Genomic DNA, 72,089 nt, shown 5'->3' with positions numbered 1-72,089 from the left:
TGCTTTTCAGCCCCTGAAAAGCACATTTTGGCCATAAAAACTGAATATGTCCCCTGCAACCAAACGAACTGTCAGAGACACAAATCTACAATGGACATAGTGTAAAATGGTCCAATTCAAGTAAGTTATTCATTTGGCATCATTCGAATGGATAGAAATCAAGTTTTAATTAAAATTATCATACTCGGCCAAAACATTCTTTTCAGCCCCTGAAAAGCACATTTTGGCCTTAAAAACTGAATATGTCCCCTGCAACCAAACAAACTGTCAGAGACACAAATCTACAATGGACATAGTGTAAAATGGTCCAATTCAAGTAAGTTATTCATTTGGCATCATTCGAATGGATAGAAATTAAGTTTTAATGAAAATTATCATACTCGGCCAAAACATTCTTTTCAGACCCTGAAAAGCACATTTTGGCCATAAAAACTGAAAATGTCCCCTGCAACCAAACGAACTGTCGGAGACACAAATCTACAATGGACATAGTGTAAAATGGTCCAATTCAAGTAAGTTATTCATTTGGCATCATTCAAATGGATAGAAATAAAGTTTTAATGAAAATTATCATACTCGGCCAAAACATGCTTTTCAGCCCCTGAAAAGCACATTTTGGCCTTAAAAACTGAATATGTCCCCTGCAACCAAACGAACTGTCAGAGACACAAATCTACAATGGACATAGTGTAAAATGGTCCAATTCAAATAAGTTATTCATTTGGCATCATTCGAAGTGATAGAAATCAAGTTTTAATGAAAATTATCATACTCGGCCAAAACATGCTTTTCAGCCCCTGAAAAGCACATTTTGGCCATAAAAACTGAATATGTCCCCTGCAACCAAACGAACTGTCAGAGACACAAATCTACAATGGACATAGTGTAAAATGGTCCAATTCAAGTAAGTTATTCATTTGGCATCATTCGAAGTGATAGAAATGAAGTTTTAATGAAAATTATCATACTCGGCCAAAACATGCTTTTCAGCCTCTGAAAAGCACATTTTGGCCATAAAAAGTGAATATGTCCCCTGCAACCAAACGATCTGTCAGAGACACAAATCTACAATGGACATAGTGTAAAATGGTCCAATTCAAGTAAGTTATTCATTTGGCATCATTCGAAGTGATAGAAATCAAGTTTTAATGAAAATTATCATACTCGGCCAAAACATGCTTTTCAGCCCCTGAAAAGCACATTTTGGCCATAAAAACTGAATATGTCCCCTGCAACCAAACGAACTGTCAGAGACACAAATCTACAATGGACATAGTGTAAAATGGTCCAATTCAAGTAAGTTATTCATTTGGCATCATTCGAAGTGATAGAAATTAAGTTTTAATGAAAATTATCATACTCGGCCAAAACATGCTTTTCAGCCTCTGAAAAGCACATTTTGGCCATAAAAACTGAAAATGTCCCCTGCAACCAAACGAACTGTCGGAGACACAAATCTACAATGGACATAGTGTAAAATGGTCCAATTCAAGTAAGTTATTCATTTGGCATCATTCGAAGTGATAGAAATTAAGTTTTAATGAAAATTATCATACTCGGCCAAAACATGCTTTTCAGCCTCTGAAAAGCACATTTTGGCCATAAAAACTGAAAAAGTCCCCTGCAACCAAATGAACTGTCGGAGACACAAATCTACAATGGACATAGTGTAAAATGGTCCAATTCAAGTAAGTTATTCATTTGGCATCATTCGAAGTGATAGAAATCAAGTTTTAATGAAAATTATCATACTCGGCCAAAACATTCTTTTCAGCCCCTGAAAAGCACATTTTGGCCATAAAAACTGAATATGTCCCCTGCAACCAAACGAACTGTCAGAGACACAAATCTACAATGGACATAGTGTAAAATGGTCCAATTCAAGTAAGTTATTCATTTGGCATCATTCGAAGTGATAGAAATTAAGTTTTAATGAAAATTATCATACTCGGCCAAAACATGCTTTTCAAACTCTGAAAAGCACATTTTGGCCATAAAAACTGAAAATGTCCCCTGCAACCAAACGAACTGTCGGAGACACAAATCTACAATGGACATAGTGTAAAATGGTCCAATTCAAGTAAGTTATTCATTTGGCATCATTTGAAGTGATAGAAATCAAGTTTTAATGAAAATTATCATACTCGGCCAAAACATGCTTTTCAGCCCCTGAAAAGCACATTTTGGCCATAAAAACTGAATATGTCCCCTGCAACCAAACGAACTGTCAGAGACACAAATCTACAATGGACATAGTGTAAAATGGTCCAATTCAAGTAAGTTATTCATTTGGCATCATTCGAATGGATAGAAATCAAGTTTTAATGAAAATTATCATACTCTGCCAAAACGTGCTTTTCAGCCCCTGAAAAGCACATTTTGGCCATAAAAACTGAATATGTCCACTGCAACCAAACGAACTGTCAGAGACACAAATCTACAATGGACATAGTGTAAAATGGTCCAATTCAAGTAAGTTATTCATTTGGCATCATTCAAATGGATAGAAATAAAGTTTTAATGAAAATTATCATACTCGGCCAAAACATGCTTTTCAGCCCCTGAAAAGCACATTTTGGCCTTAAAAACTGAATATGTCCCCTGCAACCAAACGAACTGTCAGAGACACAAATCTACAATGGACATAGTGTAAAATGGTCCAATTCAAATAAGTTATTCATTTGGCATCATTCGAAGTGATAGAAATCAAGTTTTAATGAAAATTATCATACTCGGCCAAAACATGCTTTTCAGCCCCTGAAAAGCACATTTTGGCCATAAAAACTGAATATGTCCCCTGCAACCAAACGAACTGTCAGAGACACAAATCTACAATGGACATAGTGTAAAATGGTCCAATTCAAGTAAGTTATTCATTTGGCATCATTCGAAGTGATAGAAATGAAGTTTTAATGAAAATTATCATACTCGGCCAAAACATGCTTTTCAGCCTCTGAAAAGCACATTTTGGCCATAAAAAGTGAATATGTCCCCTGCAACCAAACGATCTGTCAGAGACACAAATCTACAATGGACATAGTGTAAAATGGTCCAATTCAAGTAAGTTATTCATTTGGCATCATTCGAATGGATAGAAATCAAGTTTTAATGAAAATTATCATACTCGGCCAAAACATGCTTTTCAGCCCCGAAAAGCACATTTTGGCCTTAAAAACTGAATATGTCCCCTGCAACCAAACGAACTGTCAGAGACACAAATCTACAATGGACATAGTTTTAAAATGGTCCAATTCAAGTTAATTATTCATTTGGCATCATTCGAAGTGATAGAAATCAAGTTTTAATGAAAATTATCATACTCGGCCAAAACATGCTTTTCAGCCCCTGAAAAGCACATTTTGGCCATAAAAACTGAATATGTCCCCTGCAACCAAACGAACTGTCAGAGACACAAATCTACAATGGACATAGTGTAAAATGGTCCAATTCAAGTAAGTTATTCATTTGGCATCATTCGAATGGATAGAAATCAAGTTTTAATTAAAATTATCATACTCGGCCAAAACATTCTTTTCAGCCCCTGAAAAGCACATTTTGGCCTTAAAAACTGAATATGTCCCCTGCAACCAAACAAACTGTCAGAGACACAAATCTACAATGGACATAGTGTAAAATGGTCCAATTCAAGTAAGTTATTCATTTGGCATCATTCGAATGGATAGAAATTAAGTTTTAATGAAAATTATCATACTCGGCCAAAACATTCTTTTCAGACCCTGAAAAGCACATTTTGGCCATAAAAACTGAAAATGTCCCCTGCAACCAAACGAACTGTCGGAGAGACAAATCTACAATGGACATAGTGTAAAATGGTCCAATTCAAGTAAGTTATTCATTTGGCATCATTCAAATGGATAGAAATAAAGTTTTAATGAAAATTATCATACTCGGCCAAAACATGCTTTTCAGCCCCTGAAAAGCACATTTTGGCCATAAAAACTGAATATGTCCCCTGCAACCAAACGAACTGTCAGAGACACAAATCTACAATGGACATAGTGTAAAATGGTCCAATTCAAATAAGTTATTCATTTGGCATCATTCGAAGTGATAGAAATCAAGTTTTAATGAAAATTATCATACTCGGCCAAAACATGCTTTTCAGCCCCTGAAAAGCACATTTTGGCCATAAAAACTGAATATGTCCCCTGCAACCAAACGAACTGTCAGAGACACAAATCTACAATGGACATAGTGTAAAATGGTCCAATTCAAGTAAGTTATTCATTTGGCATCATTCGAAGTGATAGAAATGAAGTTTTAATGAAAATTATCATACTCGGCCAAAACATGCTTTTCAGCCTCTGAAAAGCACATTTTGGCCATAAAAAGTGAATATGTCCCCTGCAACCAAACGATCTGTCAGAGACACAAATCTACAATGGACATAGTGTAAAATGGTCCAATTCAAGTAAGTTATTCATTTGGCATCATTCGAATGGATAGAAATCAAGTTTTAATGAAAATTATCATACTCGGCCAAAACATGCTTTTCAGCCCCGAAAAGCACATTTTGGCCTTAAAAACTGAATATGTCCCCTGCAACCAAACGAACTGTCAGAGACACAAATCTACAATGGACATAGTTTTAAAATGGTCCAATTCAAGTTAATTATTCATTTGGCATCATTCGAAGTGATAGAAATCAAGTTTTAATGAAAATTATCATACTCGGCCAAAACATGCTTTTCAGCCTCTGAAAAGCACATTTTGGCCATAAAAACTGAAAATGTCCCCTGCAACCAAACGAACTGTCAGAGACATAAATCTACAATGGACATAGTGTAAAATGGTCCAATTCAAGTAAGTTATTCATTTGGCATCATTCGAATGGATAGAAATCAAGTTTTAATGAAAATTATCATACTCGGCCAAAACATGCTTTTCAGCCCCGAAAAGCACATTTTGGCCTTAAAAACTGAATATGTCCCCTGCAACCAAACGAACTGTCAGAGACACAAATCTTCAATGGACATAGTGTAAAATGGTCTAATTCAAGTAAGTTATTCATTTGGCATCATTCGAAGTGATAGAAATTAAGTTTTAATGAAAATTATCATACTCGGCCAAAACATGCTTTTCAGCCCCTGAAAAGCACATTTTGGCCATAAAAACTGAATATGTCCCCTGCAAAAAAAACAAACTGTCAGAGACATAAATCTACAATGGACATAGTGTAAAATGGTCCAATTCAAGTAAGTTATTCATTTGGCATCATTCGAATGGATAGAAATCAAGTTTTAATGAAAATTATCATACTCGGCCAAAACATGCTTTTCAGCCCCTGAAAAGCACATTTTGGCCATAAACACTGAATATGTGCCCTGCAACCAAACGAACTGTCAAAGACACAAATCTACAATGGACATAGTGTAAAATGGTCCAATTCAAGTAAGTTATTCATTTGGCATCATTCGAAGTGATAGAAATCAAGTTTTAATGAAAATTATCATACTCGGCCAAAACATGCTTTTCAGCCCCTGAAAAACACATTTTGGCCATAAAAACTGAATATGTCCCCTGCAACCAAACGAACTGTCAGAGACACAAATCTACAATGGACATAGTGTAAAATTGTCCAATTCAAGTAAGTTATTCATTTGGCATCATTCGAATGGATAGAAATCAAGTTTTAATGAAAATTATCATACTCAGCCAAAACATGCTTTTCAGCCCCTAAAAAGCACATTTTGGCCTTAAAAACTGAATATGTCCTCTGCAACCAAACGAACTGTCAGAGACACAAATCTACAATGGACATAGTGTTAAATGGTCCAATTCAAGTAAATTATTCATTTGGCATCATTCGAAGTGATAGAAATTAAGTTTTAATGAAAATTATCATACTCGGCCAAAACATGCTTTTCAGCCCCTGAAAAGCACATTTTGGCCATAAAAACTGAATATGTCCCCTGCAACCAAACGAACTGTCAGAGACACAAATCTACAATGGACATAGTGTAAAATGGTCCAATTCAAGTAAGTTATTCATTTGGCATCATTCGAAGTGATAGAAATTAAGTTTTAATAAAAATTATCATACTCGGCCAAAACATGCTTTTCAGCCCCTGAAAAGCACATTTTGGCCATAAAAACTTAATATGTCCCCTGCAAAAAAAAAAAAACTGTCAGAGACACAAATCTACAATGGACATAGTGTAAAATGGTCCAATTCAAGTAAGTTATTCATTTGGCATCATTCGAAGTGATAGAAATCAAGTTTTAATGAAAATTATCATACTCGGCCAAAACATGCTTTTCAGCCCCTGAAAAGCACATTTTGGCCATAAAAACTGAATATGTCCCCTGCAACCAAACGAACTGTCAGAGACACAAATCTAAAATGGACATAGTGTAAAATGGTCCAATTCAAGTAAGTTATTAATTTGGCATCATTCGAAGTGATAGAAATTAAGTTTTAATGAAAATTATCATTCTCGGCCAAAACATGCTTTTCAGCCTCTAAAAAGCACATTTTGGCCATAAAAACTGAAAATGTCCCCTGCAACCAAACGAACTGTCAGAGACACAAATCTACAATGGACATAGTGTAAAATGGTCCAATTCAAGTAAGTCAGGGTTGTCCAAACTATTCCACAAAGGGCCGCAGTGGGTGCGGGTTTTCATTCCAACCCATCAAGAGGACACCTTTTCACCAATCTGGGGTCCTACAAGTGCAATCAGTGGATTGCAGTCAGGTGCTTCTTGTTTTCTGCAGAAATCTCATTGGTCAAAGTGCCTGGGCTGGATCGGTTGGAACAAAAACCTGCACCCACAGCGGCCCTCGAGGACCGGTTTGGCCACCCCTGAAGTAAGTTATTCATTTGGCATCATTCGAAGTGATAGAAATTAAGTTTTAATGAATATCATCATGCTCGGCCAAAACATGCTTTCAGCCCCTGAAAAGCACATTTTGGCCATAAAAACTGAATATGTCCCCTGCAATCAAACGAACTGTCAGAGACACAAATCTTATATGGACATAGTGTAAAATGGTCCAATTCAAGTAAGTTATTCATTTGGCATCATTCGAAGTGATAGAAATTAAGTTTTAATGAAAATTATCATACTCGGCCAAAACATGCTTTTCAGCCCCTGAAAAGCACATTTTGGCCATAAAAACTGAATATGTCCCCTGCAACCAGACGAACTGTCAGAGACACAAATCTACAATGGACATAGTGTAAAATGGTCCAATTCAAGTAAGTTATTCATTTGGCATCATTCGAAGTGATAGAAATCAAGTTTTAATGAAAATTATCATACTCGGCCAAAACATGCTTTTCAGCCTCTGAAAAGCACATTTTGGCCATAAAAACTGAATATGTCCCCTGCAACCAAACGAACTGTCGGAGACACAAATCTACAATGGACATAGTGTAAAATGGTCCAATTCAAGTAAGTTATTCATTTGGCATCATTCGAAGAGATAGAAATCAAGTTTTAATGAAAATTATCATACTCGGCCAAAACATGCTTTTCAGCCCCTGAAAAGCACATTTTGGCCATAAAAAGTGAATCTGTCCCCTGCAACCAAACGAACTGTCAGAGACACAAATCTACAATGGACATAGTTTTAAAATGGTCCAATTCAAGTTAATTATTCATTTGGCATCATTCGAAGTGATAGAAATCAAGTTTTAATGAAAATTATCATACTCGGCCAAAACATGCTTTTCAGCCTCTGAAAAGCACATTTTGGCCATAAAAACTGAAAATGTCCCCTGCAACCAAACGAACTGTCAGAGACACAAATCTACAATGGACATAGTGTAAAATGGTCCAATTCAAGTAAGTTATTCATTTGGCATCATTCGAAGTGATAGAAATTAAGTTTTAATGAAAATCATCATACTCGGCCAAAACATGCTTTTCAGCCCCTGAAAAGCACATTTTGGCCATAAAAACTGAATATGTCCCCTGCAACCAAACGAACTGTCAGAGACACAAATCTTCAATGGACATAGTGTAAAATGGTCTAATTCAAGTAAGTTATTCATTTGGCATCATTCGAAGTGATAGAAATTAAGTTTTAATGAAAATTATCATACTCGGCCAAAACATGCTTTTCAGCCCCTGAAAAGCACATTTTGGCCATAAAAAGTGAATCTGTCCCCTGCAACCAAGCGAACTGTCAGAGACACAAATCTACAATGGACATCGTTTTAAAATGGTCCAATTCAAGTTAATTATTCATTTGGCATCATTCGAAGTGATAGAAATCAAGTTTTAATGAAAATTATCATACTCGGCCAAAACATGCTTTTCAGCCTCTGAAAATTACATTTTGGCCATAAAAACTGAAAATGTCCCCTGCAACCAAACGAACTGTCAGAGACACAAATCTACAATGGACATAGTGTAAAATGGTCCAATTCAAGTAAGTTATTCATTTGGCATCATTCGAAGTGATAGAAATTAAGTTTTAATGAAAATCATCATACTCGGCCAAAACATGCTTTTCAGCCCCTGAAAAGCACATTTTGGCCATAAAAACTGAATATGTCCCCTGCAAAAAAAACAAACTGTCAGAGACACAAATCTACAATGGACATAGTGTAAAATGGTCCAATTCAAGTAAGTTATTCATTTGGCATCATTCGAATGGATAGAAATCAAGTTTTAATGAAAATTATCATACTCGGCCAAAACATGCTTTTCAGCCCCTGAAAAGAACATTTTGGCCATAAACACTGAATATGTGCCCTGCAACCAAACGAACTGTCAGACACACAAATCTACAATGGACATAGTGTAAAATGGTCCAATTCAAGTAAGTTATTCATTTGGCATCATTCGAAGTGATAGAAATCAAGTTTTAATGAAAATTATCATACTCGGCCAAAACATGCTTTTCAGCCCCTGAAAAACACATTTTGGCCATAAAAACTGAATATGTCCCCTGCAACCAAACGAACTGTCAGAGACACAAATCTACAATGGACATAGTGTAAAATGGTCCAATTCAAGTAAGTTATTCATTTGGCATCATTCGAAGTGATAGAAATCAAGTTTTAATGAAAATTATCATACTCGGCCAAAACATGCTTTTCAGCCTCTGAAAAGCACATTTTGGCCATAAAAACTGAAAATGTCCCCTGCAACCAAACGAACTGTCAGAGACACAAATCTACAATGGACATAGTGTAAAATGGTCCAATTCAAGTAAGTTATTCATTTGGCATCATTCGAAGTGATAGAAATTAAGTTTTAATGAAAATTATCATACTCGGCCAAAACATGCTTTTCAGCCCCTGAAAAGCACATTTTGGCCATAAAAACTGAATATGTCCCCTGCAACCAAACGAACTGTCGGAGACACAAATCTACAATGGACATAGTGTAAAATGGTCCAATTCAAGTAAGTTATTCATTTGGCATCATTCGAAGTGATAGAAATCAAGTTTTAATGAAAATTATCATACTCGGCCAAAACATGCTTTTCAGCCCCTGAAAAGCACATTTTGGCCATAAAAACTGAATATGTCCCCTGCAACCAAACGAACTGTCAGAGACACAAATCTAAAATGGACATAGTGTAAAATGGTCCAATTCAAGTAAGTTATTCATTTGGCATCATTCGATGTGATAGAAATTAAGTTTTAATGAAAATTATCATACTCGGCCAAAACATGCTTTTCAGCCTCTGAAAAGCACATTTTGGCCATAAAAACTGAAAATGTCCCCTGCAACCAAACGAACTGTCAGAGACACAAATCTACAATGGACATAGTGTAAAATGGTCCCATTCAAGTAAGTCAGGGTTGTCCAAACTATTCCACAAAGGGCCGCAGTGGGTGCGGGTTTTCATTCCAACCCATCAAGAGGACACCTTTTCACCAATCTGGGGTCCTACAAGTGCAATCAGTGGATTGCAGTCAGGTGCTTCTTGTTTTCTGCAGAAATCTCATTGGTCAAAGTGCCTGGGCTGGATCGGTTGGAACAAAAACCTGCACCCACAGCGGCCCTCGAGCACCGGTTTGGCCACCCCTGAAGTAAGTTATTCATTTGGCATCATTCGAAGTGATAGAAATTAAGTTTTAATGAATATCATCATACTCGGCCAAAACATGCTTTCAGCCCCTGAAAAGCACATTTTGGCCATAAAAACTGAATATGTCCCCTGCAACCAAACAAACTGTCAGAGACACAAATCTTCAATGGACATAGTGTAAAATGGTTCAATTCAAGTAAGTTATTCATTTGGCATCATTCGAAGTGATAGAAATTAAGTTTTAATGAAAATTATCATACTCGGCCAAAACATGCTTTTCAGCCTCTGAAAAGCACATTTTGGCCATAAAAACTGAAAATGTCCCCTGCAACCAAACGAACTGTCGGAGACACAAATCTACAATGGACATAGTGTAAAATGGTCCAATTCAAGTAAGTTATTCATTTGGCATCATTCGAAGTGATAGAAATCAAGTTTTAATGAAAATTATCATACTCGGCCAAAACATGCTTTTCAGCCCCTGAAAAGCACATTTTGGCCATAAAAACTGAATATGTCCCCTGCAACCAAACGAACTGTCAGAGACACAAATCTACAATGGACATAGTGTAAAATGGTCCAATTCAAGTAAGTTATTCATTTGGCATCATTCGAAGTGATAGAAATCAAGTTTTAATGAAAATTATCATACTCGGCCAAAACATGCTTTTCAGCCCCTGAAAAGCACATTTTGGTCATAAAAACTGAATATGACCCCTGCAACCAAACGAACTGTCAGAGACACAAATCTACAATGGACATAGTGTAAAATGGTCCAATTCAAGTAAGTTATTCATTTGGCATCATTCGAAGTGATAGAAATGAAGTTTTAATGAAAATTATCATACTTGGCCAAAACATGCTTTTCAGCACCGGAAAAGCACATTTTGGCCATAAAAACTGAATATGTCCCCTGAAACCAAACGAACTGTCAGAGACACAAATCTACAATGGACATAGTTTTAAAATGGTCCAATTCAAGCTAATTATTCATTTGGCATCATTCGAAGTGATAGAAATCAAGTTTTAATTAAAATTATCATACTCGGCCAAAACATTCTTTTCAGCCCCTGAAAAGCACATTTTGGCCTTAAAAACTGAATATGTCCCCTGCAACCAAACGAACTGTCAGAGACCCAAATCTACAATGGACATAGTGTAAAATGGTCCAATTCAAGTAAGTTATTCATTTGGCATCATTCGAAGTGATAGAAATCAAGTTTTAATGAAAATTATCATACTCGGCCAAAACATGCTTTTCAGCCTCTGAAAAGCACATTTTGGCCATAAAAACTGAAAAAGTCCCCTGCAACCAAACGAACTGTCGGAGACACAAATCTACAATGGACATAGTGTAAAATGGTCCAATTCAAGTAAGTTATTCATTTGGCATCATTCGAAGTGATAGAAATCAAGTTTTAATGAAAATTATCATACTCGGCCAAAACATGCTTTTCAGCCCCTGAAAAGCACATTTTGGCCATAAAAACTGAATATGTCCCCTGCAACCAAACAAACTGTCAGAGACACAAATCTACAATGGACATAGTGTAAAATGGTCCAATTCAAGTAAGTTATTCATTTGGCATCATTCGAATGGATAGAAATTAAGTTTTAATGAAAATTATCATACTCGGCCAAAACATTCTTTTCAGACCCTGAAAAGCACATTTTGGCCTTAAAAACCGAATATGTCCCCTGCAACCAAACGAACTGTCAGAGACACAAATCTACAATGGACATAGTGTAAAATGGTCCAATTCAAGTAAGTTATTCATTTGGCATCATTCGAAGTGATAGAAATTAAGTTTTAATGAAAATTATCATACTTGGCCAAAACATGCTTTTCATCCTCTGAAAAGCACATTTTGGCCATAAAAACTGAAAATGTCCCCTGCAACCAAACGAACTGTCGGAGACACAAATTTACAATGGACATAGTGTAAAATGGTCCAATTCAAGTAAGTTATTCATTTGGCATCATTCGAAGTGATAGAAATCAAGTTTTAATGAAAATTATCATACTCGGCCAAAACATGCTTTTCAGCCCCTGAAAAGCACATTTTGGCCATAAAAACTGAATATGTCCCCTGCAACCAAACGAACTGTCAGAGACACAAATCTACAATGGACATAGTGTAAAATGGTCCAATTCAAGTAAGTTATTCATTTGGCATCATTCGAATGGACACAAATCAAGTTTTAATGAAAATTATCATACTCTGCCAAAACGTGCTTTTCAGCCCCTGAAAAGCACATTTTGGCCATAAAAACTGAATATGTCCCCTGCAACCAAACGAACTGTCGGAGACACAAATCTACAATGGACATAGTGTTAAATGGTCCAATTCAAGTAAGTTATTCATTTGGCATCATTCAAAGTGATAGAAATCAAATTTCAATGAAAATTATCATACTCGGCCAAAACATGCTTTTCAGCCCCTGAAAAGCACATTTTGGCCATAAAAACTGAATATGTCCCCTGCAACCAAACGAACTGTCAGAGACACAAATCTACAATGGACATAGTGTGAAATTGTCCAATTCAAGTAAGTTATTCATTTGGAATCATTCGAAGTGATAGAAATTAAGTTTTAATGAAAATCATCATACTCGGCCAAAACATGCTTTTCAGCCCCTGAAAAGCACATTTTGGCCATAAAAAGTGAATATGTCCCCTGCAACCAAACGATCTGTCAGAGACACAAATCTACAATGGACATAGTGTAAAATGGTCCAATTCAAGTAAGTTATTCATTTGGCATCATTCGAATGGATAGAAATCAAGTTTTAATGAAAATTATCATACTCGGCCAAAACATGCTTTTCAGCCCTGAAAAGCACATTTTGGCCTTAAAAACTGAATATGTCCCCTGCAACCAAACGAACTGTCAGAGACACAAATCTACAATGGACATAGTTTTAAAATGGTCCAATTCAAGTTAATTATTCATTTGGCATCATTCGAAGTGATAGAAATCAAGTTTTAATGAAAATTATCATACTCGGCCAAAACATGCTTTTCAGCCCCTGAAAAGCACATTTTGGCCATAAAAACTGAATATGTCCCCTGCAACCAAACAAACTGTCAGAGACACAAATCTACAATGGACATAGTGTAAAATGGTCCAATTCAAGTAAGTTATTCATTTGGCATCATTCGAAGTGATAGAAATTAAGTTTTAATGAAAATTATCATACTTGGCCAAAACATGCTTTTCATCCTCTGAAAAGCACATTTTGGCCATAAAAACTGAAAATGTCCCCTGCAACCAAACGAACTGTCGGAGACACAAATTTACAATGGACATAGTGTAAAATGGTCCAATTCAAGTAAGTTATTCATTTGGCATCATTCGAAGTGATAGAAATCAAGTTTTAATGAAAATTATCATACTCGGCCAAAACATGCTTTTCAGCCCCTGAAAAGCACATTTTGGCCATAAAAACTGAATATGTCCCCTGCAACCAAACGAACTGTCAGAGACACAAATCTACAATGGACATAGTGTAAAATGGTCCAATTCAAGTAAGTTATTCATTTGGCATCATTCGAATGGACACAAATCAAGTTTTAATGAAAATTATCATACTCTGCCAAAACGTGCTTTTCAGCCCCTGAAAAGCACATTTTGGCCATAAAAACTGAATATGTCCCCTGCAACCAAACGAACTGTCGGAGACACAAATCTACAATGGACATAGTGTTAAATGGTCCAATTCAAGTAAGTTATTCATTTGGCATCATTCAAAGTGATAGAAATCAAATTTCAATGAAAATTATCATACTCGGCCAAAACATGCTTTTCAGCCCCTGAAAAGCACATTTTGGCCATAAAAACTGAATATGTCCCCTGCAACCAAACGAACTGTCAGAGACACAAATCTACAATGGACATAGTGTGAAAGTGTCCAATTCAAGTAAGTTATTCATTTGGAATCATTCGAAGTGATAGAAATTAAGTTTTAATGAAAATCATCATACTCGGCCAAAACATGCTTTTCAGCCCCTGAAAAGCACATTTTGGCCATAAAAAGTGAATATGTCCCCTGCAACCAAACGATCTGTCAGAGACACAAATCTACAATGGACATAGTGTAAAATGGTCCAATTCAAGTAAGTTATTCATTTGGCATCATTCGAATGGATAGAAATCAAGTTTTAATGAAAATTATCATACTCGGCCAAAACATGCTTTTCAGCCCTGAAAAGCACATTTTGGCCTTAAAAACTGAATATGTCCCCTGCAACCAAACGAACTGTCAGAGACACAAATCTACAATGGACATAGTTTTAAAATGGTCCAATTCAAGTTAATTATTCATTTGGCATCATTCGAAGTGATAGAAATCAAGTTTTAATGAAAATTATCATACTCGGCCGAAACATGCTTTTCAGCCTCTGAAAAGCACATTTTGCCATAAAAACTGAAAATGTCCCCTGCAACCAAACGAACTGTCAGAGACACAAATCTACAATGGACATAGTGTAAAATGGTCCAATTCAAGTAAGTTATTCATTTGGCATCATTCGAAGTGATAGAAATTAAGTTTTAATGAAAATCATCATACTCGGCCAAAACATGCTTTTCAGCCCCTGAAAAGCACATTTTGGCCATAAAAACTGAATATGTCCCCTGCAACCAAACGAACTGTCAGAGACACAAATCTTCAATGGACATAGTGTAAAATGGTCTAATTCAAGTAAGTTATTCATTTGGCATCATTCGAAGTGATAGAAATTAAGTTTTAATGAAAATTATCATACTCGGCCAAAACATGCTTTTCAGCCCCTGAAAAGCACATTTTGGCCATAAAAACTGAATATGTCCCCTGCAAAAAAAACAAACTGTCAGAGACATAAATCTACAATGGACATAGTGTAAAATGGTCCAATTCAAGTAAGTTATTCATTTGGCATCATTCGAATGGATAGAAATCAAGTTTTAATGAAAATTATCATACTCGGCCAAAACATGCTTTTCAGCCCCTGAAAAGCACATTTTGGCCATAAACACTGAATATGTGCCCTGCAACCAAACGAACTGTCAAAGACACAAATCTACAATGGACATAGTGTAAAATGGTCCAATTCAAGTAAGTTATTCATTTGGCATCATTCGAAGTGATAGAAATCAAGTTTTAATGAAAATTATCATACTCGGCCAAAACATGCTTTTCAGCCCCTGAAAAACACATTTTGGCCATAAAAACTGAATATGTCCCCTGCAACCAAACGAACTGTCAGAGACACAAATCTACAATGGACATAGTGTAAAATGGTCCAATTCAAGTAAGTTATTCATTTGGCATCATTCGAAGTGATAGAAATCAAGTTTTAATGAAAATTATCATACTCAGCCAAAACATGCTTTTCAGCCCCTAAAAAGCACATTTTGGCCTTAAAAACTGAATATGTCCCCTGCAACCAAACGAACTGTCAGAGACACAAATCTACAATGGACATAGTGTTAAATGGTCCAATTCAAGTAAATTATTCATTTGGCATCATTCGAAGTGATAGAAATTAAGTTTTAATGAAAATTATCATACTCGGCCAAAACATGCTTTTCAGCCCCTGAAAAGCACATTTTGGCCATAAAAACTGAATATGTCCCCTGCAACCAAACGAACTGTCAGAGACACAAATCTACAATGGACATAGTGTAAAATGGTCCAATTCAAGTAAGTTATTCATTTGGCATCATTCGAAGTGATAGAAATCAAGTTTTAATGAAAATTATCATACTCGGCCAAAACATGCTTTTCAGCCCCTGAAAAGCACATTTTGGCCATAAAAACTGAATATGTCCCCTGCAACCAAACGAACTGTCAGAGACACAAATCTAAAATGGACATAGTGTAAAATGGTCCAATTCAAGTAAGTTATTCATTTGGCATCATTCGAAGTGATAGAAATTAAGTTTTAATGAAAATTATCATACTCGGCCAAAACATGCTTTTCAGCCCCTGAAAAGCACATTTTGGCCATAAACACTGAATATGTGCCCTGCAACCAAACGAACTGTCAAAACACAAATCTACAATGGACATAGTGTAAAATGGTCCAATTCAAGTAAGTTATTCATTTGGCATCATTCGAAGTGATAGAAATCAAGTTTTAATGAAAATTATCATACTCGGCCAAAACATGCTTTTCAGCCCCTGAAAAACACATTTTGTCCATAAAAACTGAATATGTCCACTGCAACCAAACGAACTGTCAGAGACACAAATCTACAATGGACATAGTGTAAAATGGTCCAATTCAAGTAAGTTATTCATTTGGCATCATTCGAATGGATAGAAATCAAGTTTTAATGAAAATTATCATACTCAGCCAAAACATGCTTTTCAGCCCCTAAAAAGCACATTTTGGCCTTAAAAACTGAATATGTCCCCTGCAACCAAACGAACTGTCAGAGACACAAATCTACAATGGACATAGTGTTAAATGGTCCAATTCAAGTAAATTATTCATTTGGCATCATTCGAAGTGATAGAAATTAAGTTTTAATGAAAATTATCATACTCGGCCAAAACATGCTTTTCAGCCCCTGAAAAGCACATTTTGGCCATAAAAAGTGAATATGTCCCCTGCAACCAAACGATCTGTCAGAGACACAAATCTACAATGGACATAGTGTAAAATGGTCCAATTCAAGTAAGTTATTCATTTGGCATCATTCGAATGGATAGAAATGAAGTTTTAATGAAAATTATCATACTTGGCCAAAACATGCTTTTCAGCACCGGAAAAGCACATTTTGGCCATAAAAACTGAATATGTCCCCTGAAACCAAACGAACTGTCAGAGACACAAATCTACAATGGACATAGTTTTAAAATGGTCCAATTCAAGCTAATTATTCATTTGGCATCATTCGAAGTGATAGAAATCAAGTTTTAATTAAAATTATCATACTCGGCCAAAACATTCTTTTCAGCCCCTGAAAAGCACATTTTGGCCTTAAAAACTGAATATGTCCCCTGCAACCAAACGAACTGTCAGAGACCCAAATCTACAATGGACATAGTGTAAAATGGTCCAATTCAAGTAAGTTATTCATTTGGCATCATTCGAAGTGATAGAAATCAAGTTTTAATGAAAATTATCATACTCGGCCAAAACATGCTTTTCAGCCTCTGAAAAGCACATTTTGGCCATAAAAACTGAAAAAGTCCCCTGCAACCAAACGAACTGTCGGAGACACAAATCTACAATGGACATAGTGTAAAATGGTCCAATTCAAGTAAGTTATTCATTTGGCATCATTCGAAGTGATAGAAATCAAGTTTTAATGAAAATTATCATACTCGGCCAAAACATGCTTTTCAGCCCCTGAAAAGCACATTTTGGCCATAAAAACTGAAAATGTCCCCTGCAACCAAACGAACTGTCGGAGACACAAATCTACAATGGACATAGTGTAAAATGGTCCAATTCAAGTAAGTTATTCATTTGGCATCATTCGAAGTGATAGAAATCAAGTTTTAATGAAAATTATCATACTCGGCCAAAACATGCTTTTCAGCCCCTGAAAAGCACATTTTGGTCATAAAAACTGAATATGACCCCTGCAACCAAACGAACTGTCAGAGACACAAATCTACAATGGACATAGTGTAAAATGGTCCAATTCAAGTAAGTTATTCATTTGGCATCATTCGAAGTGATAGAAATGAAGTTTTAATGAAAATTATCATACTTGGCCAAAACATGCTTTTCAGCACCGGAAAAGCACATTTTGGCCATAAAAACTGAATATGTCCCCTGAAACCAAACGAACTGTCAGAGACACAAATCTACAATGGACATAGTTTTAAAATGGTCCAATTCAAGCTAATTATTCATTTGGCATCATTCGAAGTGATAGAAATCAAGTTTTAATTAAAATTATCATACTCGGCCAAAACATTCTTTTCAGCCCCTGAAAAGCACATTTTGGCCTTAAAAACTGAATATGTCCCCTGCAACCAAACGAACTGTCAGAGACCCAAATCTACAATGGACATAGTGTAAAATGGTCCAATTCAAGTAAGTTATTCATTTGGCATCATTCGAAGTGATAGAAATCAAGTTTTAATGAAAATTATCATACTCGGCCAAAACATGCTTTTCAGCCTCTGAAAAGCACATTTTGGCCATAAAAACTGAAAAAGTCCCCTGCAACCAAACGAACTGTCGGAGACACAAATCTACAATGGACATAGTGTAAAATGGTCCAATTCAAGTAAGTTATTCATTTGGCATCATTCGAAGTGATAGAAATCAAGTTTTAATGAAAATTATCATACTCGGCCAAAACATGCTTTTCAGCCCCTGAAAAGCACATTTTGGCCATAAAAACTGAATATGTCCCCTGCAACCAAACAAACTGTCAGAGACACAAATCTACAATGGACATAGTGTAAAATGGTCCAATTCAAGTAAGTTATTCATTTGGCATCATTCGAATGGATAGAAATTAAGTTTTAATGAAAATTATCATACTCGGCCAAAACATTCTTTTCAGACCCTGAAAAGCACATTTTGGCCTTAAAAACCGAATATGTCCCCTGCAACCAAACGAACTGTCAGAGACACAAATCTACAATGGACATAGTGTAAAATGGTCCAATTCAAGTAAGTTATTCATTTGGCATCATTCGAAGTGATAGAAATTAAGTTTTAATGAAAATTATCATACTTGGCCAAAACATGCTTTTCATCCTCTGAAAAGCACATTTTGGCCATAAAAACTGAAAATGTCCCCTGCAACCAAACGAACTGTCGGAGACACAAATTTACAATGGACATAGTGTAAAATGGTCCAATTCAAGTAAGTTATTCATTTGGCATCATTCGAAGTGATAGAAATCAAGTTTTAATGAAAATTATCATACTCGGCCAAAACATGCTTTTCAGCCCCTGAAAAGCACATTTTGGCCATAAAAACTGAATATGTCCCCTGCAACCAAACGAACTGTCAGAGACACAAATCTACAATGGACATAGTGTAAAATGGTCCAATTCAAGTAAGTTATTCATTTGGCATCATTCGAATGGACACAAATCAAGTTTTAATGAAAATTATCATACTCTGCCAAAACGTGCTTTTCAGCCCCTGAAAAGCACATTTTGGCCATAAAAACTGAATATGTCCCCTGCAACCAAACGAACTGTCGGAGACACAAATCTACAATGGACATAGTGTTAAATGGTCCAATTCAAGTAAGTTATTCATTTGGCATCATTCAAAGTGATAGAAATCAAATTTCAATGAAAATTATCATACTCGGCCAAAACATGCTTTTCAGCCCCTGAAAAGCACATTTTGGCCATAAAAACTGAATATGTCCCCTGCAACCAAACGAACTGTCAGAGACACAAATCTACAATGGACATAGTGTGAAATTGTCCAATTCAAGTAAGTTATTCATTTGGAATCATTCGAAGTGATAGAAATTAAGTTTTAATGAAAATCATCATACTCGGCCAAAACATGCTTTTCAGCCCCTGAAAAGCACATTTTGGCCATAAAAAGTGAATATGTCCCCTGCAACCAAACGATCTGTCAGAGACACAAATCTACAATGGACATAGTGTAAAATGGTCCAATTCAAGTAAGTTATTCATTTGGCATCATTCGAATGGATAGAAATCAAGTTTTAATGAAAATTATCATACTCGGCCAAAACATGCTTTTCAGCCCTGAAAAGCACATTTTGGCCTTAAAAACTGAATATGTCCCCTGCAACCAAACGAACTGTCAGAGACACAAATCTACAATGGACATAGTTTTAAAATGGTCCAATTCAAGTTAATTATTCATTTGGCATCATTCGAAGTGATAGAAATCAAGTTTTAATGAAAATTATCATACTCGGCCAAAACATGCTTTTCAGCCCCTGAAAAGCACATTTTGGCCATAAAAACTGAATATGTCCCCTGCAACCAAACAAACTGTCAGAGACACAAATCTACAATGGACATAGTGTAAAATGGTCCAATTCAAGTAAGTTATTCATTTGGCATCATTCGAAGTGATAGAAATTAAGTTTTAATGAAAATTATCATACTTGGCCAAAACATGCTTTTCATCCTCTGAAAAGCACATTTTGGCCATAAAAACTGAAAATGTCCCCTGCAACCAAACGAACTGTCGGAGACACAAATTTACAATGGACATAGTGTAAAATGGTCCAATTCAAGTAAGTTATTCATTTGGCATCATTCGAAGTGATAGAAATCAAGTTTTAATGAAAATTATCATACTCGGCCAAAACATGCTTTTCAGCCCCTGAAAAGCACATTTTGGCCATAAAAACTGAATATGTCCCCTGCAACCAAACGAACTGTCAGAGACACAAATCTACAATGGACATAGTGTAAAATGGTCCAATTCAAGTAAGTTATTCATTTGGCATCATTCGAATGGACACAAATCAAGTTTTAATGAAAATTATCATACTCTGCCAAAACGTGCTTTTCAGCCCCTGAAAAGCACATTTTGGCCATAAAAACTGAATATGTCCCCTGCAACCAAACGAACTGTCGGAGACACAAATCTACAATGGACATAGTGTTAAATGGTCCAATTCAAGTAAGTTATTCATTTGGCATCATTCAAAGTGATAGAAATCAAATTTCAATGAAAATTATCATACTCGGCCAAAACATGCTTTTCAGCCCCTGAAAAGCACATTTTGGCCATAAAAACTGAATATGTCCCCTGCAACCAAACGAACTGTCAGAGACACAAATCTACAATGGACATAGTGTGAAAGTGTCCAATTCAAGTAAGTTATTCATTTGGAATCATTCGAAGTGATAGAAATTAAGTTTTAATGAAAATCATCATACTCGGCCAAAACATGCTTTTCAGCCCCTGAAAAGCACATTTTGGCCATAAAAAGTGAATATGTCCCCTGCAACCAAACGATCTGTCAGAGACACAAATCTACAATGGACATAGTGTAAAATGGTCCAATTCAAGTAAGTTATTCATTTGGCATCATTCGAATGGATAGAAATCAAGTTTTAATGAAAATTATCATACTCGGCCAAAACATGCTTTTCAGCCCTGAAAAGCACATTTTGGCCTTAAAAACTGAATATGTCCCCTGCAACCAAACGAACTGTCAGAGACACAAATCTACAATGGACATAGTTTTAAAATGGTCCAATTCAAGTTAATTATTCATTTGGCATCATTCGAAGTGATAGAAATCAAGTTTTAATGAAAATTATCATACTCGGCCGAAACATGCTTTTCAGCCTCTGAAAAGCACATTTTGCCATAAAAACTGAAAATGTCCCCTGCAACCAAACGAACTGTCAGAGACACAAATCTACAATGGACATAGTGTAAAATGGTCCAATTCAAGTAAGTTATTCATTTGGCATCATTCGAAGTGATAGAAATTAAGTTTTAATGAAAATCATCATACTCGGCCAAAACATGCTTTTCAGCCCCTGAAAAGCACATTTTGGCCATAAAAACTGAATATGTCCCCTGCAACCAAACGAACTGTCAGAGACACAAATCTTCAATGGACATAGTGTAAAATGGTCTAATTCAAGTAAGTTATTCATTTGGCATCATTCGAAGTGATAGAAATTAAGTTTTAATGAAAATTATCATACTCGGCCAAAACATGCTTTTCAGCCCCTGAAAAGCACATTTTGGCCATAAAAACTGAATATGTCCCCTGCAAAAAAAACAAACTGTCAGAGACATAAATCTACAATGGACATAGTGTAAAATGGTCCAATTCAAGTAAGTTATTCATTTGGCATCATTCGAATGGATAGAAATCAAGTTTTAATGAAAATTATCATACTCGGCCAAAACATGCTTTTCAGCCCCTGAAAAGCACATTTTGGCCATAAACACTGAATATGTGCCCTGCAACCAAACGAACTGTCAAAGACACAAATCTACAATGGACATAGTGTAAAATGGTCCAATTCAAGTAAGTTATTCATTTGGCATCATTCGAAGTGATAGAAATCAAGTTTTAATGAAAATTATCATACTCGGCCAAAACATGCTTTTCAGCCCCTGAAAAACACATTTTGGCCATAAAAACTGAATATGTCCCCTGCAACCAAACGAACTGTCAGAGACACAAATCTACAATGGACATAGTGTAAAATGGTCCAATTCAAGTAAGTTATTCATTTGGCATCATTCGAAGTGATAGAAATCAAGTTTTAATGAAAATTATCATACTCAGCCAAAACATGCTTTTCAGCCCCTAAAAAGCACATTTTGGCCTTAAAAACTGAATATGTCCCCTGCAACCAAACGAACTGTCAGAGACACAAATCTACAATGGACATAGTGTTAAATGGTCCAATTCAAGTAAATTATTCATTTGGCATCATTCGAAGTGATAGAAATTAAGTTTTAATGAAAATTATCATACTCGGCCAAAACATGCTTTTCAGCCCCTGAAAAGCACATTTTGGCCATAAAAACTGAATATGTCCCCTGCAACCAAACGAACTGTCAGAGACACAAATCTACAATGGACATAGTGTAAAATGGTCCAATTCAAGTAAGTTATTCATTTGGCATCATTCGAAGTGATAGAAATCAAGTTTTAATGAAAATTATCATACTCGGCCAAAACATGCTTTTCAGCCCCTGAAAAGCACATTTTGGCCATAAAAACTGAATATGTCCCCTGCAACCAAACGAACTGTCAGAGACACAAATCTAAAATGGACATAGTGTAAAATGGTCCAATTCAAGTAAGTTATTCATTTGGCATCATTCGAAGTGATAGAAATTAAGTTTTAATGAAAATTATCATACTCGGCCAAAACATGCTTTTCAGCCCCTGAAAAGCACATTTTGGCCATAAACACTGAATATGTGCCCTGCAACCAAACGAACTGTCAAAACACAAATCTACAATGGACATAGTGTAAAATGGTCCAATTCAAGTAAGTTATTCATTTGGCATCATTCGAAGTGATAGAAATCAAGTTTTAATGAAAATTATCATACTCGGCCAAAACATGCTTTTCAGCCCCTGAAAAACACATTTTGTCCATAAAAACTGAATATGTCCACTGCAACCAAACGAACTGTCAGAGACACAAATCTACAATGGACATAGTGTAAAATGGTCCAATTCAAGTAAGTTATTCATTTGGCATCATTCGAATGGATAGAAATCAAGTTTTAATGAAAATTATCATACTCAGCCAAAACATGCTTTTCAGCCCCTAAAAAGCACATTTTGGCCTTAAAAACTGAATATGTCCCCTGCAACCAAACGAACTGTCAGAGACACAAATCTACAATGGACATAGTGTTAAATGGTCCAATTCAAGTAAATTATTCATTTGGCATCATTCGAAGTGATAGAAATTAAGTTTTAATGAAAATTATCATACTCGGCCAAAACATGCTTTTCAGCCCCTGAAAAGCACATTTTGGCCATAAAAACTGAATATGTCCCCTGCAACCAAACGAACTGTCAGAGACACAAATCTACAATGGACATAGTGTAAAATGGTCCAATTCAAGTAAGTTATTCATTTGGCATCATTCGAAGTGATAGAAATCAAGTTTTAATGAAAATTATCATACTCGGCCAAAACATGCTTTTCAGCCTCTGAAAAGCACATTTTGGCCATAAAAACTGAAAATGTCCCCTGCAACCAAACGAACTGTCAGAGACACAAATCTACAATGGACATAGTGTAAAATGGTCCAATTCAAGTAAGTTATTCATTTGGCATCATTCGAAGTGATAGAAATTAAGTTTTAATGAAAATTATCATACTCGGCCAAAACATGCTTTTCAGCCCCTGAAAAGCACATTTTGGCCATAAAAACTGAATATGTCCCCTGCAAAAAAAACAAACTGTCAGAGACACAAATCTACAATGGACATAGTGTAAAATGGTCCAATTCAAGTAAGTTATTCATTTGGCATCATTCGAATGGATAGAAATCAAGTTTTAATGAAAATTATCATACTCGGCCAAAACATGCTTTTCAGCCCCTGAAAAGAACATTTTGGCCATAAACACTGAATATGTGCCCTGCAACCAAACGAACTGTCAGAGACACAAATCTACAATGGACATAGTGTAAAATGGTCCAATTCAAGTAAGTTATTCATTTGGAATCATTCGAAGTGATAGAAATTAAGTTTTAATGAAAATCATCATACTCGGCCAAAACATGCTTTTCAGCCCCTGAAAAGCACATTTTGGCCATAAAAAGTGAATATGTCCCCTGCAACCAAACGATCTGTCAGAGACACAAATCTACAATGGACATAGTGTAAAATGGTCCAATTCAAGTAAGTTATTCATTTGGCATCATTCGAATGGATAGAAATCAAGTTTTAATGAAAATTATCATACTCGGCCAAAACATGCTTTTCAGCCCTGAAAAGCACATTTTGGCCTTAAAAACTGAATATGTCCCCTGCAACCAAACGAACTGTCAGAGACACAAATCTACAATGGACATAGTTTTAAAATGGTCCAATTCAAGTTAATTATTCATTTGGCATCATTCGAAGTGATAGAAATCAAGTTTTAATGAAAATTATCATACTCGGCCAAAACATGCTTTTCAGCCCCTGAAAAGCACATTTTGGCCATAAAAACTGAATATGTCCCCTGCAACCAAACAAACTGTCAGAGACACAAATCTACAATGGACATAGTGTAAAATGGTCCAATTCAAGTAAGTTATTCATTTGGCATCATTCGAAGTGATAGAAATTAAGTTTTAATGAAAATTATCATACTTGGCCAAAACATGCTTTTCATCCTCTGAAAAGCACATTTTGGCCATAAAAACTGAAAATGTCCCCTGCAACCAAACGAACTGTCGGAGACACAAATTTACAATGGACATAGTGTAAAATGGTCCAATTCAAGTAAGTTATTCATTTGGCATCATTCGAAGTGATAGAAATCAAGTTTTAATGAAAATTATCATACTCGGCCAAAACATGCTTTTCAGCCCCTGAAAAGCACATTTTGGCCATAAAAACTGAATATGTCCCCTGCAACCAAACGAACTGTCAGAGACACAAATCTACAATGGACATAGTGTAAAATGGTCCAATTCAAGTAAGTTATTCATTTGGCATCATTCGAATGGACACAAATCAAGTTTTAATGAAAATTATCATACTCTGCCAAAACGTGCTTTTCAGCCCCTGAAAAGCACATTTTGGCCATAAAAACTGAATATGTCCCCTGCAACCAAACGAACTGTCGGAGACACAAATCTACAATGGACATAGTGTTAAATGGTCCAATTCAAGTAAGTTATTCATTTGGCATCATTCAAAGTGATAGAAATCAAATTTCAATGAAAATTATCATACTCGGCCAAAACATGCTTTTCAGCCCCTGAAAAGCACATTTTGGCCATAAAAACTGAATATGTCCCCTGCAACCAAACGAACTGTCAGAGACACAAATCTACAATGGACATAGTGTGAAAGTGTCCAATTCAAGTAAGTTATTCATTTGGAATCATTCGAAGTGATAGAAATTAAGTTTTAATGAAAATCATCATACTCGGCCAAAACATGCTTTTCAGCCCCTGAAAAGCACATTTTGGCCATAAAAAGTGAATATGTCCCCTGCAACCAAACGATCTGTCAGAGACACAAATCTACAATGGACATAGTGTAAAATGGTCCAATTCAAGTAAGTTATTCATTTGGCATCATTCGAATGGATAGAAATCAAGTTTTAATGAAATTTATCATACTCGGCCAAAACATGCTTTTCAGCCCTGAAAAGCACATTTTGGCCTTAAAAACTGAATATGTCCCCTGCAACCAAACGAACTGTCAGAGACACAAATCTACAATGGACATAGTTTTAAAATGGTCCAATTCAAGTTAATTATTCATTTGGCATCATTCGAAGTGATAGAAATCAAGTTTTAATGAAAATTATCATACTCGGCCGAAACATGCTTTTCAGCCTCTGAAAAGCACATTTTGCCATAAAAACTGAAAATGTCCCCTGCAACCAAACGAACTGTCAGAGACACAAATCTACAATGGACATAGTGTAAAATGGTCCAATTCAAGTAAGTTATTCATTTGGCATCATTCGAAGTGATAGAAATTAAGTTTTAATGAAAATCATCATACTCGGCCAAAACATGCTTTTCAGCCCCTGAAAAGCACATTTTGGCCATAAAAACTGAATATGTCCCCTGCAACCAAACGAACTGTCAGAGACACAAATCTTCAATGGACATAGTGTAAAATGGTCTAATTCAAGTAAGTTATTCATTTGGCATCATTCGAAGTGATAGAAATTAAGTTTTAATGAAAATTATCATACTCGGCCAAAACATGCTTTTCAGCCCCTGAAAAGCACATTTTGGCCATAAAAACTGAATATGTCCCCTGCAAAAAAAACAAACTGTCAGAGACATAAATCTACAATGGACATAGTGTAAAATGGTCCAATTCAAGTAAGTTATTCATTTGGCATCATTCGAATGGATAGAAATCAAGTTTTAATGAAAATTATCATACTCGGCCAAAACATGCTTTTCAGCCCCTGAAAAGCACATTTTGGCCATAAACACTGAATATGTGCCCTGCAACCAAACGAACTGTCAAAGACACAAATCTACAATGGACATAGTGTAAAATGGTCCAATTCAAGTAAGTTATTCATTTGGCATCATTCGAAGTGATAGAAATCAAGTTTTAATGAAAATTATCATACTCGGCCAAAACATGCTTTTCAGCCCCTGAAAAACACATTTTGGCCATAAAAACTGAATATGTCCCCTGCAACCAAACGAACTGTCAGAGACACAAATCTACAATGGACATAGTGTAAAATGGTCCAATTCAAGTAAGTTATTCATTTGGCATCATTCGAAGTGATAGAAATCAAGTTTTAATGAAAATTATCATACTCAGCCAAAACATGCTTTTCAGCCCCTAAAAAGCACATTTTGGCCTTAAAAACTGAATATGTCCCCTGCAACCAAACGAACTGTCAGAGACACAAATCTACAATGGACATAGTGTTAAATGGTCCAATTCAAGTAAATTATTCATTTGGCATCATTCGAAGTGATAGAAATTAAGTTTTAATGAAAATTATCATACTCGGCCAAAACATGCTTTTCAGCCCCTGAAAAGCACATTTTGGCCATAAAAACTGAATATGTCCCCTGCAACCAAACGAACTGTCAGAGACACAAATCTACAATGGACATAGTGTAAAATGGTCCAATTCAAGTAAGTTATTCATTTGGCATCATTCAAAGTGATAGAAATCAAGTTTTAATGAAAATTATCATACTCGGCCAAAACATGCTTTTCAGCCCCTGAAAAGCACATTTTGGCCATAAAAACTGAATATGTCCCCTGCAACCAAACGAACTGTCAGAGACACAAATCTAAAATGGACATAGTGTAAAATGGTCCAATTCAAGTAAGTTATTCATTTGGCATCATTCGAAGTGATAGAAATTAAGTTTTAATGAAAATTATCATACTCGGCCAAAACATGCTTTTCAGCCCCTGAAAAGCACATTTTGGCCATAAACACTGAATATGTGCCCTGCAACCAAACGAACTGTCAAAACACAAATCTACAATGGACATAGTGTAAAATGGTCCAATTCAAGTAAGTTATTCATTTGGCATCATTCGAAGTGATAGAAATCAAGTTTTAATGAAAATTATCATACTCGGCCAAAACATGCTTTTCAGCCCCTGAAAAACACATTTTGTCCATAAAAACTGAATATGTCCACTGCAACCAAACGAACTGTCAGAGACACAAATCTACAATGGACATAGTGTAAAATGGTCCAATTCAAGTAAGTTATTCATTTGGCATCATTCGAATGGATAGAAATCAAGTTTTAATGAAAATTATCATACTCAGCCAAAACATGCTTTTCAGCCCCTAAAAAGCACATTTTGTCCTTAAAAACTGAATATGTCCCCTGCAACCAAACGAACTGTCAGAGACACAAATCTACAATGGACATAGTGTTAAATGGTCCAATTCAAGTAAATTATTCATTTGGCATCATTCGAAGTGATAGAAATTAAGTTTTAATGAAAATTATCATACTCGGCCAAAACATGCTTTTCAGCCCCTGAAAAGCACATTTTGGCCATAAAAACTGAATATGTCCCCTGCAACCAAACGAACTGTCAGAGACACAAATCTACAATGGACATAGTGTAAAATGGTCCAATTCAAGTAAGTTATTCATTTGGCATCATTCGAAGTGATAGAAATCAAGTTTTAATGAAAATTATCATACTCGGCCAAAACATGCTTTTCAGCCTCTGAAAAGCACATTTTGGCCATAAAAACTGAAAATGTCCCCTGCAACCAAACGAACTGTCAGAGACACAAATCTACAATGGACATAGTGTAAAATGGTCCAATTCAAGTAAGTTATTCATTTGGCATCATTCGAAGTGATAGAAATTAAGTTTTAATGAAAATTATCATACTCGGCCAAAACATGCTTTTCAGCCCCTGAAAAGCACATTTTGGCCATAAAAACTGAATATGTCCCCTGCAACCAAACGAACTGTCGGAGACACAAATCTACAATGGACATAGTGTAAAATGGTCCAATTCAAGTAAGTTATTCATTTGGCATCATTCGAAGTGATAGAAATTAAGTTTTAATGAAAATTATCATACTCGGCCAAAACATGCTTTTCAGCCCCTGAAAAGCACATTTTGGCCATAAAAACTGAATATGTCCCCTGCAACCAAACGAACTGTCAGAGACACAAATCTACAATGGACATAGTGTAAAATGGTCCAATTCAAGTAAGTTATTCATTTGGCATCATTCGAAGTGATAGAAATCAAGTTTTAATGAAAATTATCATACTCGGCCAAAACATGCTTTTCAGCCTCTGAAAAGCACATTTTGGCCATAAAAACTGAAAATGTCCCCTGCAACCAGACGAACTGTCAGAGACACAAATCTACAATGGACATAGTGTAAAATGGTCCAATTCAAGTAAGTTATTCATTTGGCATCATTCGAAGTGATAGAAATTAAGTTTTAATGAAAATTATCATACTCGGCCAAAACATGCTTTTCAGCCCCTGAAAAGCACATTTTGGCCATAAAAACTGAATATGTCCCCTGCAACCAAACGAACTGTCGGAGACACAAATCTACAATGGACATAGTGTAAAATGGTCCAATTCAAGTAAGTTATTCATTTGGCATCATTCGAAGTGATAGAAATCAAGTTTTAATGAAAATTATCATACTCGGCCAAAACATGCTTTTCAGCCCCTGAAAAGCACATTTTGGCCATAAAAACTGAATATGTCCCCTGCAAAAAAAACAAACTGTCAGAGACACAAATCTACAATGGACATAGTGTAAAATGGTCCAATTCAAGTAAGTTATTCATTTGGCATCATTCGAATGGATAGAAATCAAGTTTTAATGAAAATTATCATACTCGGCCAAAACATGCTTTTCAGCCCCTGAAAAGCACATTTTGGCCATAAACACTGAATATGTGCCCTGCAACCAAACGAACTGTCAGAGACACAAATCTACAATGGACATAGTGTAAAATGGTCCAATTCAAGTAAGTTATTCATTTGGCATCATTCGAAGTGATAGAAATCAAGTTTTAATGAAAATTATCATACTCGGCCAAAACATGCTTTTCAGCCCCTGAAAAACACATTTTGGCCATAAAAACTGAATATGTCCCCTGCAACCAAACGAACTGTCAGAGACACAAATCTACAATGGAGATAGTGTAAAATGGTCCAATTCAAGTAAGTTATTCATTTGGCATCATTCGAATGGATAGAAATCAAGTTTTAATGAAAATTATCATACTCAGCCAAAACATGCTTTTCAGCCCCTAAAAAGCACATTTTGGCCTTAAAAACTGAATATGTCCCCTGCAACCAAACGAACTGTCAGAGACACAAATCTACAATGGACATAGTGTAAAATGGTCCAATTCAAGTAAGTTATTCATTTGGCATCATTCGAAGTGATAGAAATCAAGTTTTAATGAAAATTATCATACTCGGCCAAAACATGCTTTTCAGCCTCTGAAATGCACATTTTGGCCATAAAAACTGAAAATGTCCCCTGCAACCAAACGAACTGTCAGAGACACAAATCTACAATGGACATAGTGTAAAATGGTCCAATTCAAGTAAGTTATTCATTTGGCATCATTCGAAGTGATAGAAATTAAGTTTTAATGAAAATTATCATACTCGGCCAAAACATGCTTTTCAGCCTCTGAAAAGCACATTTTGGCCATAAAAACTGAAAATGTCCCCTGCAACCAAACGAACTGTCAGAGACACAAATCTACAATGGACATAGTGTAAAATGGTCCAATTCAAGTAAGTTATTCATTTGGCATCATTCGAAGTGATAGAAATTAAGTTTTAATGAAAATTATCATACTCGGCCAAAACATGCTTTTCAGCCCCTGAAAAGCACATTTTGGCCATAAAAACTGAATATGTCCCCTGCAACCAAACGAACTGTCGGAGACACAAATCTACAATGGACATAGTGTAAAATGGTCCAATTCAAGTAAGTTATTCATTTGGCATCATTCGAAGTGATAGAAATCAAGTTTTAATGAAAATTATCATACTCGGCCAAAACATGCTTTTCAGCCCCTGAAAAGCACATTTTGGCCATAAAAACTGAATATGTCCCCTTCAACCAAACGAACTGTCAGAGACACAAATCTAAAATGGACATAGTGTAAAATGGTCCAATTCAAGTAAGTTATTCATTTGGCATCATTCGAAGTGATAGAAATTAAGTTTTAATGAAAATTATCATACTCGGCCAAAACATGCTTTTCAGCCTCTGAAAAGCACATTTTGGCCATAAAAACTGAAAATGTCCCCTGCAACCAAACGAACTGTCAGAGACACAAATCTACAATGGACATAGTGTAAAATGGTCCAATTCAAGTAAGTCAGGGTTGTCCAAACTATTCCACAAAGGGCCGCAGTGGGTGCGGGTTTTCATTCCAACCCATCAAGAGGACACCTTTTCACCAATCTGGGGTCCTACAAGTGCAATCAGTGGATCTCAGTCAGGTGCTTCTTGTTTTCTGCAGAAATCTCATTGGTCAAAGTGCCTGGGCTGGATCGGTTGGAACAAAAACCTGCACCCACAGCGGCCCTCGAGGACCGGTTTGGCCACCCCTGAAGTAAGTTATTCATTTGGCATCATTCGAAGTGATAGAAATTAAGTTTTAATGAATATCATCATACTCGGCCAAAACATGCTTTCAGCCCCTGAAAAGCACATTTTGGCCATAAAAACTGAATATGTCCCCTGCAACCAAACGAACTGTCAGAGACACAAATCTTCAATGGACATAGTGTAAAATGGTCCAATTCAAGTAAGTTATTCATTTGGCATCATTCGAAGTGATAGAAATTAAGTTTTAATGAAAATTATCATACTCGGCCAAAACATGCTTTTCAGCCCCTGAAAAGCACATTTTGGCCATAAAAACTGAATATGTCCCCTGCAACCAAACCAACTGTCAGAGACACAAATCTACAATGGACATAGTGTAAAATGGTCCAATTCAAGTAAGTTATTCATTTGGCATCATTCGAAGTGATAGAAATCAAGTTTTAATGAAAATTATCATACTCGGCCAAAACATGCTTTTCAGCCCCTGAAAAGCACATTTTGGCCATAAAAACTGAATATGTCCCCTGCAACCAAACGAACTGTCAGAGACACAAATCTAAAATGGACATAGTGTAAAATGGTCCAATTCAAGTAAGTTATTCATTTGGCATCATTCGAAGTGATAGAAATTAAGTTTTAATGAAAATTATCATACTCGGCCAAAACATGCTTTTCAGCCTCTGAAAAGCACATTTTGGACATAAAAACTGAAAATGTCCCCTGCAACCAAACGAACTGTCAGAGACACAAATCTACAATGGACATAGTGTAAAATGGTCCAATTCAAGTAAGTCAGGGTTGTCCAAACTATTCCACAAAGGGCCGCAGTGGGTGCGGGTTTTCATTCCAACCCATCAAGAGGACACCTTTTCACCAATCTGGGGTCCTACAAGTGCAATCAGTGGATTGCAGTCAGGTGCTTCTTGTTTTCTGCAGAAATCTCATTGGTCAAAGTGCCTGGGCTGGATCGGTTGGAACAAAAACCTGCACCCACAGCGGCCCTCGAGGACCGGTTTGGCCACCCTTGAAGTAAGTTATTCATTTGGCATCATTCGAAGTGATAGAAATTAAGTTTTAATGAATATTATCATACTCGGCCAAAACATGCTTTCAGCCCCTGAAAAGCACATTTTGGCCATAAAAACTGAATATGTCCCCTGCAACCAAACGAACTGTCAGAGACACAAATCTTCAATGGACATAGTGTAAAATGGTCCAATTCAAGTAAGTTATTCATTTGGCATCATTCGAAGTGATAGAAATTAAGTTTTAATGAAAATTATCATACTCGGCCAAAACATGCTTTTCAGCCTCTGAAAAGCACATTTTGGCCATAAAAACTGAAAATGTCCCCTGCAACCAAACGAACTGTCGGAGACACAAATCTACAATGGACATAGTGTAAAATGGTCCAATTCAAGTAAGTTATTCATTTGGCATCATTCGAAGTGATAGAAATCAAGTTTTAATGAAAATTATCATACTCGGCCAAAACATGCTTTTCAGCCTCTGAAAAGCACATTTTGGCCATAAAAACTGAAAATGTCCCCTGCAACCAAACGAACTGTCGGAGACACAAATCTACAATGGACATAGTGTAAAATGGTCCAATTCAAGTAAGTTATTCATTTGGCATCATTCGAAGTGATAGAAATCAAGTTTTAATGAAAATTATCATACTCGGCCAAAACATGCTTTTCAGCCCCTGAAAAGCACATTTTGGCCATAAAAACTGAATATGTCCCCTGCAACCAAACGAACTGTCAGAGACACAAATCTAAAATGGACATAGTGTAAAATGGTCCAATTCAAGTAAGTTATTCATTTGGCATCATTCGAAGTGATAGAAATTAAGTTTTAATGAAAATTATCATACTCGGCCAAAACATGCTTTTCAGCCTCTGAAAAGCACATTTTGGCCATAAAAACTGAAAATGTCCCCTGCAACCAAACGAACTGTCAGAGACACAAATCTACAATGGACATAGTGTAAAATGGTCCAATTCAAGTAAGTCAGGGTTGTCCAAACTATTCCACAAAGGGCCGCAGTGGGTGCGGGTTTTCATTCCAACCCATCAAGAGGACACCTTTTCACCAATCTGGGGTCCTACAAGTGCAATCAGTGGATTGCAGTCAGGTGCTTCTTGTTTTCTGCAGAAATCTCATTGGTCAAAGTGCCTGGGCTGGATCGGTTGGAACAAAAACCTGCACCCACAGCGGCCCTCGAGGACCGGTTTGGCCACCCTTGAAGTAAGTTATTCATTTGGCATCATTCGAAGTGATAGAAATTAAGTTTTAATGAATATCATCATACTCGGCCAAAACATGCTTTCAGCCCCTGAAAAGCACATTTTGGCCATAAAAACTGAATATGTCCCCTGCAATCAAACGAACTGTCAGAGACACAAATCTACAATGGACATAGTGTAAAATGGTCCAATTCAAGTAAGTTATTCATTTGGCATCATTCGAAGTGATAGAAATCAAGTTTTAATGAAAATTATCATACTCGGCCAAAACATGCTTTTCAGCCTCTGAAAAGCACATTTTGGCCATAAAAACTGAAAATGTCCCCTGCAACCAAACGAACTGTCAGAGACACAAATCTACAATGGACATAGTGTAAAATGGTCCAATTCAAGTAAGTTATTAATTTGGCATCATTCGAAGTGATAGAAATTAAGTTTTAATGAAAATTATCATACTCGGCCAAAACATGCTTTTCAGCCCCTGAAAAGCACATTTTGGCCATAAAAACTGAATATGTCCCCTGCAACCAAACGAACTGTCGGAGAGACAAATCTACAATGGACATAGTGTAAAATGGTCCAATTCAAGTAAGTTATTCATTTGGCATCATTCGAAGTGATAGAAATCAAGTTTTAATGAAAATTATCATACTCGGCCAAAACATGCTTTTCAGCCCCTGAAAAGCACATTTTGGCCATAAAAACTGAATATGTCCCCTGCAAAAAAAACAAACTGTCAGAGACACAAATCTACAATGGACATAGTGTAAAATGGTCCAATTCAAGTAAGTTATTCATTTGGCATCATTCGAATGGATAGAAATCAAGTTCTAATGAAAATTATCATACTCGGCCAAAACATGCTTTTCAGCCCCTGAAAAGCACATTTTGGCCATAAACACTGAATATGTGCCCTGCAACCAAACGAACTGTCAGAGACACAAATCTACAATGGACATAGTGTAAAATGGTCCCATTCAAGTAAGTTATTCATTTGGCATCATTCGAAGTGATAGAAATCAAGTTTTAATGAAAATTATCATACTCGGCCAAAACATGCTTTTCAGCCCCTGAAAAACACATTTTGGCCATAAAAACTGAATATGTCCCCTGCAACCAAACGAACTGTCAGAGACACAAATCTACAATGGAGATAGTGTAAAATGGTCCAATTCAAGTAAGTTATTCATTTGGCATCATTCGAATGGATAGAAATCAAGTTTTAATGAAAATTATCATACTCAGCCAAAACATGCTTTTCAGCCCCTAAAAAGCACATTTTGGCCTTAAAAACTGAATATGTCCCCTGCAACCAAACGAACTGTCAGAGACACAAATCTACAATGGACATAGTGTTAAATGGTCCAATTCAAGTAAATTATTCATTTGGCATCATTCGAAGTGATAGAAATTAAGTTTTAATGAAAATTATCATACTCGGCCAAAACATGCTTTTCAGCCTCTGAAAAGCACATTTTGGCCATAAAAACTGAATATGTCCCCTGCAACCAAACGAACTGTCAGAGACACAAATCTACAATGGACATAGTGTAAAATGGTCCAATTCAAGTAAATTATTCATTTGGCATCATTCGAAGTGATAGAAATTAAGTTTTAATGAAAATTATCATACTCGGCCAAAACATGCTTTTCAGCCTCTGAAAAGCACATTTTGGCCATAAAAACTGAAAATGGCCCCTGCAACCAAACGAACTGTCGGAGACACAAATCTACAATGGACATAGTGTAAAATGGTCCAATTCAAGTAAGTTATTCATTTGGCATCATTCGAAGTGATAGAAATCAAGTTTTAATGAAAATCATCATACTCGGCCAAAACATGCTTTTCAGCCCCTAAAAAACACATTTTGGCCATAAAAACTGAATATGTCCCCTGCAACCAAACGAACTGTCAGAGACACAAATCTACAATGGACATAGTGTAAAATGGTCGAATTCAAGTAAGTTATTCATTTGGCATCATTCGAAGTGATAGAAATTAAGTTTTAATGAAAATTATCATACTCGGCCAAAACATGCTTTTCAGCCCCTGAAAAGCACATTTTGGCCATAAAAACTGAATATGTCCCCTGCAACCAAACGAACTGTCAGAGAAACAAATCTACAATGGACATAGTGTAAAATGGTCCAATTCAAGTAAGTTATTCATTTGGCATCATTCGAAGTGATAGAAATCAAGTTTTAATGAAAATTATCATACTCGGCCAAAACATGCTTTTCAGCCCCTGAAAAGCACATTTTGGCCATAAAAACTGAAAATGTCCCCTGCAACCAAACAAACTGTCGGAGACACAAATCTACAATGGACATAGTGTAAAATGGTCCAATTCAAGTAAGTTATTCATTTGGCATCATTCGAAGTGATAGAAATCAAGTTTTAATGAAAATTATCATACTCGGCCAAAACATGCTTTTCAGCCCCTGAAAAGCACATTTTGGCCATAAAAACTGAATATGTCCCCTGCAACCAAATGAACTGTCAGAGACACAAATCTACAATGGACATAGTGTAAAATGGTCCAATTCAAGTAAGTTATTCATTTGGCATCACTCGAATGGATAGAAATCAAGTTTTAATGAAAATTATCATACTCGGCCAAAACATGCTTTTCAGCCCCTGAAAAGCACATTTTGGCCATAAAAACTGAATATGTCCCCTGCAACCAAACGAACTGTCAGAGACACAAATCTACAATGGACATAGTGTAAAATGGTCCAATTCAAGTAAGTTATTCATTTGGCATCATTCGAAGTGATAAAAATCAAGTTTTAATGAAAATTATCATTGTTTTGTATCGGGTATGCAAATTCAAAAAGGTCAAACACAAACAGGTAATCTTATCAGAAACACACAGAAGCTTGCAATCAACTTTCAGCCCCTGAAAAGCACATTTTGGCCATAAAAACTGAATATGTCCCCTGCAACCAAACAAACTGTCAGAGACACAAATCTACAATGGACATAGTGTAATATGGTCCAATTCAAGTAAGTTATTCATTTGGCATCATTCGAATGGATAGAAATCAAGTTTTAATGAAAATTATCATATTCTGCCAAAACATGCTTTTCAGCCCCTGAAAAGCACATTTTGGTCATAAAAACTGAATATGTCCCCTGCAACCAAACGAACTGTCAGAGACACAAATCTACAATGGACATAGTGTAAAATGGTCCAATTCAAGTAAGTTATTCATTTGGCATCATTCGAAGTGATAGAAATCAAGTTTTAATGAAAATTATCATACTCGGCCAAAACATGCTTTTCAGCCCCAGAAAAGCACATTTTGGTCATAAAAACTGAATATGACCCCTGCAACCAAACGAACTGTCAGAGACACAAAACTACAATGGACATAGTGTAAAATGGTCCAATTCAAGTAAGTTATTCATTTGGCATCATTCGAAGTGATAGAAATGAAGTTTTTATGAAAATTATCATACTTGGCCAAAACATGCTTTTCAGCCCCTGAAAAGCACATTTTGGCCATAAAAACTGAATATGTCCCCTGCAACCAAACGAACTGTCAGAGACACAAAACTACAATGGACATAGTGTAAAATGGTCCAATTCAAGTAAGTTATTCATTTGGCATCATTCGAAGTGATAGAAATGAAGTTTTAATGAAAATTATCATACTTGGCCAAAACATGCTTTTCAGCCCCTGAAAAGCACATTTTGGCCATAAAAACTGAATATGCCCCCTGCAACCAAACGAACTGTCAGAGACACAAATCTACAATGGACATAGTGTAAAATGGTCCAATTCAAGTACGTTATTCATTTGGCATCATTCGAAGTGGTAGAAATTAAGTTTTAATGAAAATTATCATACTTGGCCAAAACATGCTTTTCAGCCCCTGAAAAGCACATTTTGGCCATAAAAACTGAATATGTCCCCTGCAACCAAACGAACTGTCAGACACAAATCTACAATGTACATAGTTTAAAATAGTCCAATTAAGTAAGTTATTCATTTGGCATCATTCCAAGTGATAGAAATTAAGTTTTAATGAAAATTATCATACTCAGCCAAAACGTGCTTTTCAGCCCCTGAAAAAGCACATTTCGGTCATAAAAACTGAATATGTCCCCTGCAAACAAACGAACTGTCAGAGACACAAATTGTTACGATCGGGCGTGGAAGACCCCAAAGCAGGCGAGGGCTGCCAGTCTGGTTCTCAAATCTTTATTAGAATCGTCCAAGAGATGGGCAAGGCACAAGTGGGGATGGCGTCGGCGAGTCGTTAGCTGTAGAAGGGAGGTCGGAAGCCGTGAAGCCCGTCGTGAAGTCCAGAGTGGAGGGTACAAAGGGCGAGGGTGAAGTCGTAGGCCATGGTCGTGGGGCTGAGTGTAGTCGAGATGCTGGGAGCAAAACAAGAGGTTGTAGATCAATGAAGGCAGGCGAGAAAATACAAGAGGGTACCTCACTGTGAGCTGATCAGACGATCCAGGGCGTGGTCATGTTCTTGGTGGCCTTAAATACTCCTCACTGGCTAATGACTCACACCTGGCAGCACCCGAGTCATTAGGGGCAGGACCTGTGATTTTGTGACGGGCGCAACCAGCCACCAGTCTAGTCTGGGGCCTGACACACGTATGTAGCCTGGATCATTCTAACAACTCGAGGTCTCGCTCGCTACATTATTCATAAGATTTTAACGCCATTTCCCACAGAAGTCTAAACATTTAGAGTTTCATAATATTTTATCACAGTCATCAAAATAATTGTAGGTCTGTGGAATTCTCTCAAGAGCGCCAGTTGTGGACCCGACTTGCGAAGCCAAAACAGTCCACTGTTCCCAAGGGCGCCCAAGGGCGCTTGTGGTGAACGCCTCTCGCGAAGCATAAACAGTCCACTGTTCCCAAGACCGTTTGTTGTGGACTCCTCTTCCGAAGCCGAAAAACAGTGCACCGTTATTGTTGTGAACCCATCCTGCCCAAGGCCATTCCCAGTCCTCTTGATGTGAACCACAGTCCTCACATTTGCAAGAGATGCATTAAATGCCCTTTATATTAATGTCAATTACTCCTTGTTGCAAGGACATATAATATAATAATATTGATACACATCTATAATAATGATAAACCTAACACTCGCTCACACACTAACTCACTCACTCACCCACTCAATGATTCACCCACTCGCTGGCTCACTCTCAATCACTCAATCACTCAGTCACTCACTCTCTCACTGATTCACTCACTCACTCACTCACTCACTCACTCACTCACTCACTCACTCACTCACTCACTCACTCACTCACTCACTCACTCACTCACTCACTCACTCACTCACTCACTCACTCACTCACTCACTCACTCACTCACTCACTCACTCACTCACTCACTCACTCACTCACTCACTCACTCACTCACTCACTCACTCACTCACTCACTCACTCACTCACTCACTCACTCACTCACTCACTCACTCACTCACTCACTCACTCACTCACTCACTCACTCACTCACTCACTCACTCACTCACTCACTCACTCACTCACTCACTCACTCACTCACTCACTCACTCACTCACTCACTCACTCACTCACTCACTCACTCACTCACTCACTCACTCACTCACTCACTCACTCACTCACTCACTCACTCACTCACTCACTCACTCACTCACTCACTCACTCACTCACTCACTCACTCACTCACTCACTCACTCACTCACTCACTCACTCACTCACTCACTCACTCACTCACTCACTCACTCACTCACTCACTCACTCACTCACTCACTCACTCACTCACTCACTCACTCACTCACTCACTCACTCACTCACTCACTCACTCACTCACTCACTCACTCACTCACTCACTCACTCACTCACTCACTCACTCACTCACTCACTCACTCACTCACTCACTCACTCACTCACTCACTCACTCACTCACTCACTCACTCACTCACTCACTCACTCACTCACTCACTCACTCACTCACTCACTCACTCACTCACTCACTCACTCACTCACTCACTCACTCACTCACTCACTCACTCACTCACTCACTCACTCACTCACTCACTCACTCACTCACTCACTCACTCACTCACTCACTCACTCACTCACTCACTCACTCACTCACTCACTCACTCACTCACTCACTCACTCACTCACTCACTCACTCACTCACTCACTCACTCACTCACTCACTCACTCACTCACTCACTCACTCACTCACTCACTCACTCACTCACTCACTCACTCACTCACTCACTCACTCACTCACTCACTCACTCACTCACTCACTCACTCACTCACTCACTCACTCACTCACTCACTCACTCACTCACTCACTCACTCACTCACTCACTCACTCACTCACTCACTCACTCACTCACTCACTCACTCACTCACTCACTCACTCACTCACTCACTCACTCACTCACTCACTCACTCACTCACTCACTCACTCACTCACTCACTCACTCACTCACTCACTCACTCACTCACTCACTCACTCACTCACTCACTCACTCACTCACTCACTCACTCACTCACTCACTCACTCACTCACTCACTCACTCACTCACTCACTCACTCACTCACTCACTCACTCACTCACTCACTCACTCACTCACTCACTCACTCACTCACTCACTCACTCACTCACTCACTCACTCACTCACTCACTCACTCACTCACTCACTCACTCACTCACTCACTCACTCACTCACTCACTCACTCACTCACTCACTCACTCACTCACTCACTCACTCACTCACTCACTCACTCACTCACTCACTCACTCACTCACTCACTCACTCACTCACTCACTCACTCACTCACTCACTCACTCACTCACTCACTCACTCACTCACTCACTCACTCACTCACTCACTCACTCACTCACTCACTCACTCACTCACTCACTCACTCACTCACTCACTCACTCACTCACTCACTCACTCACTCACTCACTCACTCACTCACTCACTCACTCACTCACTCACTCACTCACTCACTCACTCACTCACTCACTCACTCACTCACTCACTCACTCACTCACTCACTCACTCACTCACTCACTCACTCACTCACTCACTCACTCACTCACTCACTCACTCACTCACTCACTCACTCACTCACTCACTCACTCACTCACTCACTCACTCACTCACTCACTCACTCACTCACTCACTCACTCACTCACTCACTCACTCACTCACTCACTCACTCACTCACTCACTCACTCACTCACTCACTCACTCACTCACTCACTCACTCACTCACTCACTCACTCACTCACTCACTCACTCACTCACTCACTCACTCACTCACTCACTCACTCACTCACTCACTCACTCACTCACTCACTCACTCACTCACTCACTCACTCACTCACTCACTCACTCACTCACTCACTCACTCACTCACTCACTCACTCACTCACTCACTCACTCACTCACTCACTCACTTACTTGCTCACTGGTTCACTCGCTCACTTCCTCACTAGCATGCTCCCCCACTCACTCGCTCGCATGCTCACTCATTCGCTCGAAGGCTCGCTCGCTCGCTCGCACGCACGCTCACTCACTCGCTTGCATGCTCACTCACTCACTCGCTCACACGCTCACTCACTCACTCGCTCGCACGCTCACTCGCATGTTCGCTGATTCGCATGCTCGCTCACTCGCATGCTTGTCACTCACTGGCTTGGTCACTCACTCACTTACTCACTTTCTCACTCAGTATATCACTCACTCATTCATTTGCTCACTCACTCGCTCATTCACTTCACTCACTCACTGATTCACTCAATCATTCACACAATCATTCATTCGCTCACTCGCTCGCTCACTCACTCACTCGCATGCTCACTCGGTCACTCGCATGCTTGCTCGCTCGGTCACTTGCATGCTCGCCTGGTCACTCACTCACTCAGCTCACTCAGCTAACACACTGTCTCACTGACTCAATCACTCACTCACTTACTTTGATTAATTAGACTGATTCAATGGATGTCCAATCAGGCTACCATACATGTTTTTTGGAATGTGGGGGAAAACCGGACTACCCGGAAGAAACCCACGCAGGCCCGGGGAGAACATGCAAACTCTACACAGACGGACAGGACCTGGATTTGAACCAGGACCCCAGAGCTGTGAGGCCGACGCGCTAACCACTCGCTCCATTGGGCCGCCCACTTTTCATCAATTATGCCAAAAAAGAGGAGTTCTCATTTTTTATTGAGTTGGGAAAGGCGTAAACAATTGAAGCGCACCAAGATGGCAGCACAATCTTCTGCATTCCAAAGTGGTGGTGAAGCTTCGACCTCGGCTTTCATCTATAATCCTTTTGAAGCGTGATTTATGGTATTTGTGTGTATGTTAAGATTCTCTCGCAACGTTTGTCCAAACCGTGCATCGTAGAGTGGAAATTTTTCATGGTGGCCAGAAACGGCTGTCAGATCCTAATACACGAGTGATTGCATTTCTTCACCTTCTCTAAGTGTTTAAACTCAATCTATTATTTGTCGAAGACCCATTTTTCAAAAGAGAGTTTTTTTAATAGTGCAACAATTGTCTTTTGGTTCTAAACAAGCAGTGGGACCGGCGAAGACGGGCCCCCCTCCTTGTAACCTTTAAGTGTGTTAATTTCATCATTGTCTATGTGCATAATCTCAAATGACCTCAATAAAAGTCGATGCACTTGATGTTTGTGTGAAAATTCTGATGAAGTTATGTATGTCAAGGATTTGACATCTTTTTGCGTCAATTCAAATTATGTCTGTGTATTTCACTTTCATTGAAGTCGATGTGCAACATTTACATTGAAATTTGTGTGTGCCAATTCAAATGACAAAGTAACAGGAAAAATCTAATAAAAGAAACAGGTGTGAAGCCACTGAAAAACGGGAAAACAGGTCTTAAAAGACCTTAACCTGCATAAAAAAAACAACTTCTTGCCGTGAGAAAGGTCTATGAAGCCTGCACTCGGGTAAGATTGAAGACTCAAACCGCTCCAACTCGGCAGGACATGCTTACATTGTTCGTTAATGTCATTGCAACAGGAAGTTATAGCCACGCCCATTCAGCTACATGTTAACATTCACAATGACTGTGAGTAGAAAGATGAATTCTGCACACTTAGTATGGGTGCTAATGGCTGCTTTGAGCCTTGGTAAGGTCATTTGAGGTATTTACTAGTTTCTCGTTTTGTTTGAAATCTTATTTTCTTTCTTACAGGAAATGGCGAACAAAGGGTGCACCAGCCAAAAGAGGATCTCCACGCTGTGGAGAGTGCGACAATTATGCTGGACTGTAGCTACAATAGTTCCCAGCGCAACGATTATATCTTCTGGTACAAACAGGAAGGAAATGCAGCACCCAACTTTGTATTGAGCATCTTTATGATCGGTCGGGGCAAAAAGGGGGATAAGTATGAAAGATTTTACTCCAGCATAAATGCGACTGCCTTGCGAGCTCCTTTGCATATCAACCGCTTAAATCGGAAAGATTCAGCAGTCTTCTACTGTGCCGTGCAGCCCACGCCAAAACATTCACTTGTGTTCCTGTACAAAAACACCTGCATCCATTCCATAGGTTACATTGGGGTGTAATCTTACAAAAATAGATAGTTCACTCACTGTAGCTGTGTGCATGCATGTACGTATATATATATATATATATATATATATATATATATATATATATATATATATATATATATATATATATATATATATATATATATATATATATATATAAAATTGCAGCTGGTACACATAAAAAATAATCAATAAATTAATGCACAAAAATGGGGTAAAATCCACTTCCTAGCAGCATTTCATGATTAAATACAAATACTGGAGCTTTATATATATATATATATATATATATATATATATATATATATATATATATATACATATGTATATTATCCCTACGCTTAGTGCATATTTTATCCTGCAGGTCTATTATTTTATGCAAATTAAGCTGGCCAGCAAACCCATATTTGTTTATCCATTAATTTAGGTGTTTAACCCTTGCAGCGCTTTGATTTTCAACAAATTTCCAATCTTTACACGGCAGACGCTGTTTTGGATCGTCTTCACTAGCCGCCTTATTATTCGAGCTCCCCATGTTGAAGTGAGTTGGTGTGTAGGTAGTAACTTTCTTTTTCTTTTTCTTTTCCGCCTTCGTTTGGTTTCTTTCGGTTCTCACTACACACCAACACACAAGTATACCCCCCGCTGCTGGTATACTTTTGGAGTTTAAGTACCTACCGGACCACAGTACAGGACACCGAACGCCCTAAGTTTTATAGACTCATGCTCAGTCTCTCACCTGTTAGGGACTAGTATTCACAGGGTTTTATAGTCACCGTCCCCAGGATGCGAGTCCACTTCTCAAAATGGACCTTCACATGCAATGCTCTTTCCCCGCATTTGGACACCGTCAACAAATGCAAACATTCATGTGGGCTCACCAGAGATGTCTTTAGATGTCTCTTTTAGCAGGATTAGTCTTCAACCGTCGTGAATCCAGGCGCTCCGCCGAAAATTCTGCCCGCAAAGGGTTTTAGATACTGTGGCAATGGTCTTCTCCAGATGTCGGCCAAGCGCCCGGACTCCTCCGGTATGTTGACTCCCAGGCTCGAAGGACCAAAAATGATAGGTTCACCAATAGGCATTCCCAAATGCACGCATAAATAAAACAGACATCTGACTCAACTGGTGTCTTGCAAGAGAGAATCGATCCTCACGCGCTTTCATACAAGATCATTCTCCAGAATCGACGCCTCTCTTGCTTTTTATTACATAAGATTTTACAACAGGCATAACAGAAGTCAAAACAATTCAGAGTCCTCCGGATCTTCCCCAGGGAGCGGTGTGAACGACCGTGTGAGAGGTCGATGGTTCTCAAAAACCAGTGGCGGGCGGTGCATTTTCTGGTAGCATCTTCAACGTATCAATCCAACCCTCAAAAACTATTTTATGGCTATAAAACCTCTACTGCAGCTACAGCTGGGACACATAAAAAATAATCAATAAATTAATGCACAAAAATGGGGTAAAATCCACTTCCTAGCAGCATTTCATGATTAAATACAAATACTGGAGCTTTTCAGACATTAAAACCAGGCCACGGGGTGATTTTCCCGGGAAAAGACAGCGATGAACGTCAATGGCGTACGGGCAAACATTGCCCGAAAATGGGGTAAAATCCAGCCAAAAACAGCATTTATTGATTAAATACAAATACTGGAGCTTTTTAGACATCAGAACCGGGCCCGGAGTATCATTTCCCCGATAAACAGACAGCGATGAACGTCGATACGTACATACGTGAAATGACAAAAAAATGCACTAAAATTAGGAAAATCCACTTCCTAGCATCATTTATTGATTGAATACAAATACTTGAGCTTTTGAGACATTACAACCAGGCCATGGGGGTGATTTTTCCCGGGAAAAGACAGTGATGAACGTCAATGGTGAAACGCCCAAAATTAAACTGGGATAAAATCCACTTCCTAGCAGCATTTTGTGATTAAATACAAACACTGTAGCTTAAATACAAACACTGGAGCTTTTCAGATATCAGAACTTGGCCCACAGTTGAAATATTATTTAGGAATATAGCCATATTTGTAATTTTACTCACCAAAAATCCTTTTTACACAATATCCATCCTCCTTTCTTCCTTCTTTCTTATCGCCATCGAAGCTAATGATGAAAGTCGAGCCTGTCCTGTCATATTTTCGGCATAGGCCGTTTTTAAAATAGCTTTAAATCAACACAACAATATACTATTTGCTTGTGGAGCTAAGTTAGCGCGCTGAAAGTGCCCTACACATCATTTTCCCGGCTGTAACAGGCTTGCTAGCTTCGGAGTTGACCGCCCTTTCTTAATGATGTCCAATTTTTTCCTGAAAAAGTCCGTCTGCAAAATAGCTTTGTGAGCAAACAGAATCTATTTGTTTTTGCTTCTGTCGGCCATAGTGGGTGGAGTTTGCGATCTCGGCTGCCTCGGTACTGCTTTGGCCCGCCTACTAGCCAATCATAGTTTGTGAAAGCAATGACATGTCCGAGCCAGCAAAATGCTAACGCCTAAAAGCAAGTCTAGTTTAATGCAGCAGAGCCCGCAAGAACTGATTGTGCAGGCTTTGAGGCAGATCTGATCTGGCAACAAATAATGGCTGAAATGTGATTGGTTAAATGCTTCAATATGAAAACATCTGGAAGCAGTGCAACCAGGGGGGAAAAGCAATGAAAGGAAGCTAACAGACCATTTGGAATAATAAGTACGTATTGATGGACAAAATATAATATGATTCAGATATTTCTTAGGCCAGCAGAGAAGGCCTTGAAGGCCCTGACGGCCCGCCACTGTCAAAAACATTCTTCTTCATTGCCAGCAAATATATACTAATGTAAGACTAACAATTTTAAGTAAAGCAAAGCGTTCTTCATTGCAAGCAAATAATGTAAGACTAATAATCCTAAGTGAAGCAAAGCGTTCTACATTCCAAGCTAATATATAATATGTAAGACTAATAACCCTAACAGTAGAGTTGAATTTTTTTATGGTGGCCAGAAACGGCTGTCAGAAAAGTGATTGCATTTCTTCACCTTCTCTAAGTGTGTAAACTTAATCTTTTATTTGTTAAACACCCATTTTTCAAAAGATAATATTTTTAATAGCTCAACAATTGTCATTTGGTTCTAATCAAGCAGGTGAAGCCGGGCCCCCCTGCTTGTGAATGTATACACGTAAATATTTAAGACTGTAGCCGAGGGCTAATTTCCATTTTTGGTCCCTTGTGTAAGTTGAATATTAACAATGAAACATATACACACACAGACACACACGAGTAGCACATTGTGATCACAATTTTGTTCGTCTAAAAACCAGGCTTTAAGTTGATTGGCTCAGAGGTTCAGAGACGGGAGTTCACGTATGGTAATTGTTATTGAGTTCCAGATATCCTCATTCTCGTCGTTGTCTACTGCCTCTTACTTACTTCCCAATGACATTATTGCCCGCCTTCAGCATATCTAGCATATTCATATTTTCAGTCTGTCATCATGTTTTGTTTTTTTCTTGGGCTCATCGGATGCCTTAGATCAGGGGTCTCGAACTCAATTTACCTGGGGGCCGCTAGAGGCCGAGTCTGGGTGAGACTGGGCCGCATCAGGATTTCCACAAGAAAAGCACTGATAAAACATTCCAACGTTTATCAAATATCTTTATTTTTTAACAAAAAATAATGAATTAAATAAATTAACTTAAAGATGAATAAAAAATAAATCAATCAGTAATACAAAACCAAATAATACTAATGAGCATACAGTAGATATACACTGGCTGGCTAAGTAGAGAAAATGAATTATTTTTATTCCGTTTCAAATGTCTGTATTAACAGCTCTTTAACCTTTAACTTTCTAAACTTGAATGGAACATTGAACATGAAATATTCTGAACACGGCTTCTCTTGCCTACTCCTTGCTGCTAGAGACCTGGCAGCGCTTCTTCTCACATAGTCACATTTGGCTTGAGGGAGGAAGCAGTGGAGACCCTCAGTAGAGCTTGAAGATGCTCATCAGTAAGTCTGGACCTGTACTTGGACTTATTGAAGTTCAAGGTGGAGAAGAGCTTCTCACACAAGTATGTGCTCCCAAAAAGGCACATGGTCCGCTTGAACCTTCAGGAAAGTTCAGGGAAGCTGGGGGTCAACTCTCTCAAAAATTGCCCAAGCTTGTCTGCTTCTCCACTCACCTCCCTGAACATGGCTTTGAGTGCAGAGTTGCACTGCAGGTCAATGAGCTCCATTTGAAGCTCAGGAGGGGCATCTTGCACATCAAAGGAGAAGGGGTCCGCAAAAATTTGAAATGTGGCTTTGTGTGTCTTGAAGTCTGCAAATCTGTGATCAAATTCCTCCTGTAGCTTCGAAATGGCCTCAACATACTTCTCACCACTGAATGGTGTGCCTGCATCCACGAGAGCCTTGCATGCTGGGAAATGGCAAAGGTTTGTCTGAGAGAGCTGGGCTTTCCATAACACAAGTTTAGTGCAGAATGCTCTCACGTTGTAATAGGCAGCACTGACAAGTTGCCCCATGGCCTTGTAGCATCTTGTTCAGTACATTAAGCTCATGTGTGATATCAACAAGAAAAGCCAAGTCCATGAGCCAATTGGGATCACTTAGCACAGGATCAATCAACTCACAAACGGCGTAGCTAGCTTTGACTGCTGCATTACTGTCTTTGGTAGCCTTCTTGAAGAAATCCTGTTGCCTCAGAAGACGTGTTTTAAGACTGGCAACCTGGTTGGCTCTCTCATCTCCCTGGTATTTTTCGTACTCTTCAGCATGTCTCGTAGTACAATTACGTTTCAAATTGTATTCCTTGTGCACCGCAACTTTTTCAGTGTAAATGAGACACGTCGGGGTGCCCCTGTGTTCAACAAAGAAATATTGCACTCCCCACTTTTCTTGAAACTGTCTGTGCTCATCACCGACCTTTCTCTTCACGGCAGGCTTTGAAAGAGACATCTCTGGGGCTCTGTAATATGTTTTTCCACTTGGAATGAGTCTCGGGTTGATCTTTCACATTCAGTTGCGCGGGTTTGTGGCGCATGTGCACTTTCTCTCTCCGTTTCAATCGCGGAGATGGCTACAGACACTGACACAGGCTGGATCACGGATCATAGCGCCTCATTCAGTTCTATGCTGAGAGCAGCGGAGGAGTGTGCGCGCCGAGCGGAGTGATCGGCCTCACGGCTTCTCCTCCGCCCAGCTGATTGGAGGAATGAATGAGTGAGTGAGCGAGGCACTGGACAGCCCGGCCGATGTCCCGCCCTCCAGAGCCGTATACCTCACTGTGATTGGTTCATTCAGCTCCGAACCAAAGTTCCCTCTAATTTTTTTGTTGGTCTGAGCAGAAAGACAACCTCCCTGAGCGCACTGAGTACCAGTGTGAGCAACATCATCGGTACTCGGATGATTCGCCTAAAGACGTTTCGCCGACGGACGTTTGACAGACGGGCAGGTCGCCGAATGGACGTTCCACCGAACGTTCATTCGGCCGAACGTTCATTCGGCCGAACGGAGGTTTCGCCGAAACGGGATTCGAACGCTCGCCCCGCCGGATCGTGTGTGTACAAGTTTTTCAACCTCGGCCCGCGGGCCATATACGGCCCGTTAGGATTTTTAATCCGGCCCGCCGCCGGTGTTGTCCAAATTATAGTAAAAATCAATGTTCGTCTACCATCAATGGCAGCCCGGGAATAAGCACTCTTGGGCGGGCATGGCAGTCCGGGAATAAGCACTCTTGGGCAGGCAGATGTAGCAGAACCGAGCCGTAAAATGACAGCAATCGGGTCAAATCCATCCTAAAACAGCATTTAATGATTAAATACAAATACTGGATATATCGCGATGGAGGCAAAAAAACGTCTATAGACGTCCATTCGCCAAACGGCTCAAAATGCTCTCAAATTCGGTCAAATCCAGCTGAAAACAGCGTTTAATGATTAAATACAAATACTAGTATTTGTATTTAATCATTAAACTAACAAATACTAGTACGACCTGTCCGTCTGTCAAACGTCCGTCGGCGAAACGTCTTTAGGCGAATCATCCGGTCACGACATCATCATTGCTCGCTATGGGCACACCAGTATCACACCTGCCACAAGCAGGTGCATGTCAATGTTCCCTCTAATTTTTCATGTAAAACGTGCTGTAAAACACGAAAAACATGAGTGGACAGAGCTACTGCCACTGGCTGCCACTTAAACGGCGCCATCATGGGGAAAGGGGTAAAAAAATAAATAAATAAATAAATAAATTTAAAAAAAAAAAAAAATCGATTTTTTTTTTTTTTACTGCGCGCCATATGATTGCTACTGCGCAGAGAAGACGAGAGTAGTGCGCAATTGCGCACGCGCGCAGCTTAGAGGGAACATTGCTCCGAACACAAGTGTCATTCATATCAATTTTGCGGGCCGCACGAACATTAATCTTTCATATTAAGACGGGGGCCGCAAATTATCGTCCCGAGGGCCGCAGTTGGACCGCGGGCCGCAGTTGGCCCGCGGGCCGCAAGTTTGAGACCCCTGCCTTAGATGGAACAGGACGCTTAGGAGGCATTTTCAAGGGCGATCCGAAATCTGAGCGAAACAGGAAAAGGCAAGATGCTGTCCTTCTCTGCCTTTTATATAATTTGGTACGCCATTCTTCTATGGTGAAATTTTGCGAGTTGGGAGGCGGTGCCGTGACTAAGCCATTTATCATCTCGTCTTCCGCTTGTTAGTTTCAGTGGGAATTTTGACACTTTTATTAACATTTTTTTATTTGGATACTTCATATAAAATGTGTAGAAGGCAGGGAGTTGTATATAACATTAATAATAATTTTACTGAATACGTTTTTGTTTTGTGTGGCTGAAAAATATGCCTTTTTGGCACATGGGACTGCTTACCGGAGGAGTCCGGGCGCAGGACTGGCATCTGACAGGTACCGGGTGGCAAAGCGGAACGCGCCTCTGGTCGGGCATTGGAGGCGTTCGGTGAGGTGATGGAGAATGAATTCCAGGTGGCTTCGAGGAAATTTTGGTCCACCATCCAACGTCTCAGGAGCTGGAAGCAGTGCACCATCAACGCAGTGTATAGTGGGGATGGGGCGCTGCTGAACTCGACTCGGGATGTTGTGAATCGGTTGGCCAAATACTTGAAAAAATACTTGAATTCTACCGACACGCCTTCCCATGACGAAGCAGAGACTCTGGGGTGGATTCTCTTATATCTCTGGGGTTGAAGTCACTGAGGTGGTTAAAAAGCTCCTCGGTGGCATGGGAGTTTGCCCAACCAGCCTACATGTGCTTCGTTGACCTGGAGAAGGCGTTCGACTGTGTCCAGCATTCCGGAACCCCTGATACGCAGGGTCCGGTTCATTTATGACCGGTGTCATAGTCTGGTCCGCCTAGCCGGCAGTAAGTCAGATGGGTTTCCAGTAGGGGTTGAACTCCTTCAGGGCTGCCCTATGTCACCAATTCTGTTCATAACTTTTATGGACAGAATATCTAGGCGCAGCAGTGGCGTTGAGGTGGTCTGGTTTGGTGGCTTCAGTATTGCATCCCTACTTTTTGCAGATGATGTGATTCTGTTGGCTTCATCAGGGCATGATCCCCAACTCTTGCTGAAACAATTCACGACCGAGTGTGAAGCAGTCAGGATGAGAATCAGCACCTCCAAATCTGAGGGTACTCAGTCGGAAAAATAGAGTGGGAGATTGACAGGCGGATCGGTGCAACGTCTGCAGTGATGCGTACTCTGCATTAGTCCATCGTGGTGAAGAAGGAGCTGATCCAAAAGACGAGGTTCTCTATTTATGGGTCTACATTCCCACCCTCATCTGTGTTCACGATCTGTGGGTCGTTGTTACGATATACCAGGGAGTCGCAACTACCACAGCAGAAAGATTCATTCAATGACAAGCCAGACACACTGCAAGTAGCCTTCAGTGATGATTTATTAACAACAAAGTCCACCAAAACCTGGACTACGGGACAACATAGGGGAAGCAAAAGATACTAAAGTGGCACCCTCAAATAAAAACGGTAAAAATCCACCCTCGCAGTCAAATGAACACCCACAAAAATACGGGAAATAAGGCCTAAGGGTGCCACTGTCAGAACTGATGTAATAAAAGTCTAGACAGGGGAATGAACTACATGTATAAATGCAACAAACTATATGTATACCCCAGGGTGTCTAAACTTATTTCAAGTTCCCCTATGGAGCCCAAAATAATTAACTTTATCAACATAAATACTCAATATAACTATGAGTAGCGTACTTACAATACCAGGTGAAGCTGGGGCAAAAAAAAACTTACTTAACTCTAGGCAATAAGTGCTATCTTAGAGAAAATAAGGACTCCACTGCCTCAGCATTTACAATCACAGGCAGTCAAGGGAGTCAAGGGTGTCAAAGAAGCCAAGGGCTGAACTGAAAACTAAAAAGGTTTAAATAAGGACAGGAAGTGGATCTTGATTGGAGGAGGGATGATTGGGAAGTAGTCACAGCTGTGTTGGCCTGGGCAAGGCTTTGCCACAGGGGTGGAGCCACAGCTCCATGTACCTGCAGAAGAAAAAGAAAGCACACACAAAACAACACACCCTACTATAGTGTGTACCAGGGCTTACAGCCGTAACAGTCGTGACCAAAAGAACAACATCCCGGATACAAGTGGCTTAAATGAGTTTCCTCTGCAGGATGTTCGGACTCTCCCTGAGAGATAAATTGAGAAGCTCGGTCATCCGGGAGGGACTCAGAGTAGAGCCGTAGCTCCTCCGGATCGAGAGGAGCCAGATGAGTTGGCTGGGGCATCTCATCAGGATTCCCCCTGGACGCCTCCCTCGGGAGGTGTTCCAGGCACGTCCCACCGGGAGGAGGCCACATGCTGGGGACACTATGTCTCCCGGCTAGCCCGGAAACGCCTTGGGTTCCTCCCGGAAGAGCTGGATGAAGTGGCTGGGTAGAGAGTCTGGACTTCCCTGCTGCAGCTGCTGGCCCCCGCAACCCGACTTCAGATAAAGTGGAAGAAGATGAGATTAGATGAGGACAGGAATGGATGCATCATGAGAAAGCATACCAACATGCTTCAAGGTTTTGGTCATTATGAATACTAGTGCCGCAAAATACTACCGCCCACACACACATAGACACCCACCAGTGACGAAGTGTCCAGTCTATTCCAAGGTGCTGAGGAAGATGCGGTTTGAACCCATGGCAAGGCCATCCTCTTTTCAAACTATTCTGCTGTGATGGTACTCTGGCAGGATTTACTCACTTCTGGAGCTGGACGGAGACTTGCTACGGAGGTAAGAGATCCTTTTGCCTCCGTAGAGATGGATATTTCCATTCACATGAGCATATAATTTGCATAAAAATTGTTAGACAGAAGAGGCTAATGTTTGTGTTATAGTGATATGTAGTTATGAATTATTTTGATAATGCTATATCAAGTCTTTAATGCAGAGTTGCATTCTGTTTAACATTGAGCACTCATTTTGGCTGACTGTCGTTTGATGCTTAGACTAGCCATTTTGACTCCTCCCTTGAAATATACCGTATTTACTCGCATGTAAGCCACCCCGCGTATAGCTGCACCCTTAAAATTGGCTTAAAATTGTAGAATTTTACAATTGTGCGCATAAAAGCCACACCCATGATTAAGTCATCATTTATTTGAGTTACAAATACGGTTTATATGCGAGAAAATATGGTTAATACATCTTCCGTACCGCATATCCCCGCAAGGGTTTTGAGGGTTCCTGGATCCTCTCCCAGGGGACTTCGGGGGAAAGGCTTACTACACCCTAGAGCAGTCGCCAGTCAGCCGTTGGGCACACAGACAGACACGTAAAATGTACCACCACCAAGCGGGAATTGTTCCCACACTTGCCCGCACTGAAGTCAGGTGAGTGAACCCCTTACACCAGGGGTCTCGAACTCAATTTACCTGGGGGCCGCTAGAGTCTGGGTGAGACTGGGCCGCAGCAGGATTTCCACAAGAAAAGCACTGATAAAACTTTCCAACGTTATCAAATATCTTTATTTTTTAACAAAAAAATAATGAATTAAATAAATTAACTTAAAGATGAATAAAAAATAAATCAATCAGTAATATAAAACCAAATAATACTAATGAGCATACAGTAGATATACACTGGCTGGCTAAGTAGAGAAAATGAATTATTTTTATTCAGTTTCAAATGTCTGTATTAACAGCTCTTTAACCTTTAACTTTCTGAACTTGAATGGAACATTGAACATGAAATATTCTGAACACGGCTTCTTTTGCCTACTCCTTGCTGCTAGAGACCTGGCAGCGCTTCTTCTCACATAGTCACATTTGGCTTGAGGGAGGAAGCAGTGGAGACCCTCAGTAGAGCTTGAAGATGCTCATCAGTAAGTCTGGACCTGTACTTGGACTTATTGAAGTTCAAGGTGGAGAAGAGCTTCTCACACAAGTATGTGCTCCCAAAAAGGCACATGGTCCGCTTGAACCTTCGGGAAAGTTCAGGGAAGCTGGGGGTCAACTCTCTCAAAAATTGCCCAAGCTTGTCTGCTTCTCCACTCACCTCCCTGAACTTGGCTTTGAGTGCAGAGTTGCACTGCAGGTCAATGAGCTCCATTTGAAGCTCAGGAGGGGCATCTTGCACATCAAAGGAGAAGGGGTCCGCAAAAATTTGAAATGTGGCTTTGTGTGTCTTGAAGTCTGCAAATCTGTGATCAAATTCCTCCTGTAGCTTCGAAATGGCCTCAACATACTTCTCACCACTGAATGGTGTGCCTGCATCCACGAGAGCCTTGCATGCTGGGAAATGGCAAAGGTTTGTCTGAGAGAGCTGGGCTTTCCATAACACAAGTTTAGTGCAGAATGCTCTCACGTTGTCATAGGCAGCACTGACAAGTTGCCCCTGGCCTTGTAGCTTCTTGTTCAGTAGATTAAGCTCATGTGTGATATCAACAAGAAAAGCCAAGTCCATGAGCCATTTGGGATCACTTAGCACAGGATCAATCAACTCAAATGGCGTAGCTAGCTTTGACTGCTGCATTACTGTCTTTGGTAGCCTTCTTGAAGAGATCCTGTTGCCTCAGAAGACGTGTTTTAAGACTGGCAACCTGGTTGGCTCTCTCATCTCCCTGGTATTTTTCGTACTCCTCAGCATGTCTCATAGTACAATTACGTTTCAAATTGTATTCCTTGTGCACCGCAACTTTTTCAGTGTAAATGAGACACGTCGGGGTGCCCCTGTGTTCAACAAAGAAATATTGCACTCCCCACTTTTCTTGAAACTGTCTGTGCTCATCACCGACCTTTCTCTTCACGGCAGGCTTTGAAAGAGACATCTCTGGGGCTCTGTAATATGTTTTTCCACTTGGAATGAGTCTCGGGTTGATCTTTCACATTCAGTCGCGCGGGTTTGTGGCGCATGTGCACTTTCGCTCTCCGTTTCAATCGCGGAGATGGCTACAGACACTGACACAGGCTGGATCACGGATCATAGCGCCTCATTCAGTTCTATGCTGAGAGCAGCGGAGGAGTGTGCGCGCCGAGCGGAGTGATCGGCCTCACGGCTTCTCCTCCGCCCAGCTGATTGGAGGAATGAATGAGTGAGTGAGCGAGGCACTGGACAGCCCGGCCGATGTCCCGCCCTCCAGAGCCGTATACCTCACCGTGATTGGTTCATTCAGCTCTGAACCAAAGTTCCCTCTAATTTTTTGTTGGTCTGAGCAGAAAGACAACCTCCCTGAGCGCACTGAGTACCAGTGTGAGCGACATCATCGGTACTCGGATGATTCGCCTAAAGACGTTTCGCCGACGGACGTTTGACAGACGGGCAGGTCGCCGAATGGACGTTCCACCGAACGTTCATTCGGCCGAACGGAGGTTTCGCCGAAACGGGATTCGAACGCTCGCCCCGCCGGATCGTGTGTGTACAAGTTTTTCAACCTCGGCCCGCGGGCCATATACGGCCCGTTAGGATTTTTAATCCGGCCCGCCGCCGGTGTTGTCCAAATTATAGTAAAAATCAATGTTCGTCTACCATCAATGGCAGTCCGGGAATAAGCACTCTTGGGCAGGCAGATGTAGCAGAACCGAGCCGTAAAATGACAGCAATCGGGTCAAATCCATCCTAAAACAGCATTTAATGATTAAATACAAATACTGGATGATATCGCGATGGAGGCAAAAAAACGTCTATAGACGTCCATTCGCCAAACGGCTCAAAATGCTCTCAAATTCGGTCAAATCCAGCTGAAAACAGCGTTTAATGATTAAATACAAATACTAGTATTTGTATTTAATCATTAAACTAACAAATACTAGTACGACCTGTCCGTCTGTCAAACGTCCGTCGGCGAAACGTCTTTAGGCGAATCATCCGGTCACGACATCATCATTGCTCGCTATCGGCACACCAGTATCACACCTGCCACAAGCAGGTGCATGTCAATGTTCCCTCTAATTTTTCATGTAAAACATGCTGTAAAACAAGAAAAACATGAGTGGACAGAGCTACTGCCACTGGCTGCCACTTAAACGGCGCCATCATGGGGAAAGGGGTAAAAAAATATATATATATATAAAATAACAAAAAAACAAAAAACAAATCGATCTTTCATATTAAGACGGGGGCCGCAAATTATCGTCCCGCGGGCCGCAGTTGGCCCGCGGGCCGCAAGTTTGAGACCCCTGCCTTACACCATCAGGTGGCCTCTGTCCTGGAATGTGATCTATGCAAATGTGTTTTCTTTTGTCGTGTGACTTGAATACATTGGACTCGCCAGTTTGAGAGCCTCGAGTTCTTTACCACGGGAAATGGTGGTGAGGTCTCTCCAAAAAGACCCTGCTTCTTTCTCCTGAGTGTTTTTCTATTGTAAGTTTATAAAGGATAGCTGTAAAATAAAATAAAAAAATAAAAAAATAAAAATAAAAAAGAGCCTGATTTTTGCATTTTACTTTGATGACTTGGTTAGAGAAATAAAATGTCACTCAAGTCACTCTGCTTGCTTTTTAGAACTAAACATCTCAACCCAAAAATATTCACAGTGTTGAGTACTGCTAAAGAGTACACTTACCAACGTGTATTATTGTAATGATTTTTATTTATTAGTTGCTGTTTTGTGAATCTTCATGATATGTTCTATCATCATTATAATAATCACAGAAAAAAATATTCGTACTCTTATTATTTAAAGTTTATTGATTTATGACATTTCATATCTTTAAAAAAGACCTACAAGTTCAAACCCAAATACAGGAGCAAAAAGAAGGCGGTAGCATTCCAGTGGCTACTCTACTGTGGCAAGCAACTGGCACATGTCATAACACAATTGATGACGATCACCTTGGCATAAATTAGGCGGAGGATGAGGGCATTTAGGGAAGCAAGGTTCACCTTCTCATCTGCCAATGACATTCACATTTAGATCAGTCCAACAGACTTGCCTTACCATTTAAAAATGTGAATTTAAGAGGCAGCTTACCAACCTGGAATCAACACATCCTCACACAGCCATGGTCGACTGACACCTGTGGCAACAAAACACAAAGCCAGATGCAGTGACAAATTAATTCATTTTTATTCAAGCCTCCAGCCACATTTCTCACCTTCATCACATCTGTCGATAAGCGGAGCTGCTAGCATTGCCACCTGGTTGTATAGTGAATCAGCCGATATTTGTACAGCATCAGATTCCACGAACATAGATCGTTTCCATGTTAATTTTATGGCCTTGTCTTTGCTGAAGCCAGTGGCGAGACATGCTGTGAGGTTACCTGCCTCAAGTTTGTAGAAGGATGGCTTTAAGTCCTCCACTAAACAAAAAAACAATCACATCACATTCTATCAAACTAAGTTCTAAACAGGCAGTGGTGACATTATGTACTTGTGATTGAAATCAACACAGTTACAAACTGTGATGTGAAATTGAACAATGGGGGAAAAATGCCATTTGTTTTTGTGTTGACAATAAGCATTGTTTAATGACAAATTGGCTCTGTAGATCCTACCAACTTAATATAACATTCATTTGAACAGTCAATAAAAAAAAAAACAAGTGCTTATACTTGGGCGGCCCGGTGGAGCGAGTGGTTAGCACGTCGGCCACACAGCTCTGGGATCCTGGGTTCAAATCCAGGTCACGTCCACCTGTGTGGAGTTTGCATGTTCTCCCCGGGCCTGCGTGGGTTTCCTCCGGGTACTCCAGTTTTCTCCTACATTCCAAAAACATGCATGGTAGGCTGATTGGACAGTCTAAAATGCCCCTAGTTATGGGTGTGTGTGCATGGTTGTCCGTCTCCTTGTGCCCTGCCATTGGCTGGCCACCGATTCAGGGTGTCCCCTGCCTCTGGCCCAGAGTCAGCTGGGATAGGCTCCAGCATCCCCCGCCACCCTAATGAGGATAAAGCAGTTCAGAAAATGAGATGAGATAAGACTGCTTATGCTTTTAATAAAATTTATGTTGTCAATTGCCACCAAGATTGCACTTTAAAATGAGCCAAATAAATAATTAAATGCCAATACACAAGCAAAATACCTGAGTGTATCTTCAGAATTTTGCAGAGACCAAATTTACAGCCTCATTGCGGCCTCATTTCCATCATGTACAGTACAACTAATACAGGCCATACAAAATCTAAATCACAAATACAGTGGTATGTCGACTTATGATAATTCTACATACAAACATTTTAGGTTATGAAACCCTTTGGGTACTCGGATGATTCGCCTAAAGACGTTTCGCCGACGGGCGTTTGACAGACGGACAGGTCGCCGAATGGACCTTCCGCCGAACGTTCATTCGTCCGAACGGCCGTTCGGCCGAATGAACGTTCGGCCGAACGGAGGTTTTGCCGAAACGGGATTCGGGCGCTCGCCCCGCCCCCGGATCGTGTGTGTACCTGTTTTTCAACCTCGGCCCGCGGGCCATATACGGCCCGTTAGGATTTTTAATCCGGCCCGCCGCCAGCATTGTCCAAATTATAGTAAAAATCAATGGTTCATTTCCCTTTGCCACTCATCACTCAATTAAATAATTTTCTGGGGTTGTTTTTTGAATTATTATTTCTTTCTTCCTCGTTTTCAAATTGTTTTTTTAAGCTAAATCTGTTCAACTATTCTTAGGAAAACATCCAGCAGATATGAATGGGCCTCTCGCGAGATTCCAAGTATCGCAATTACTGCGGCTTTCGTTTTTTGTTTTATTTTTTTTTCCCTGAGCGTGCCTGGCCTCTGGCGGGGAAAAAAATTAAAACAAAAAACGGAGGAAATAAAATTAATTCAAAAAAATAACCCCAAAAAATCTATTTGGGAAAACAGTTTTGAAAAATAATAAATTTAAAAACAACGCCAAAAATTCATTACCTAATTTGAAAAAAATAATGAATTCAAATAACATCCCGAAAAAAAAAAATTGAAGAATGTAGATGCAAAAGAAATATTAATTCAAAAACAAACCCTAAAATAAATTAATTTGAAAAAAGGCCAGGGCTTTTACAATTTTAGATTTTATACATATGTATATATATTTTTTAAATGTCTTATATATATATATATATATATATATATATAAGACATTTAAAAAATATATATACATATGTATAAAATCTAAAATTGTAAAAGCCCTGGCCTTTTTTCAAATTAATTTATTTTATATATATATATATATATATATATATATATATATATATATATATATATATATATATATATATATATACATACACACATACACATACACATACACATACACATACACATACACATACACATACACATACACATACACATACACATACACATACACATACACATACACATACACATACACATACACATACACATACACATACACATACACATACACATACACATACACATACACATACACATACACATACACATACACATACACATACACATACACATACACATACACATACACATACACATACACATACACATACACATACACATACACATACACATACACATACACATACACATACACATACACATACACATACACATACACATACACATACACATACACATACACATACACATACACATACACATACACATACACATACACATACACATACACATACACATACACATACACATACACATACACATACATACAGTGGTACCTCGAGATACGAGCTTAATCCGTTCCGGGACTGAGCTCGTATGACAAGATTCTCGTAACTCGAGCGGAAGTTCCCCATGGAAATGAATCGGAAACAAATTAATTTGTTCCAACTCTCTGAAAAAAACACCAAAAACAGGATATTGGATTGAAAAAAATGTTTTATTTCTTATAATTCACCATATAGTGACAAAGTAATAAATAACGAGTGGTTTAATAGAAATAAAGTGTTTAATCTAACTAAAATTGGGCGGATTTCGCCGAAGGGAGAGGGGCACAAAAGGGGCCGGGGGCTTCGTTTTTTTTTCCACACAACGCACTCGTAAACGGAACAAACACCCCACCCTCACGTTCGCTATCGATGGGCTGTTTGCTGTCGTACTATTCCCTTCAAAATATTCCGAAAATGATGCACACAAATGTCCTCACAATCGGATAACGCACGACCACTTGCCAACGAGCAGCAGTCTTTTATCAGCGATCGCACCGCTGCTCATGGGAGCTTCGGAGGCGCTGGCTAGCGGCTCCTTTTAGCTTGTAGCATCTGTGTTCGCATCCCCTCGAACGGCGCCTATGATAGAGTGCCATTGCCTGTCGGCGTTGTGTGCACGAGTATACTTCATTACCCAGAAAGGCCTCTTTTCCCCGCGCATGCGCGTTGTGCGTTTCCTGGTCTCAATAACTCATCCGGTGCTCGTAAATATTGTTATACACGAAAGATATGCAAAAAAATGCCATGGCCACCTGGCTTGGTCGCATCACGAAATTTTGACCGCATCACGGGCGAATTATTCGATCGAAATTTCCCCCGTAAGACGAGCATTTTGTATGATGAGCGGTCGTATGACGAGGTACCACTGTATCTCTATCTCTCTATCCCTCTATCTACAGTGGTACCTCGTCACACGACCGCTCGTAATACAATATTCTCGTCTTACGACGGAAATTTCGATCAAGTAATTCGCCCGTCATGCGATCAAAATTTCGTGATGCGACCAAGCCAGGTGGCCATGGCACTGTCTTTTTTGCATATCTTTCGTGTATAACAATACTACGAGCACCGAATGAGTTCTTCAGACGAGTTGCGACCAGGAAACGCACAACGCGCATGCGCGTGAAAAAGAGGGCTTTCTGGGTAATGAAGTATACTCGTGCACACAACGCCGATAGGCAATGGCACTCTTTCTCTGAATAAAACTTCATTACCCACAATCAATACGTGGGTAAGCTTAGCTGTTGATTTCCTGTTATTCTTATCTAATACGAGGAGTTTTATATTACTTCTCGTTCGCTGCTCATAACATCCAGCGGCACCGGCCCGCAATTGCCTCCTCGCAATATTTCCGGTCGCAACTCTCTCTCATACGCGCTGTTCAAAGCGGTTGCGACCAGACCCATTACAACGAGGGAGTTGCGAGTCGGTGCCCCCGATGTCCCCACGAGCAGCGGAGCGATCGCTAAAATGTACTACAAGACTATTTCTCGTTGGCAAGTGGTCGTGGGTTATCCTATTGTGAGGACATTTGTGTGAATCATTTTCGGAATATTTTGAAGGGAATACGTAGTACAACAGCAAACAGCCCATCGATAGCGAACGTGAGGGTGGAGGCGTGGCAAACCGCCAACCCGGAAAACGAAGGTAACAAAAGATTACAACAAAATTAGAATTCAGTTTTGTGTAAAGTTACATTAAACGTATGTTTGATTGTCTGTATATATTAATCCAAGTTAATTTAAATTTGTTTGTTCCGTTTAAGAGTGCGTTGTCGTGGGAAAAAAAAGAACCCCCCGCCCACACCCCCAAACGTCTCTGTCTCCCGTCGGCGAAATCTGCCCAATTTTAGTTAGATTAAACACATTTTATTACTATTAAACCACTAGTTATGTGTTACTTTGTTAATAGATGGCAAATTAGAAGAAATTAAACTTTTTTTCCAATCCAATATCCTGTTTTTGGTGTTTTTTCAGAGAGTTGGAACGAATTAATTTGTTTCCCATTCATTTCAATGGGAAACGTCCGCTCGAGTTACGAGAATCTCGTCATACGATCTCAGTCCCGGAACGGATTAAGATCATATGTCGAGGTACCACTGTACTGTACTGTATCAGTGGCGGGCCGTCAGGGCCTTCAAGGCCTTCTCTGCTGGCCTAAGAAATATCTGAATAATATTATATTTTGTCCATCAATACTTATTATTCCAAATGGTCTGTTAGCTTCCTTTCATTGTTTTCCCCCTGGTTGCACTGCTTCCAGATGTGTTTTCATATTGAAGCATTTAACCAATCACATTTCAGCCATTATTTGTTGCCAGATCAGATCTGCCTCAAAGCCTTCACAATCAGTTCTTGCGGGCTCTGCTGCATTAAACTAGACTGTTGCTTTTAACCAATCAGATTTCGAGTTGGCAACCCCACAATGATTTTTCATAGGCGTTAGCATTTTACTGGCTGGGACATGTCATTGCTTTCACAAACTATGATTGGCTAGTAGGCGGGCCAAAGCAGTACCCAAGGCAGCCGAGATCGCTAACTCCACCCACAATGGCCGACAGAAGCAAAAACAAATGGATTCTATTTACTCACAAAGCTATTTTCCAGACGGACTTTTCCAGAAAAAAATGGACATCATTAAGAAAGGGCGGTCAACTCCAAAGCTAGCAAGCCTGTTACAGCCGGGAAAATTGTGTGTGCGGCACTTTCAGCGCGCTAACTTAGATGCACCACCAAATAGAATATTGTTGTGTTAATTTAAAGCCATTTTCAAAATGGACTATGCCGGAAATATGACAGGACAGGCTCGACTTTCATCATTAGCTTCGATGGCGATAGGAAAGAAGGAAGAAAGAAAAGAGGATGGCTATTGTGTAAAAATGATTTTTGGTGAGTAAAATATGGCTATACAGACGCTCCCCTACTTACGAACATACGACTTACGAACAACGGTACATACGAACATGTCTGCAAATTGCGTTTATGTCGAAAAATGTTCGTAAGTTCGATTTTGTATTTTTTTCCGAGTAGTGCTTCTTTCCGCCGCTAATACCGACGCCTGGCGCTGTGAGAGCTCAGCTCTACCTTCTTCTGTCCAATTTGTTGCAATGCGGAAGTGCGTGAACGTATCTCCAGTGCGCAAAGAACCTTTTTCATTTGTATCATTAAATATCTTGTGCATCCATTATTGAATATGGTTGGTAAAAAGCGAAAGGCTTCTATTGAGGGAGGTGCAAGGAAGAGGCAAGCCATTTCATTTGAAACGAGTGGCAATAATAACGAAGCTTGATGCGCGTGAGCGTTGCACGGGCATACAACTTGAATCGTTCGACAGTCAGTACCATTTATAAACAGAAAGATCGAGCAGCAGGACCCAAATATTGAACGTTTCACAAAGTTTGCAAATCAATTGAATGATGCCATACAGTGCTACCGGATCATTTATGATGAAAAAAAGAAGAAAACTGTGCAATCGTCGTTAGATCGCTTCTTTCGGCCAGTTTCTAATACATAAATCTCTCTCTCTCTATACCAGGGGTGTCAAACATACGGCCCGCGGGCCGGAACCGGCCCCCAAGGAGGTTCGATCAGGCCCGCAGGATAATTTGAAAGTGGAAAAAATGCATAAAAGACATGGAATTAATATTTTTAATTCGCTGCAATTCATGGATTATCCGCTAAGGGGCGCATCAGAGTAGAAGACAAGCCGCATCACTGAGACAGACTGAAAACAGCAGCAACTCCATAAATTTTCACTATGTATTGTATGTGTATGTATGTTTCATGTATGAAGTTTACAAATTTACAGGACAGGCGAACACTTTCTTCATTACACATTTAAAATCACTCTCCTTAGTTTGTAAGGTGCACGCAGGGATTACATTTAGATTTTATATGCGTATGTGTAAGTGGTTTAAAAATTATTTTCTTTAAAAGTCTCATTTAATCTTAAAGTGCATTACTATATTTTTCAGTACCAATTAAAGTTTTGTGCCTTTGTACAATCAGTGGGATCAGTTGCAATGCATATTTGTGAATGATAAAAGTCAATTGCACATTTGTCTAAGGAAATATGAGGTGTTTCATGAAATGTTTTGTAAAAGGATAGTTCATTAAATTTCAATATTTTCCTAATGTTCTTGTGCTTCTTTACACCAAAACAAAGGAAAGACATGATATTTGGGTTATTTATAGCAGAGCATGGTATAATGTTAATGGTCCGGCCCACTTGACATCTCCCTAGGCCGTATGTGGCCCACGATGCGAAATGAGTTTGACACCCCTGCTCTATACAGTAATGTACATATTCTCTCCATTTTATTAAATGTTTTTTTCAGTACAAACTAATGCGTGTTACTTATACAAGCCTTAAACATACAAATGCACTTATATAAACCTTCAATATACTTATATAGGCCTTAAACATAAATTATAATACAAAATATAGCACTGAATCAACTTACAAACAAATTCAACATATGAACAATCGCTCGGAACCTAACTTGTTCGTAAGTAGGGGAGCGTCTGTATTCCTAAATAATATTTCAATTGTGGGCCAAGTTCTGATATCTGAAAAGCTCCAGTGTTTGTAATTTAAGCTCCAGTGTTTGTATTTAATCACAAAATGCTGCTAGGAAGTGGATTTTACCCCAGTTTAATTTTGGGCGTTTCACCATTGACGTCCATCGCTGTCTTTTCCCGGGAAAAATCACCCTTCTGGCCTGGTTGTAATGTCTCAAAAGCTCCAGTATTTGTATTCAATCAATAAATGATGCTAGGAAGAGGATTTTACCTAATTTTAGTGCATTTTTGTCATTTCACGTATGGACGTATCGGCGTTCATCACTGTCTTTTTACCGGGGAAATGATACTCCGGGCCCAGTTCTGATGTCTAAAAAGCTCCAGTATTTGTATTTAATCAATAAACGCTGTTTTCGGCTGGATTTTACCCCATTTTCGGACAATGTTTGCCCGTACGCCATTGACATTCATCGTTGTCTTTTCCCGGGAAAATCACCCCCTGGCCTGGTTTTAATGTCTGAAAAGCTCCAGTATTTGTATTTAATCATTAAATGCTGCTAGGAAGTGGATTTTACCCCATTTTTGTGCATTAATTTATTGATTATTTTTATGTGTCGCAGCTGTAGCTGCAGTAGAGGTTTTATAGCCATAAAATAGTTTTTGAGGGTTGGATTGATACGTTGAAGGCGCTACAGAAAATGCACCGACCGCCACTGATATCTCTCTAGCTCTCTCTCTCTCTCTCTCCCTGTCTCTCTCTCCCTCTCTCTCTCTCTCTCTCTACCTCTCTCTCTCCCTCCCTCTCTCTACCTCCCTCTATCTCTCTCCCTCTCTCTCTCCCTCTCTCTCCCTCTCTCTCCTTCTCTCTCCCTCTCTCTCCCTCTCTCTCCCTCTCTCTCCCTCTCTCTCCCTCCCTCTACCTCTCTCTCCCTCTCTCTCTCTCTCTCTCCCTCCCTCCCTCTCCCTCCCCCCCCTCATCCATCCATCCATATATGTATATATAATTTCTTAATAAATTCATTTTTAATTTACTTTTTATTTTAATGTTTTTACAACTTTACTTGTTCTGTTAGCCTGGCTTCTTTCGGCTACTTCTTTTTTGTAACCATTCAGCCATGCCTACACTGTCATACACATGGGACGAGCTGTTACAATACGAGGCTGAAGGAGCAACACCTCGGTGCCGCTGGAGATTCGGAGCTGGACAAAAGTGCTGGGAGAAGAGGCAATGCTTCTGACCAACCATTCTATCATGGGATAAGATGGAAGCGCTGTGTGGATAAGCTTGGAAGAGTGACTCTGCATATTCTCTACCTTGGTCACAGTCTGCAGAAGTTCCCCATCTTGTGGAAGACTTCCTGTGTGTGGTTCCAGTTTTTGTCCAACTTTACATCTTTTGAGTCTGTACCGCAACCAAAATGGCACTGTTCAAGTGGCAGCCGGTGGCAAGAGCTCCGTCCCCTCTTGCCCGTTTTGTGTTTTTGCTGCTTTTCTGACTTAGTGATTTGATTTGGTGATTCTTAATGATCCCATTTACTTTGATTTGCTTTGTACTTTTGCTTTGTTGTTCTGCCGCCTTTGCGACTGTACTGTTTAACTTATAACTATGCCTTTTGTTTCTACTGTCACAATTAAATTTCCTGAATACGGGATGAATAAAAAAAAGTTATCCAATCCAATATTCTTTTTGATTGATCCAAGATGGGGGCACGCACAGGTGCAGCGGCTCTTTGCTCTCCAGTTTGGTGTTTTGTTTTCTATATCTTATCGTTATTTATTAACATCTGCGAGCGAAACTTTTTCTACAGTCGCCAGGATTTAATTACTCTCGGGAGGAAATGCGATATATCCATCACAACAGATTACTAACGGACCTACAATATTCCCGAAGACATCTCGAGACCACCGGGATCTCCGTGGATAGTCAGCCCACTCAGAGTACGACGGAGGCGGCGAAGGGAAAGAAAGCAAAAGCGCGGATGCCGGGCGGGCCGAGCTAAGCTAAGGAAACAACCACACAGAGCACCGCTTCCGAGTATCTTCTTGACCAACGCCAGATCCATCACCCACAAAATTGACGATTTGGAACTTCAGCTTGCTACCAACAGCTTTGTCAGGAACTGCAACATTATTTTCATCACGGAAACATGGTTACACCCGCAAATCCCTGACGCCGCGGTATCGCTAGCTAGCCATACGCTATACTCACATGATCGTTCAAAAGAATCAGGGGAAAGCAAGGATTGGAATGGATTGGATAACTTTTATTCATCCCATATTCGGGAAATTTCATTGTGACAGTAGCACGAGGGTGAGAATGCAGATACAGGAAAAGGATAGTTTTAAGCATAGCATAGTTATAAGTTAAACAGTACAGTCGCAAAGGCCGCAGAACAACAAAGCAAAAGTACAAAGCAAATCAAAGTAAATGGGATCATTAAGAATCACCAAATAAAATCATTAAGACAGAAAAGCAGCAAAAACACAAAACGGGCAAGAGTGGACGGAGCTACTGCCACCGGCTGCCACTTGAACATCGCCATCTTGGTTGGACAAAAACTGGTACCACACACAGGAAGTCTTCCACAAGATGGGGAACTTCTGCAGACTGTGACCGAGGTAGAGAATATGCAGAGTCACTCTTCCAAGCTTATCCCCACAGTTCCTCAGTAGTCTGGAGCTGAAGAAAACCGTAGCAGAGTAGAACCCCTTGACTCCGTTTCCGGCCTGGTAAGCGCCGACAGCTCATCCATCTTATCCCAAGATGGAATGGTTGGTCAGAAGCGTTGCTTCTTCTCCCGGCACTTTTGTCCAGCTCCGAATTTCCAGCAGAGGTGTTGCTCCTTCTGCTGCGTATTGTAACAGCTAGTCCCATGTGTATGACAGCGTAGGCATGGTTGAATGGTTCCAAAAAAGAAGTAGCAGAAATAAGTAAAAAGTATAAAGTACAAAGTAAAGTAAAAATGAATGTATTAAGAAATATTAAAATGTAATTTAAAAAAAGATAGGGGGACTTTGCGTGTACATACACAACGACTGGTGCTGCAACAGTAGGATCATTGACACACTGCTCCCCTGATTTAGAGCTCTTGGCAGTACGGTGCAGGCCCTTCTATCTACCTGGAGAGCTAACGATTGTCATTGTAATGGATGTTCACATCCCACCGGATGCTAACTTTAGCACAGCACTTAGCCTCCTGCTAGCGACTGTAAACAAACAGCAGCGTGACCACCCCGATGGAGTCTTTATTGTCGCTGGTGACTTCAACAAATTATGTTTAAAATTATGTTCTGCCTAAGTTTATCCAGTACGTGAAGTGTCACACCAGAGGAGATAAAACTCTAGACCATGTTTATTCTAATACAAAACATGCTTATAGAGCCACACGCCTCCCTCACCTTGCTGGATCCGACCATCTCTGCCTGTCCCTCACCCCCTCATACACCCCACTCCGGAGGCTAACAGGCCACAGATAAAGATAATAAAAACATGGCCCAAGGACGCCCTTTCTCAGCTGCAGGACTGTTTTTCCCACACCATTTGGGAACTTTTTGAACACCAAAACCTCCAGGACTACACGGACACTGTACTTTCCAGACACAGGAACTCATCAAATGCGGTAACACCGCTTTCAGGTCAGGGGACAAGGTACAATACAGCGCTGCCAGAGCAGACCTGAAGAGAGGCATTAAAAAGGCCAAGTCAGCATATACAAGGAAAATTGAGAAGAACTTCACAGGAAATAACCCAAAGAAGATGTGGCAGGGAATACGACACATTACCAATTACAATGACAATAATGTGTCTCTTAACGCAGATGCCTCACTAGCAGAGGAACTGAACCGTTTCTTTGCCTGCTTTGAGACTGACAAATCAGACCCAGTCTCAACACATCCACCACCACCCTGCAGCAGTACACTGGAGCTTCAGGAACATGAAGTGAGACAGGTACTGCGGACTGTGAACACCAGGAAGGCTTCTGGCCTTGAAGGAGTACTTGGGAAGGTGCTCAAAGCCTGCGCTGACCAGCTGACTGGTGTTTTCACAAAGATCTTCAATTGTTCCCTGCAACAATCCATCCAGCCTGAAATCTGCCACCATTATCCCTGTCCCAAAAAAGCCAACCATTGACAGCCTGAAGGATTATAGGCCTGTTACACTTACGCCTGTGATCATGAAGTGCTTTGAAAAGTTGGTCGCCCACCATATCAGGGATACAATCCCTCCCTCAGTTGACCCTCACCAGTTTGCCTATAGAGCAAATAGGTCCACTGAGGACACCATCGCCGTAGCTCTACACAGCACTGAGCCACCTGGAGCACCATGGGAACTACATGAGAATGCTTTTCATTGACTGTAGCTCAGCCTTCAACACTATAATACCGGACATTCTGGCTGACAAACTCTCCCACCTTTGACTATCTGCTACTGGATTAAGAACTTCTTAACCAACCGTCCACAAACTGTTAGAATTGGTTCCCACATCTCTTCCTCATTACACTGAGCGCTGGCTCCCCTGAAGGCTGTGTACTGAGTCCTCTTCTGTTCTCCCTGTGCACATACGACTGTACACCGACCCACCAGTCTAACTCCATCATCAAATTTGTCGATGACACCACTGTGGTCGGACTCATCTCAGGGGGGGGATGAGTCTCCTTACAGAGATCAGGTCAACAAACTGTCTTTGTGGTGTTTGGTGAACAATCTCACACAAAACACAACGAAAACTAAGAAATAATCCTGGACTTTCGCAAACGCAGCACAGATCTGGCCCAATTCCTCATAAATGGAGTATGCGTAGACAGGGTTCAGTCCTTCAAATTCCTGGGGGTCCACGTCATGGGCAAGCTCTACTGGTCTACCAACACCACGGCAGTGGTGAAGAATGCCCAGAAACGACTCCATTTCCTGAGGGTACTCAGGAGGAACAACTTGGACACTGAGCTTCTGGTAACCTTCTATAGAGCCACTGTGGAGAGCATCCTGGCATACTGCATTACAGTGTGGTACGCTGGAAGCAGGGCAGCAGACAGAAAGGCCATGCAGAGAGTGATCAACCCTGCCCAGAAGGTCATCGGCTGCTCTCTGCCCTCACTGGATGACATTGCCAGCCCTCGCTACCTCAGCAGAGCTGGGAACATTGTCAGGGACCTATACCATCCTGGTCACAACCTGTTCCAGCTGCTGCCCTCTGGCAGATGTTACAGGTCTCACAAAGCATGGACAAATAGACTTAAGGACATTTTTTCCCACAGTCATCAGGACTCTGAATTTGCGTTAGCACGACACACAATCTCTTCTGTGCAATAACTTCGGGGTGTGCAATATCTTAGATTGTGCAATATTTTAGAATTTACCTAGCCAGGATGTGACTTTTCATACTTTTATATTACTATTTATGTTTTTTAATTACTGGGAAGATGCTTTTTGTGGAGTAGCCCCACCAGTTCCGTTATGCGCAGCTGGGTATGATGACAATAAATGCTTTTGATTTGATGTATATATATAAATATATTTTTGACCTAGCAGATTTGATCACTTTTTTTCTGTTCACCCATAATAAAGTCATAAAAGAACCAAACGTTTACATACACTTGTGAAGAACATAATATCATGTCTCTTGAGTTTCCAGTTATTTCTACAACTCTGATTTTCTCTGATAGAGTGATTGGAACACTTCTTTGCCACTAAAAACATTCATGAAATTTGGTTCTTTTATGACTTTATTATGGGTTAACAGAAAACGTGATCAAATCTGCTGGGTCAAAAATATACATACTGCAACACGAATTAGCAATTTTGGTGACATAGAAAGTTGTGTCAGTGAAATGAGCTTCATAGCATGGCCTCTTAACTTCTTGTGAGTGATTATGAGTGACTACAGCTGGTGACTTCTCTGAGGCCATTTAAATAGGGCTCATTGGATGCAAACACCCACAAAGAAAGTTAAAGGAGCTCAGCATGGATCTGAAAAAGCGAATCCTTGACTTGAACAAGTCATGAAAGTCACATGGAGCCATTTCAAAGCAGCTGCAGGTCCCAAGAGCAACAGTGCAAACAATTGTTTGTAAGTATAAAGTGCATGGCACTGTTTTGTCACTGCCACGATCAGGAAGAAAACGCAAGCTATCACCTGCTGCTGAGAGAATATTGGTCAGGAGGGTGAAGATTCAACCGAGAATCACCAAAAAGCAGATCTACCAAGAATTAGAAGCTGCTGGAACACAGGTGTCAGTGTCCACAGTCAAGCTTGTTTTGCATCTACATGGACTGAGAGGCTGCCGTGCAAGAAGGAAGCCCTTGCTCCAAAAGCGGCACCTTAAGGCTCGACTGAAGTTTGCTGCTGATCACATGGACAAAGATAAGACCTTCTGGAGGAAAGTTCTGTGGTCAGACAAAACAAAAATCGAGCTGTTTGGCCACAATGCCCAACAATATGTTTGGAGCAGAAAAGGTGAGGCCTTTAACCCCAAGTACACCATGCCTACCGTCAAGCACAGTGGTGGTAGTATTATGCTGTGGGGCTGTTTTGCTACCAATAGAACTGGTGCTTTACAGAGAGTAAATGGGATAATGAAGGAGGATTACCTTCAAATTCTTCAAGATAACCTAAAGTCATCAGCCCGAAGATTGGGTCTTGGGCGCAGTTGGGTGTTCCAACAGGACAATGACCCCAAACACACATCAAAAGTGGTAATGGAATGGCTAAATCAGGCTAGAATTAAGGTCTTTGAATGGCCTTCCCAAAGTCCTGACTTAAACACCATTGAGAACTTGTGGACAATGCTGAAGAAACAAGTCCATGTCAGAAAGCCATCAAATTGAACTGAACTGCACCAATTCTCTCAAGAGGAGTGGTCAAAGATTCAACCAGAAGCTTGTGGATGGCTACCAAAAGCGCCTAATTGAAGTGAAAATGGCCAAGGGACATGTTAACAAATATTAGCACTGCTGTATGTATATTTTTGACCCAGCAGATTTGATCACTTTTTCTGATTTTTCACCCATAATAAAGTCATAAAAGAACCAAACTTCATGAATGTTTTTTGGGACAAAGTATCTGTTCCAATCAATCTATCAGAGAAAAATCAGAGTTGCAGAAATAACTGGAAACTTGTAAACTTTTGACCACAACTGTATATGTGTATATATATATAGTCTTATTTTTTCTCCAAAATAGACTTATAATGCGGAGTGCAGTGTGTAAGCTTTAAAGCCTGACTGAGAACACTTCTTGCCGACACGCTTCTTATATAGAGAGAAGGTGAACGTGGGTGGGGTCAGATGCTAATGGCACGCCCCTACCCTTATATATTGTGGGAATGTGTTTATTGCAAAACAATTTCGCTGTGGTTTCTAAGGGCCCCCGAAGCAGCAGTGAAAAACCAAGTCACAAAAATGAACTCTGAGCTTGCCGTCATTCCGGGAGGCTTAACTAAAGCGCCGGGCTAGTTACGCTAGCTCTTATTTGCGAATGGATTGTGCAACACTTAATTTATTGGTGTGGTGGTGTAGGAGTTCACACTCCTGGAGGGAGGAGGGAGGGAGCTTTGGAAGGGAGGTATGAGAGGGATGGAAGAAGCTTTGGATTGGAGGGGGTTGAGGGTTTCGTTTTTTGGTCGGCAGGTAGGGAGGGAGCGATGGAGGGTGGAACGAAGTTATTAAATAGTTACATTTTTATTCTTCATTTAACCTACCCACTGCCAGATTGCAATCATTGGTGATTTACAGGAAGAAAAATTTATGGTAAGACAATTTCTTTCGTTCATTTTCTGAACCACTTTATCCTCACGATGGTCGCAAGGGGTGGTGGAGCCAATCCCACCTGACTGTTCGGGAACAAGGCGAAGGACACCCTGTCCAGCCGATCGCAGGGCACGAGGAGACAGACAACCACTCACCCTCACACACATACCTAGGGGCAATTTAGACTCTAAATTTTAGAGTGTCCAACCAGCCTACCATGCATGGAATGTGGGAGGAAACCTCTACTCCGAGTTCCTCCCGGATGACCGAGCTTCTCACCTTATCTCTGAGGGAGAGTGCGGACATCCTGTGGAGGAAACTAATTTCAGCCGCTTGTGTCCGGGATCTCGTTCCATAGATGAGGGTGGGAAAGTAGATCGACCGGTAAATAGAGAGCCTCGCGTTTTGGCTAAGCTCCTTCTTCACCACGAAGGACCGGTGCAGAGTCCGCATCACGTCAGAAGCCGCCCCGATCTGCCTGTCGATCTCCCGCTCCATTCTTCACTCACTTGTGAACAAGACCCCAAGATACATAAACTCCTCCACCTGGTGAATGACCTGATTCCTGACCGGGAGAGCACATGCCACCTTTTTCCGACTGAGGACCGTGGTCTCAGATTTGGAGGTGCTGATTCTTGTCCCGA

At 39.8% G+C, this 72,089-nt stretch overlaps 1 protein-coding gene across 1 annotated transcript; it reads left to right on the top strand.

Annotated features, from left to right (window-relative positions):
• Positions 1-42,566: 42,566 nt before the first annotated feature.
• Positions 42,567-43,072, top strand: LOC144070278 (T cell receptor alpha variable 13-1). Its single transcript, XM_077594869.1, has 2 exons — positions 42,567-42,633; positions 42,699-43,072. The coding sequence occupies exons 1-2, from the start codon at positions 42,567-42,569 to the stop codon at positions 43,070-43,072; spliced, it is 441 nt and encodes a 146-aa protein (XP_077450995.1).
• The last annotated feature ends 29,017 nt before the right edge of the window (positions 43,073-72,089 follow it).

This window comes from Stigmatopora argus, unplaced genomic scaffold (assembly GCF_051989625.1).
Source record: "Stigmatopora argus isolate UIUO_Sarg unplaced genomic scaffold, RoL_Sarg_1.0 HiC_scaffold_25, whole genome shotgun sequence".
Lineage (NCBI taxonomy): Eukaryota > Metazoa > Chordata > Actinopteri > Syngnathiformes > Syngnathidae > Stigmatopora > Stigmatopora argus.
Note: the sequence above shows the minus strand (reverse complement) of the source record. Positions and strands in the feature narration are given on the sequence as shown.

What these genes read in the sequence shown, in the direction of transcription:
- LOC144070278 (XM_077594869.1), top strand. Translation starts at nt 42,567, where the DNA reads ATGACTGTGAGTAGAAAGATGAATTCTGCACACTTAGTATGGGTGCTA. An exon ending in AATGGCTGCTTTGAGCCTTG is followed by an intron (nt 42,634 to 42,698) that starts GTAAGGTCATTT and finishes TCTTTCTTACAG; the next exon opens with GAAATGGCGAACAAAGGGTG.